Source organism: Cervus canadensis, chromosome 7 (genome assembly GCF_019320065.1).
Source record: "Cervus canadensis isolate Bull #8, Minnesota chromosome 7, ASM1932006v1, whole genome shotgun sequence".
Classification (NCBI taxonomy): Eukaryota; Metazoa; Chordata; class Mammalia; order Artiodactyla; family Cervidae; genus Cervus; species Cervus canadensis.
Genome location: NC_057392.1, coordinates 55,450,507 through 55,521,410, shown reverse-complemented (window position 1 = coordinate 55,521,410; position 70,904 = coordinate 55,450,507). Strand labels below are relative to the sequence as shown.

The following is a 70,904-nucleotide window of genomic DNA, read 5'->3' as shown; positions in this document are numbered from 1 at the left end:
GGGAAGACTATAGAGTTTTGTCCATGCACCTTCAGAAAGCGCACTCTCCTATCCCTTGACAGATCATCCTTAGATCCCAATCCAGGGCTGCAGCTGAGGTTAGGAAGGTGTATCCTGGTTTGCATACCCCTCCGCACACATATGCACACTCGTACATTTATGTACACACAGGCCATCCACACACATATACACATCACATTTATATACACACTGGCTGCTTTGTCTAAACAGGCCCCTTTGGGTTTCAGCCTCAGGAAATACAAGGGAAGTGGCCTGGGACTCGTATGGCTTAGGCTTCATCTCAGCTCTCCCCAGTGCTTGCACACCTTCAATGACAGAGAACTCATTACCGCCAATGGCAATTCCTTCCATCCCTGAGATAAAGCTCTTCCAGGGCCCTGCTCCTAAGGCTTTACGGCAGTCTTGGGTCCACTGAGTTGTCTGCCCTCACTGCTGACCAAGACCCCTGCAAATGGCCCTGAAGGACCTCTGATGAAGAACTCAATTCAGTCCAACAGGTCCTGCACATCACCTACTGTGATGCCAAGTACCACACAGCCCAGGCTGTGGAATGGAGATGAAGCCAAGCCTGGCCCCAAACCCCAGGGCCCACAGACAGCACAAGCGCAGCACAGGATCCAGGGGAGCCTGAGGCAGGGTTGGCAGGCCAGAGCGTCCTCACTGGTCCTGAGCCAGCAGGGAGTGTGCCCCTCCATCCTGCCTCCTTGTGCTAGGCCAGAGCTGCGGGGCAGCTGGGTTACTGAGTCCCAACACTTATAGGTAGGGTGAGCCTCTGTGCAGAATATGCACAAGGGTGATGCTTCTCCAGCCCCGCCTGAGGCCAGCTGGGAGACAGAAGTAGGACCAGCTGAGCCCTAAGGTGAGAGGAGCCACAAGCCTGCGGGGCTCAGCCTCCAATTTGCTGGGCCCCTGCACCTGAGTTTCCAGCCCTTCCACCCCTCCCACTTGCCAATTCAGAGCTTCACATTGTCAGTCTCCTCCTTCTGCACCTTTTAAAATCAAGCTAATCTGGAGATCTTTCCCCTCCCTCAAGCCAGATCTCAGGTCTTGTATCTCAAAGCATTGGAGCCAGGAGAAGGGAAACTTAGGATCATCTAGTCAGCCTTTCATTTCATGGAAAGAGAGCCCTCTGCACACACACAGCTAGTCAGAGACAGAGCTGGGGCCCAGCCCATAACAGGTGCCCATCAGATGTGTCTTGCGTGGGTTTAAGTTGAAATGAGCCAATCAACCCCTGCCTCTCTGTCTTTTGTCCTACAGTCAGGTTCATACTAACATTTGCAGGTTTGGGGGAAGGAGTACAAGTGTAAGCTCCCCACCCACAGCCTGCCTCCTTCTGTCCCACCCCCAGCGCCACAAGGAACTTCACAGGCAAGCAAGCGTGTGTGAACAGCCCAGTCTGTGTGTCCCAGTTCTGTGTGTTTACACCCCCAGGACACAGACACCTACTGGCCTCCTCAGGAGCCTAGGGTTACTATCTGCCCTTAATTCAGTGGACCCAGGGAAGAGTCCCACATCGACCCTGGAGATGAGCTTGAAGCAGGTTGGGCAGGGCATTCTCTTGGCCCCAACCACAACCATGACCTAGAAGAGGGAGAGGCAAGAGGACTTCAGATGGATGTGTCCTCTTGACCCAAGGACCCCTTGCTATTTGAAAGACATGGAGCTCCTATACCATATGTGATGCTGTGCCCTGAGGACCTACTGAACTCCTGCCCAAAGATCTTTTTGTCACAGACCCATAGGTAAAAAAGCTGGAAGAGATTTGATTGATTACTTCAGGCCCACTCTCTGGTTTTGCAAATGTGAAAATGGAAACTACACAGGGAAAAGGATTTGCCCAAATTCACAGTTGTTAGCTTCAAAGCCAGTTTCTAGAAATTAGCAGGTGAACAATAAATGTTTTTGTATTCAAATCTGATGTCATTGACTTGACTGCACAGACCTAGGACCAGAGAGAGCTAAGGCTTTCCCCAATGGACCACATGGCCTCCTCTGCTTTTTACTATGGAAAATGCAGACCTAGAGACAGAATACAACTTGCTAGGAACACTCAGGGAGTCAGTGGCATAGCTGGGATTAGAATCAAAGCTGGTTCGACCCACCTGGCAGTTCCTTCTCTGGCCTCTAACCTCTAACTTGAGTTGACCCTAGAATGGGGCTCCACGCATCTCTGCCTTGGTCTCTTGAAAGGTGCCCCCAGGGCTGTGCCACAGTGCTCCCCACAGCCCCTCACACCCCACCTCTTACCTGCCTGAGGCATGCTGTTCCAGATACTGCTTCCAGCCAGGGGCCAGCTCATTGGGCTTGAGGTTGGGGTCTATGATGAGCTCCCAGCTGTCGGCTGGCTTGGCCACCTCCATCTTCTCATAGAAGACTTTCTTCCACTCACAAGTGGTCAGGCTAGTACACATGGTCCTGTTGGCAGGGCTGGGAGTTTGAGCTCAACCTGAGTGAGAACACAGAAAATGGCCAGGTAGGTGCAGAGCTGTGCAATCTCTGAGGTCTGAAAATCTTCCTTGTCAGGACCAGAAGGAAACAGGACCCAGCAACCTTCTTTGTCACCCTGGTACCTGTTGCCATGGCAGCTGAGGCCAGGGCTGGGTAAGAGGGAAGTCCCAAAGGGGAGTCCCAGGGCCCCGAGCTAGGCTGGAGATTCAGGGCTGGGCAGTGATGCAAGGGCAGTGAGCAGGGTAAAGAGCTGAGCCCCGGACCACACTCACCCAGGCTTCCCAGGTCTCCAGGAGGCAAGGACGATTTGGTGTTTCTGTTTCACCCCTACCAGTCTTCCAGGCATTCTACACTTCATGTACTATGGTGACTGGGATACACTAGGGGACCACGGAGAAACGAAGGAGTGGGAAATGCAGAGCCTATGACATCCACACCCCCTGATGTGCTGGAACCGTCATTTTCCATGTGCCAAGCACTAACTGCTTGACCTGTGCCCTGGCCAAGGCAGGGATTACCCCCTGCTTCACCCAGATCAGAAGGTTGAGGTTTATACACCTCCAAGTGGCTCATCCATGAGCCAGATTCAGCTCCACCAAACCCAAACCCATATGTTCATTTTGTTGTTGTTCAGTCACTAAGTCATGTACAACTCTGTGACCTCATGAACTGCAACATGCCAGGCTTCCCTGTCCTTCACTGTCTCCCAAAGTTTGCTCAAACTCATGTCCATTGAATCGATGATGTCATCCAACCATCTGATCCTCTGTTGCCCCCTTCTCCTCCTGCCTTCAATCTTTCTCAGCATCAGGGTCTTTACTGCAATACTACTGCACTCCTGACACATAAGGGAAGTGACACATTGAGAAAGAGGTGACATGTGTTCCCTTTGCTTGGGGAGCTCACAGACCAGAGCTGAGAGTCTCACCAGAGTTGGTGAGACAGAATATAACTTCAGATGCTGTGAGAAGCATGGTGATAACATTTTAGATTCAGAAATTCATAGACTTGTTGAGCTCGTATTCGGTTCCTAATCCCAGGTAGCTGCTGGGGGAGCAACCTGGTTCTGTGCTGACGGCTACTGCTGCCTCCACTGGTGCTGAAAGAGGCAGGCAAAAGGGTACCCACAGATCCCTGATGCCCAATTTAAATACCTTTGAGACTAGCAGGGAACCTGGCCCCGTATTTGCATAATCCAAACGAAGGCACAGTCGCTGGAGAGAGGCAGCCTCAGCAGGGAAAAGACAAGGCGACCTGGCGGCTGACTCCAGCTCTGCCCCAAGGTCTACATGGCCTTAGAACTCTGTCATTTCCCACGGTGGCGCTCAGTCTTCTCACCCACACAAGAAGGGCTCTTCCAGCCACAGTCTGGGCTTCCCAGGTGGGACTAGTGGTAAAGAACCCACCTGTCAATACAGGAGACATAAGAGATGCAGATTCGATCCCTGGGTCAGGAAGGTCCCTTGGAGGAGGGCATGGCAACCAACTCCAGTATTCTTGCCCGGAGAATCTCATGGACAGCGGACACTGGTGGGCTACAGTCCATAGGGTCACAAAGAGTCAGACACAACTGACGCAACTTAGCACACGTGTACACTGGCTATAGTCACCTTTCGGTTCTTCAGCCAGGAAATTGGATCACAGAGTGAAGAGCTTGCAGTGGCCAGAAGGAAAGCTTTCAGTGTTGAACTCCAGACTTGGTTTTTGCCCTGAGTGCTGTTCACCTCAGGTGGGGTCATGGGAAACACCACTGGAACGCCTCTCAGAGGGGGTCGTGTCCTCTACCAGCTGTATGCTGAAGACCTCAGAAAGACAAAACTCTGACTTAGAGACCGTGACTGAGAGCACTAGAGGGGCCCTTTATTTTTTTTTTTTTTGGCGGGGTGTGGGGAGGCCTACTTTTTATTTTTAAATATCTGATTTCCTCATTGAGCTCCTCATCTCTTCCCTGAAATCTCGTGACACTGAATTAAAACTGCTTCTGCCCAGAAATGGAAATGATCTGGCCAAGGAAATTCCTGGGCTCAGGACTGGGCGGCTCACTCCTCGAAGGAGGTGCTCTTAGCGGTCGGTTAGCAGCCAGGCAGGCTGGGGGTTCCCGGGAGTCCTGGGCCCTGAATGACTCGAGGGGCTCATGGCCCAGCCCAGAGCCATGTGCCAGGAGCTACTCTCTTGAAAATACTGGGTCATTGTTCTCAGAACAAATGACAATGAAGAAAAAAACAAAAAGAGGGCAGGATTGTCAGGGTTTACCTGCTTGCTTTTACTCAAATGATGCAATCCCCTTAGGCCTAGAATGAGACTTAATTTGAGTGGGAGCACTCTAAGCAGAGACCAATATAAGTCATCCTTCTGTACCACAGTCCTGTTTTCTCTCAAGAAGAAATGCTTGTGATACAACCAAATTACACCTCACAATTACAACCTCACTTGTCTGCAAAGAGCACTGGGTTGCTCCTGGAGCCGCAGTGTAAGAGCTCACTAATGTAGCTGTGGCCACATCACACACTGGCAGTTTCACTCTGCATGGTGGCCATATTTTTTAAAAAATGTTTATTGGAGTAGAGTTGATCTACAATGTTATGTTAGTTTCAGATGTACAGCAAAGTGAATCTGTTATACATATACATATACATACATCCACTCTCTTTTAGATTCTTTTCCCAGCTAGGCCATTACAGACTATTGAGTAGAGTTCCCTATGCTACGCCATAGATTCTTACTAGTTGTCTATTTTATACGTAGTGGTATGTACATGTCAATCTCAATCTTCCAACTTATCCTTCCTGCCTTATCCACTGTTAATCGTAAGTTTATTTTCTTTTTTTCACTTATGACTTCAGTTTTATTCCAACTGTAACTTCCAGAGGGGGAAAAATGATCTTTTTTTTTTTTTTCTATCTTTTACATGTTCATACTGAACAGCATGAAACACATCAGGATCTTTGGGGGGAGGGGAACTTGTACTTCCTTACTAACATAACATAACTAATAAAGTTGACAACAGGTTTAGAAAGAAATATCTCTTTTAGTAGCATTTCCAAAGATTGCCATTACTGATGTGAACCAACTATTGAGACTTACAGGGTTCATAAGGTTATTTTTTACATCTGTAACTCTATTTCTGTTTTGTAGACAAGTTCATTTGTACCTTTTTTTAGATTCTGCATATAAGCAATATCATGATATTTCTCTTTCTCTGTATGACTTACTTCATTCGGTATGACAATCTTTAGGTCCATCCATGTTGCTATAAATGGCAAAATTTCATTCTTTTTTATGGCTGAATAGTATTTCATTGTATATATGTACCACATCTTCTTTATTCATTCCTCTGCCACTGATGGACATCTAGACTATTTCTATGTCTTGGTTATTGTAAATTGTGCTTTGGAAAACATTGGTGTGCATGTATCTTTTCAAATTATGGCTTTCTTCAGATATATGCCTAGGAGTGGGATTGCTGGATCCTATGGTAGCTCTATTTTTAGTTTTTTAAGGAACCTCTATATTGTTCTCCATTGTGGCTGTATTATATTCCCACCAACAGTGTAGGAGGGTTCCCTTCTCTCCACACCCTCTGAGCCATTTATTGTTTGTAGAGTTTTTGATGATGGCCATTCTGATCGGTGTGCAGTGATACCTTATTATAGTTCTGATTTGCATTTTCCTAATAATTAGTGATGTTGTACTTTTTAACCATCATATATCACTTTTGGAGAAATGTCTATTTAGATCTTCTGAACATTTTTTGATTGGGTTTGTTTTTTTTAATTGAGCTGCATGAGCTGTTTGTATATTTTGAAGATTAATCCCTTGTTAGTTACTTCATTTGCAAATATCTTTTCCTATTCTGGAGGGTTGTGTTTTCATTTTGTTTATGGTTTCCTTTGCTGTGCGATAGGTTTTAAGTTTAATTAGGGCCCATTGTATTTTTTTTTTCATTACTCTAGGAGGTGGATTAAAAAATCTTACTGCGACTTATGTCAGAGTGTTCTACCTCTGTTTTCTTCTAAGTTTTACAGTGATTGGCCTTACATTTGGGTCTTTAATCCATTTTGAGCTTATTTTTGTGTGGTGTTGGGGTGTGTGGTCTCAGGACTTTATGAAGCTCAGGTGCTTAATGTCTCATCACAGAAAAAATTCAGTGAGAGACAAAGTGATAGGTAAGAAGTGGATTTATTTAGAAAGAAACACACTCCACAGACAGAATGTGGGCCATGTCAGAAGGAGAGAAATGTCCCCTGCTTAGTTTTTAAAAGATAAAATAGAAGGACAGGAAAGCTTCCCAGGTGGCTCAATGGTAAAAATGCACGTGCAGGAGTCTCAGGAGATTTGATTTGGATTTGATTCCTGGATCAGGAAGATTCCCTTGAGAAGGAAATGGCAACTCACTCCAGTATTCTTGCTGGGGAAATCCCATGGACAGAGGAGTCTGGTGGATTACAGTTTTGGGGGTCGCAAATAATCAGACATGATTGAGCACACATCACGCATAGGAGGACAGGAAAATCTTAATGTGAACTGATGCCAGTAAGGATGGGAAAAAAAGAATCTGAAAAATAATTTATACTAGAGAGTAAATTCTGTGATGATAAAGTAGCCAAAGGTGCAAAATGCATTATAATTATTTAATCTGTGTTGCTCTCTGCACAATTAAGTCAAGACCAAGAGGGCGAGGGAACTCTTAAGCTTCAATCCAGAATGGTTTCAATGTCCAAGGGGACCTATTGATGTAAACTGGTCAGAGTACAACACCAAACTCATGGGTAGCTTCAGTTTCCATATGGGAGTCCAAGTCTTTCTTCCAAGAGACTTTACATGATGTAAGAAACAGCAGAAGTCACAAACCAGTTCTTGAGACATTAGGAAACAGCTAAGGAAACAATGAAACAAGAAAAGAAACAGATTATTTCTTCACCTTAAAATCTAGTTGGAAGGAAAATCCTGATTAGCCTTAATTATAGTAAAAGTTAATAGTGACAGAGTGGTTGCTTTGCATCATGAGTTTTTCTTAGTACTTTACATATGTTGATTAATTTAAACACACAAGAATTCTATGAGGTTGATAATATAATTATTATCCCCATTTTACATATGAGGAAATTGAAACATCAAAAGTCTAAGTTATTTACTGGCAGTCACCTAATTGATGGGCTTCCCCAGTGGTTCAACTGTAAAGAATCAGCCTGGAATGCAGAAGACGCAGGAGACTCAGGTTCAATCTTTAGGTTAGGAAGATCCCCTGGAGGAGGATATGGCAACCCACTTCAGTATTCTTGCTTGGAGAATCCCATGGGCAGAGGAGCCTGGTGGGCTATACTCCATAGGCTCACAAAGAGTTGGACACAACAGTAGCGACTGAGCTTGCATGCATGCACTTGGTTAATCAGTGACAGTTCCAAGATTTGGACCCAAACAGTCTGGCTTACCAATATGTACCTTTTATACTTTAAGCTTGTCCCTAGGTCCAGATTTATTAAAAGTAATAAACTCACTATAAAATGTCAAGCAATACAACAATACATTAAAGAATAGGCCAAAGTTCTACATTCTTTTCTCTCTACCTCTCCCTGCCCCTCACTATTTTGTCATTATTATTGGTAAAAATTTTACTTTATTTGACTATAAAATGTGTTTGAATTAAAAAGGAAGTGTAACGATTTTAAGTGTTGTATAGCACCGATATATTTCTAGTCTGGTATATAATGACTTATGAAGCGCAGAGCCTTATTCCCGAGCCTGTGTTCAGACACCCCATCTGGCTCCAGCCATCAACCCCTCAGCTGCAGCATCCCCTTGAGCCTCACACGTGCTGCTGCCCACACCATACCTTGTGACGTCATTAGGATACTGCCTCTGTGTAAAAATAGACTATCAAAAGCTGAGAAAAAGTGGTTAATTTGTGATATGAGGTCACGCTTCGGCAATCTGTGATTCCAGTAAAAGGCAGCAAGCCTTTGTATACATTTCTTGAGTTTTCGACTTCGGGATTCTCGAAAGTTCAGGCAAATAGTCTCCGGCAATGTGAAGGGTCTGCTCTTGGCATAAACCTTACTATGGGGAGACAGAGACCTGGATACTTATCTCAAATTTGTGATAACCTCAGATCGACCACTTTCATTCTTGAGTATCTTCTGTTTCCAAATGTCAGAAGTGCCCACCTCCCCAGCTCTGTTCACTGATGAGATTTTGGTGTCTAGAGGCACCATGAAAAGCGAAGTGCTCTCTCCAAGCCTAATGCAGATGTCTGGTCCTTAATCCTACTGTTCCTATCGACCCCTGTCTGTGCTTCCATGTGTTTTTACTTCTGGTAGCCCCGTAGCTTCCTCCAGCTTTGTCTTATGGATTCAAGGGACTATAGGTATTGAGATCTATTTTTAAATCCATAAACAGACAGTTATTGATTGACTCCCTGTCAATGCAGAGTGAAGCTCTGAGGCTATTGGGATGAACAAAACACAGTCCCTGCCCTTCTAGATTCAGCCTGAGGCAGCACAGATGTGGCTTTGTGGTCTTGAAACAATCGTACCTTCACTGCAATGACATTCTATCCATGAACATGTGGTTCTCTTGCTAGAATAAGCTCCTTCTCTTCTTCTCTGACCCGTGAATTGTTTTAGGGTTTTGTTGATTTTTTTTTAAATTTACAGATGAATGGGATCTTTCCAGTTATCATTTTGTTATTGATTTTTAACTTAATTGCATTGTTCTGAGAGAATGCATTCTGTAATGGTCCCAAACCTTTGACATTTTCTGAGGCTGCTGTTGCCCTTTCTTTATTGTACTTTTCTGTATTTAGGCTTTTAAATTTTGTATTTAATATATTTTGAGAGATGGTGTAATATTACAGTTAAAACCTCAAATTCTAGAGCCATTATCTGTATTTAGTTCCAGTTCTGCCTGTTACTGGCAGCATAAAATTGGATGATTATCTGTCTCCATGTCCATAGAGTAGGGATAGTACTGGAGACTTTGCAATGGTATTGAGAGGATCAATGAGTTCATACTTATACAAAGCTAAAAGCACACAGTGAATGCTCCACAAATGGTATTTATTATTATCATTTCACTATATTATATTGCTATTAGTATGTTCCACTTATGAAACATTCTGAAAATGATGAATTTATACAGATGGAGAACAGATTAGTAGTTGTCAGGGATTAGGGATGAAGAGAGAAAGAGGATAACTGAAGGGGTAGCACGAGGGAGCTTTGTGGTGATGGCACAGTTGTGTATCTTGATTGTGGTGGCCATAAATCTATACAGGAGATAAAATTGCACATGGCTATCCACACAAACACACACACATGTGCATCCACCAATTCGTGTAAAACTGGCAAAATATGAATAAGATCTATGGTTACACCGTCTGAATCACCGTCCTGACTTTGATATTGTGCCTGGTGGCTCAGACAGTAAAGAATCTGCCTGCAATTCAGGAGACCCAGATTCAGTCCCTGGGTCAGGAAGATCCCCTGGAGAAGGGAATGTCTACACACTCCAGTATTCTTGCCCAGAGAATTTCATGGACAAAGGAGGCTGGTGGGCTACACCATGCGGTCACAACACAACTGAGAGACTAACACCTTTATAGTTACATAATACTTTACCACTGGGGGAAACTGGGAGCAGGGTACACAGGACCTCTATGTATGACTTTTATGACTTCCTATGAATCTATAATTACTTAAAAGTAAAAAAAAATTTTTTCAATGATCCTGGAACATTGTGAATATTCATTAAATGTTATTTAGTATCATTATTATTGTCATCACTGTTTTCCAAATTTTTCTGCACTTCACTTGTATTAATTTCAAAATTAAACCTCAGCAATAAGTTATTTTTAAAAGAAAGATTATGCTGTAGCAGTTATGAATTGTAATTATGTAGGAACTTTAAGCCCCATGGCAACTGTTAAGTAGAGTTTTTGTAAGCCCCTCTTGAACTGTGACAGTAACAGAAGGCTTGACCAGGGAAGCCCCAAAGCCTGGGTGTGTAAGTGTTGGTCTCCTGGACTCAGAAAACACTGGGAACAAAAGATGAGAAGGGGCCAGCCTCCAGCAATTAGAACTCTGGGGTCTGGATGCCTGAAATTCTAGTCCTAGGACGCCCCCAGAGAGAGAAATTACCCATCACTGTCTCCCATCTCCCAGTTACATAGGCTGGAAAAGCCAGAGTCATGGTTTCTTGAAGTGGCTTGGGAGACCATCCTGGACTGTCTTTGCATTTAGAGCCAGAACCTGAGGACCAGAAGAAGCTTCCTGACCAAGAGCAAAGACCTTGAGTAAAGGCCAGAGCTGTTTGTCTGGGACAGCACTGTGTGAAGTCCACGTCAGCAGGGATTGGCTGATGTCACACCCACCCACACACCCACACACACCTACCCAGGGTCGCTGAATATGACTAGGAGGGCACAATTTAGGGCCCCTCACCGGGCCCTCGGCATGGAAAGGGAGCAGCTAGGCAGCCAGGCCACACCTGATACCAGGCCCCCGAAGTTCAGGGCCACACTCTGACATGAGGCTGCTGTTGCCATGTCATGCCATGTTCCATGCCATGCCTCTCTGTTTCCTCTCCGTCTTCCTTGAAAGTTTGTGATTTTACATGGAAGAGAATTCTAGATCTGAGATCCTGAACTCTCTTCCTAGCCTGTGTTGTACAGTCAGAGAAGCCTTGCACTGGGGCACATGAAGATAGCACGATGATGCAGAATTTATTTTTACCTTATCACCCAGCACACAAAGGTATTGTCTACGTGAGCAGCCACCGACCGCAGGTTGGAAGGCAAAGTTTCCACTCCCAGCCCAGTGCTTACTCTTCATGTGTTCTCCTTTCTGAGCCTCAGATTCTTCATCTGCCAAATGGATTCTTTCTTGACTGGCAAGATGGCATTGAAGATTAAGTGAGCTCATGGAAATGAAAGGTCCTGGTGATCTCTAAAGTTAGTTATTCTTATTAGTGTCATCTCCTATGACCGCCCCCCGCCCCCCGCTCCTCCTTTCCAAGGAGAACTGCAAAAGCTAAACTCAAAGGAATGACTTTCTGAGTGGAAATTTACACTCCCAAGTAGGTCTCTGAAGGAGAGACTTGCAAGTCACATCCCATAGGCCACCAGCGAATTCTGTTGGATAACTTTGCTGAGGAAGGAGGGTCATAGAAAAGGAAGAAGCACAAAGCATAGGAGGCCAATTAGAAAAAAAATGCACAGACTCATGTACATCTTGGGGGCTTCCCAGGTAGCACGGTGGTAAAGAATCCTCCTGCCAAAGCAGGAGATCCAGGAGACATGGTTGTCTCTGGGAAGATCTTTTGATCTCTGGGAAGATCCCCTGGAGTAGGAAATGGCAACCCACTCCAGTATTCCTGCCTGAAAACTTCCGTGGACACAGGAGCCTGGCAAGCTACAGTCCATGGGGTCGCAGAGAGGTGAACATGACTTGCCACTGAGATACTCATTTACTCTGTCTTTCCCTGGAACCAGTGAAGGGCACCTGTGCCCTTCACTGCTTGGTCTACCCTGCCACCTTGTGGCTCTTTGCTAGACTGCACTAATAGAACTGCCTCATATAATCTGGGTGCCAGAAGAGCTATAAAACCAACTGGAACCCTTAATCACGTACTCACTCTTTCAGTCTGCCATTCAAGGAAACTCTACAGATGCTCATGGTTTTCTAGGCTGAGAAAATTCATGAATGCATGGTCTTTAAAAAGTTCCCAGGGTGAGGGAAAGGAGAAGAAGAAAAAAAAACACAAGCTAAACAGAGGCTGTAACACTGCTTACAAGGACACTAAAGACTGGTATGTTGGGAAAACGATGAATTTCTCCATGAGACTAAAGAGAGGGAGCTCCAGGTAGGAACAGAGGGAGATGAGGTGTAGCCCCACTCTCAACAAATGCTGTGTGTGAACCCCCCCAAAAAAAGGAGGGTCACAGGCTATCCCTGGAATGCAGCTCAGTTCAGGGGGTACAGAAGCTGTTCATTCTACACAAAATAGCCCCAGACTCATGTGGTCATGCTCTGTCCTTTTTTGAGATTCATAAACAGGCCCATGCTCTTGACTCTTTCCGTGATCAGAACCAGTGGGATGGGATCTTAGAAAAAGCTCAAGCTTGAATGGGACCTTAGAGTGATTTAGTTCAACTCTCCCCGCAAGTCAAAGTTACTGCCACCTCACTGTGCATTTTCTGCTTCGTCCCCTCAGAAGTGAGCCCAGAAGCTCACCTCAAAGCCCGTCCCATCCTTAGACATCTATGTGAAAATCCTTCATTCAATCCAATTGAGTTCCTCCTCTTTATAAATCTTGGCTCAAGTTTCGCTCCCCTCAGGCCACACTGAAGAAGTGATGCCATATAGGAAGACATAGGAAGAAGACAGTCATTTAGTGGCTGCACTCAGGTTGTAGAAATAGAAAATCATGGCAGTGATTTTACTGAAAAGAATACTGGTTTAGCTATTGGGAAAGGTGTGTCTGAGTCCTCCTAGAATCTTTGCTTACTGTCACTTGTCATCCTTTTATGTACGGTGAAGGGGCTGGATGAGAGTCGAGATTCTCACCTCTCACCAGGGAGCGGGCAGCAGTACATTTACATGCTCACGATGGCAGAGGTCTGGATTAGGTCACCACCAGGGTCAGCGCAAACTCTCCAGGACTTTTCAAAATACCACTAACTATAATAGTCTCCTGTTCCTGTTAGGGGACTTTTATCAAACCTGTAAAGATCTGTATACATATTCTCAGAGATCCCTATTCTGCTGAGATTTCGTGGCTCTCAGAGCTTTCTCCCCTCTGCATACTGGAAGTGTCCTTACTCACTGAGCTTAGTTACTTTGTTTCCTTGTTCTCTTCTGAGATGAGACACACTTCCCTCCCTCCCCTGCAGCCGCCGTTGATAAGAAAGACGGGTGGTGAGAGGGGAAAGAGGAGAGACCTCCCGTCTGGGAGAGGTCAGGTATGCGCCCCTCCCCACCCCCTGCAGCGCTTTGCTGTGACATGACTGAGGCCGCCGTGCAAAGCCCTGTGCCCGGAGTCAAGAGGTCCCTCCAAATCTTAGTTCCCTTTACCTCGGACAGTAAAGAGAAAGTGTAAAGAAGATGTGTGGGGAGAGCACCTCACCACCCCCTCCCACGGATAACTCCTGTCCTGTGCTGAATTGCTGCCACTGTGCTGTATGCGCTCAGTCGTGCCCGACACTTGAGGCCCCATGCACTGTGACCCACCAGGCTCTTCTGTCCATGGGATTTTCCAGGCAAGAATAGTGGAGTGGGTTGCCATTTCCTTCTCCAGGGGATCTTCCCAACCCAGGGATTAAACCCATGTCTCTTGCATCTCCTGCATTGGCAGATGGGGTTCTTTACCACTAACACTACTTGGGAGCCCCATGGGCTGAAGTATGCATCCCCATTCTTATGTTGAAATCCTAACCCCCAGTACCTCAAAATGTGACCTGATTTGGAAACAGGGTCTTGGCAGATATAATTAGTGAAGATGAAGTCAGTATGGTGGGTGCTACTACCATTTGATTGGTGTCTGTATTAAAAAGGGAAATATGGACACGCAGACACACACACATACACACACAAACGGGGAGAATGCCAGGTGAAGATGAAGACAGAGATCAAGGTGACGCTTTTACAAGCCACGGAGTCACAAGGGTTTCCAGTAAACTAATGGAAGCAAGAGGAGAGGACTGGAATAATATCCTTCCTCAGTGAGCTGCAGGAGACCCCAGTTTGATTCCTGGGTCAGGACATCCACTGGAGAAGGGATAGGCTACCCTCTGCAGTATTCTTGGGCTTCCCTGGTGGCTCAGCTGGTAAAGAATCTCCCTGCAATTTGGGAGACCTGGGTTCAATCCCTGAGTTGGGAAGACCCTCTGGAGAAGGGAAAGGCTACCCACTCCAGTATTCTGGCCTGGAGAATTCTATGGACTGTATAGTCCACAGGATCGCCAAGAGTCAGACACTACTAAGTGACTTTCCCTTTCTTTTCACTGAGCTCAAAAGGAAGCAAGCTGCCAACTCCTTGATCTCAGAGTTGTGGGACAACCCACTTCTGAATCCAAGCTACTTAGTTTTTGGTGCTTTATTAAGGCAGCCCTAGCAAACCAACCACCTCCAGAGATGGCTGCTATGGGTGACATCAAGGAAGGGAGATCTTCACAGACAGAAGGAGGCACTGCAATCCCACAGAAAGGAGGAGGCCCTCACCAGCCCCAGGAGTGCTTCCATCCAGCCCCAGCTCCACAGGCCCGCTACCCTGTGCTGCCCTAAAGAGCAGCTTGCCATTCCCAGCATTTTGGAATCCTCAAAACCGTACCCCTCCCCCATCCCAAGAGTCAGGAACATCATTTTTTAGCCACAGTGGCATGTCTCATGTTTCTCTGTGATTTTACTTCCATGTTTGACCATGTTTTGTCTTTCCAAGTGACCGCACATTCCCTGGAGGCTGGGACCATGTTATAAACCACCTGGGTGTCAGGAGACCTCTTTGTTAAAAATTCTGGGTGTGACCTTAAACTTGTTGCCTTTCCCCTGGTTTTGGCACCCATAGACTAAAATCTGGGCTTCCCAGGTAGTGATAGTGGTAAAGAACCTACCTGTCAATGCAGGAGACGCACGTTCAATCCCTGGCCTGGGAAGATCCCCTGGAGGAGGGCATGGCAACCCACTCCAATATTCTTGCCTGGGAAATCCCATGGACAGAGGAGCCTGAAGGGCTTCAGTCAATAGGGTCTCAAAGTGTTGGCCCTGACTGAAGTGGCTTAGCATGCACACAGCCTAGAACCCCGAGCTTCCCTAGTGGCTCAGACAGTAAAGAATCTGCCTGCAATGCAGGAGTCCTCGGTTCATTTCCTGGGCTGGAAAGATCCCCTGCAGAAGGCAATGGCAACCTACTCGTGTCCTTGCCTGGAAAATTCTACGGACAGGGAAGCCTGGTGGGCTACAGTCCTTGGGGTCACAAAGAGTCGGACACAACTGAGTAACTAACATTTTTACTTCTTTCTTCAGACTAAGATCCTAATCGCTAAGGCCCATACAGGCTTGCTATTCTGTGATTCTGATTCTAAGCAAGCTTGTTATTTAATCAACCTGCCTGTTGCAAGTACTAAAGAAGGAGGGACCCAGGAAACTCATCTCTTAGAGGTGTTAACAGAGAAGTTAGTCTCTTGTGATTACATGAGTCAGAATCATTTAATAAAGGGGCAAGACTCCAGGGGCTTCAGTTCAGTTCAGTCTCTCAATCATGTCCGACTCTTTGTGACCCCATGGACTGCAGCACACCAGGCCTCCCTGTTCATCACCAGCTCCTGGAGTTTACTCAAACTCATGTGTCCATTGAGTCAGTGATGCCATCCAGCCATCTCATCCTCTGCCGTCCCCTTCTCCTCCTGCCTTCAATCTTTCCCAGCAGCAGGGTCTTTTCCAAGGAGTCAGTTCTTTATATCAGGTGGCCAAAGTATTGGAGTTTCAGCTTCAGCATCAATCCTTCCAATGAATATTCAGGACTGATTTCCTTTAGGATGGACTGGTTGGATCTCCTTGCAGTCCAAGGGACCTTTAAGAGTCTTCTCCAACACCACAGTTCAAAAGCATCAATTCTTCTGCGCTCAGCTTTCTTTATGGTCCAACTCTCACATCCATACATGACTACTGGAAAACCCATAGCCTTGACTAGACGGACCTTTGTTGGCAAAGTAATGTCTCTCCTTTTTAATATGCTGTCTAGGTTGGTCATAACTTTTCTTCCAAGGAGCAAGTGTCTTTTAACTTCATGGCTGCAGTCACCTTCTGCAGTGATTTTGGAGTCCATAAAGTCTGTCACTGTTTCCACTGTCCAGGGACTTAGGGTTAAGATAGTTCTCTGTGGGTTCCAAACCCCATTGAGTATTCTTCCTAGACTCCAAGACCCTCCTGCTTCAGCGCCTGCCTTTCTGGAAGGCCATTTCCTTAGTGATGCTGAAGCCTTTCCTCCTTTAGTGAAGGTGCCTGACCCTGGAGACTGTGCTGCTGGTGCCTACCAGGGCTCGGCAGCTGCATGCCTTTGAGAAGCTTCCTGCCACTGCTTTGAGGGATTAGAGGAACGTGGTCTTTCCATGTGGTTACAGTACACTGGGTAGACAATGCTTTGTATCTTACATGGGAGGGATTACAGCATTCCTTAGCCTCTTATTGAGAACCCTGAACCTGATCTGAGAGCACTGAATGGTCTCCCTGATGGCACACACCTCAAACCTTGGTACATGTGTAAACTGTGCCCTTTTGGTTCCAGGAAACAGGGACTCACTCAAACCAGGCCCAGTGTGATGGGTGATATAGGAGTAGAGGCAGAGACCTTATTATGAAGTGGTTATAAAAGAGATGGAATCTTCTAGAAATCAACCTCGTCTTGGCAGGGCATTCTAGTTAAAATCCTTGCCCAGGGATCTCATTGTGGTGCCATTAATGACACTCACCTTCTCCCCAGGGGATCAGCTTCTCTCTGCATCGCTTTCCTTTTCTTTCCTTATCCCAATTCTCTTAGTGTTTTCCAAACATATCTCTGATAGAACGTATAGTTTCTAGAAGGCACAGAGTGAACATTTTTATTATGAATGATGACTCTTTATTTTCATTTATGTTGGAAGAACTATCTCTTGAAAGTGAGTTGATTTGAAGAAAACTAGTACATAAATGTTCAAGGTATGATGAGATAGCAAAATCATGAAGGTGGATTACATATCACCAAAACTGGAGAAACACTGGACTGGCTGGTTGTCTCCAAATGTCACTGTAAATCCCCAGGACACAAGATTCTAGTAGCCCAACTCATCATTGCCTCTCTCAGGCAGCACTTTGCCCTGGGGTCCCGTGTCCATCCTTAGACAAATCAGGGAGGCAGGTCATGTGGTATGAGATGTGGCTACCCAAGGTCTGACTCCTCCATCAGGGCTGGGACAAAGCAGTTTTTTTTTTTTTAATTCTGTGTGCCAGTGCAGTTTGATGTGTTATTATGGCCCCTGGTTTTCCATTGTAACTTCTCGAACTGCTGCTATTCTGGAGTTTCTGAGGCGGGTGTGTGTATCCCCCCACTCCCCACCCCCGATACCTCTACTCTGAGGAGTAGTTATGAGATAGAATGTGATTGCTGATACCAACGTGCTTTGAAAATCCTAAACGCCTCACAAATGCCAGATGTTATTACCATGTTTAATAGATATATTACTCTGAGTGACACAGAGAGGCAAATGAACCTATATTCCAAAGGAAACAGCCCATTTTTCCTCCAAAAAAGAGGTGATTGAACTTCCACCAACAAGCAGTTGTATGAACTCAGATTAGCTGGCCCCATCTTAGCTGCGTGACCCTGGACAAGTCCCTGCATCAGCTTTCTCATTTCTGCAATGGGAACATTTGTGACCGATCTTCTTTCCCTCCGGGTGGGGTCAGAGGCGGGAGCCTGCCCTCCATTCTCTGCCCCAGTCCCTTCCTGGGTCGAGGACAGATGTCAGCGAGGTGATCCTTACCATCCTTCATCCTCTCCAGCTCCGAAGTAGATTCTAACCAATCTCTCCAGGTCCACCCTCCAACCACTACTCTGGTCCTTAGCAACTTTTCCTCTCAAAACCCCACAGCTGAGAGAAAAGCATCAGACACCCTGATTTAAAAGTTATGCATTTGTGAAAAGTTGTGCCACAGTCACGCTTTGGTAATAAAAATTCTGTATTCCCTCTGCCCCAGCATAACTGCTTAGAGATGTTTGCCTTTTACCTGTTATTGATTGTCAATTGGCTGCAGTTACTCTTTGATCTTCTCTTTTGTTTGAACTTGAATGCCACCCACACTGTCTGCCCCAGCCTCCTCCTCTCTCTATTAAACAGTAATGATATGTAAACAAACGCGGAGGCCCCTGGGGAGCCGAGCAGCCCTGGGGCCAGCCTCCCTCGGGCCTGTGAATTGTCATTCCTGAAGCTGTCTGTTTTGTAAGTTCTTCTGCCAAGTGTCGTGGGAGCAGAGGGATCATTTTCCCCCCTTTCAAAGAGCAGGGTGAGCTGAGGCCTTGAGCTGGCGAGTCCTTTAAAGTCATCTTCAAAGGAAACCTGAGCTGCAAGGCCGGCCATGTGGCTGGCAGAGGGGCAATGTGACTTTCTGAGGTTCCCTCCTGGGCTTTGGGTGGTCAGCTCCCGCAGGCTTCCCCGCACGTGCTTGGAGCCTGCTGCAGAGGCACTGCCAAGGGACGGCACTGTCCAGAAAGTGGCCTGAGGGCCCAGGGAAGGCTCTGCCTCCCGTCCCCGCCCCCCCACCGCCACCACCACCCAGGAACGGGAGGGAGCTGTGAGGACTTTCTCCTCTGGGCAGGCAGCCATGACCACACTTGTCTTCACCATTCTTAGCTCCTGTCAGTCAAACTTGGTTTCTGAGGGGGTTTGAGGTAAAATAAAACCGGGTGCCAAAGTAAGCCAGGGTGAATCATGGAATGGTAAACAATCTAGTTAATCCGATTCCCTCAGGGGTGGGTGGGAATGGGACTCAGAGGGGTAATGGTTGTCACTCAGGAAGAGGCAGCCGACTTCCACCACAGAGTTCTTGGTGCAAAGTATGCTTCTGCAGGGATGGGGTTTGGCTTGGCTCACAGGGATTCATAAAGCTTCTGAGTCTATAGATGTCTGTCCATCACCTAACAGACAGCGAAAATCCTCCAAAGGCACCAAGGGTGAGGAAGGCAAGAGTTGAAGCTGAGGCTTCCCATACTGTCCTTGGACCCCCAGGAGAGAGAACTTGTTTATGAAGCCAGGAGGCAAGATGAGCCTTCTTGCTTCATAGAATGAGCAAACTCTCCAAGACCCAGAGGGGGAAAGGACCCACACATTGGTGTCAGAAGGGCCAGAACTGAGATCGTTCATTTAAAGTTCAGCCTAGAGCTCTGAGTGAAAAATAAAGTGAATGAAGACAGTTTTATTTATTTTTTTGAAGACAGTTTAAAAAAAAAAAAAAAACAGAAAGAGGAGGGAATCAGCCAGAGATAAGAGGCAAGAAGCCCATTCAAAATCCCCGACCTGGGCGCCACAGGAGCAAAATCTGGCATCTGTGGCCCATCCTCCTGCCAAGAGCTGAAGGTGGGCCGTGCCCAGCAACCAGCCGCAAACCCCAGCCTCAGTCTTTCCCTCCATGAGCACCGCCCACCCAGGTGAAGGGCTGGGGAAACAGGCCCATTCAAGTCCTGACTCCAGCACAAGGAAAAAAATCCAGAATAAACCGACTTGACTTTTCAACATTTTATTCTTGTATTTGTACAGCTATATTTTACAACGCGGTAATGCAGTTTAGACACAGCCAAACCCTGTCTCCGGAGTAGTTATAACACAAGCATGACGCAGAATGTGATGAGACAAACATTCCCAAAGAGAGCTTAGTTAGTGACAACTCCAAGTCCCTGTGTCTGCCTACACTTCCAAAAGGGATGGCGCAGTCGTCCCCTGTTGAAAACTTCCATGAAAAAAGGCACCGTAGGACACATTGTACAGGTATATACAAACCGAAAACTAGAACAAAACTACACGTTTTTTCCTTCTGAAGCTTTTTTTTTTGTTCTTTTTGTTTGTTTGTTTTAATACACACTTTGTAAATTGTAAACCTTCACTTGCAAAAAAATACAAATACACTGAGGCATTTTAGACAAAATATTTTCTTACTTATACAGATGCAATACTTAAAATAGTCTCTTAAGTGCTCTTTCTCAATAAAGATTCTCAGATCCGTGTCTGCCTGCAGATACAAAATCGAGCCTTTAACGCAGTTTTATATTTTTAATATATCTTTTTTAGGTTTATATATATTTATTTTATATATATATATATTTATATATTTACAACTCTGCCATATATTCCTTCACCTTTGGTTAAAAAAATTAAAGCCCTCTCTTTGATAACATACCGAAGTCTCTTCTTTTAAAAGAATGCACATTTACATACAAAAGAAACATCTGATCCCACAAAACATATACATTCCTCATTTTGCAGACTAAGTCAAGTCAGAACGTTTGCGTACTCCCCCCGCTTTGATATATAAAATGATTTTGCTTTTTGCTGACATGGTTTGCCGTACACATAGGAGAAGAAGCAATATTATTTTCTTAAAGTTTTACGGCAGTGGGGGAAGGGGAGCTGCCTTGGCGCCCCGTCCCCCGCCCCTCCCCCCACCCCGCCCCCGCCAGCTATGATTTGCACTAGTGGATGAAAGAGGCACTACATCATGGGATGAACATTGTAAAGTGTTACAGTATCCTTTGGGTAGATTCCGAAAAGGGGCTCGAATGGAAAGCATCAACACTCCATGCTTCAGCAGGCTTTGGGGAGCTCCGGGGGCAGGTCAGTGGCTGACACGCGGTATTGCACCTTGGTGTTGGTGATGGCGCCGTGCTTCTGGCGCAAGTGAAGACGCAGCTGACTTTTGTGGCGGAAATGCAGGTTACACTTCTCACACTGGGGGAGAACCAGAGGCAAACTGTTAAGTCATCCACTCAGGAAACGTGTCATTACGCGAAGACCTTGCGAAGGAGATTCTCCCTTCCAGGGATGGGGCAGTTCTTCCCTTCCCTCCTGTGGGCAGGTGAGAGCCCGCAGGAATGCTGGCTTCTGCTAAGGACAAGTACACTTTGTGCAAATGTCTCTTCCCTGCTTTCCAAAGTCTTGGTCATGCTCTTCCCCTGCTTGAGATTCATTTCCCTGCTCTAAGTCAACAAATTCAAGTCTAAACCAAAAATGCAGTTCAGATGCAAACTCTTCTAATTTTTAAAGTTTTCCTGAATCTCTCTGGGGTGAAAATAATTCCTCTTCCCTTTGGCCTCTGTAAGATTTCCAGCCTTGCCACTTAATGCCAAAAAAGCCTTGGCATCCCAAACATTACCATCCTTCTCGGATGCTTTGACAGTGGTGACTACTTCTCACTAAACTTTGTAATCTTCCCAGTACCTGTGAATATACCTCTTAGGCAATTATGCAATATATCTGAATATATTTGGACAAATGGATTAGAACAGTCTGAATTCTGCAAATGAAAATTCTGGAAATCTCAGATATGCTTTTAAGAGGCAGTTATATTCCTTTAACTTACTGTATGCATATTAGAGGGCTTCCCATGTGGCACTAGTGGTAAAGAACCCACCTGCCAATGCAAGAGACTTGGGTTCAATCCCTGGGTCAGGAAGATCCCCTGGACGTGGGCATGGCAACCCACTCCAGTTTTCTTGTCTGGAAAATCCCAAGGACAGAGAGGCCTAGCAGGCTACAGTCCATAGGGTCACAAGGAGTCGGACACAACTGAAGTGACTGAGCACATATGCACACATAGACCTCAGATCAGCTAACAAGGCATTAGCAAGTAAAGCTGTTTCTTGTTTTGATTCCAAGAATGGGTGATAATAATTTTAGTGGAAAAGTTCTTTAAAAATAAAGTGGGTGACTAAATGTAATGTGGTACCCAGATGTAATCCTGAAACAGAAAAATATTTTAGGCAAAAACTGACGCTGCTGCTAAGTTGTTTCTGTCGTGTCCGACTCTTTGTGACCCCATGGACTATAGCCCACCAGGCTCTTCTGTCCCTGGCATTCTCCAGGCAAGAATACTGGAGTGGGTTGTCATTCCCTCCTCCAGGGGATCTTCCTGACCCAGGGATTGAACCTGCCTTTCCTGCATTGGCCGGAGGATTCTTTACCACCAGCACCACCTAGCGAGCCTAGGTAAAAACTAAGGAAGTAAAAAGAAAGTACGGATTCTAGTTAATAATAACATACCAGTGTGGATTCTTTAGTCGTGGTTAATGTACCCTAGTAATAAGGGGGGAGAAGGCAATGGCACCCCCCTCCAGTACTCTTGCCTGGAAACTCCCATGGACGGAGGAGCCTGGTAGGCTGCAGTTCATGGGGTCGCTAAGAGTCGGACACGACTGAGCGACTTCACTTTCCCTTTTCCCTTTCGTGCATTGGAGAAAGAAAGAAATGGCAACCCACTCAAGTGTTGTTGCCTGGAGAATCCCAGGGATGGGGGAGCCTGGTGGGCTGCCGTCTATGGGGTCGCACAGAGTCGGACACGACTGAAGCGACTTAGCAGCAGCAGTAATAAGGGGAAATTGCGTACATATGGTAATTCTCAGTGCTATCTTTGCAACTTTTCTACAAATCTAAAACTATTCTCTAATAAAAATGTAATAAAATATGTTCATATAGAAAATATGTCTTAAAGTAAAAATGGAAATAAACTTAGAAAAAAGTAAAACAGGTGTGCAGTGAGTAGAAAGAGCCCCAATCTTGGGAGACAAGGGCCCCTCATATCTGTGCCACCCACTGCCATATGCCCTGAGCATGGCATTTCTCTCTGAGCCTTGGCCTTCCTTTCTGTAAGGGACTGAGTCAATATACTCTGAGGGTCACTCAACTCTGATATCCTGTGTATCTAAATGTCCAGCAAATAATTATAACAGCAAGTATGTACTGGACTCTTACTATGCAGCAAACACTGTTCTGAACACTTCAGGGAATCCATTAATTTAACATAACTGTGAGAAGTAAGCACTATTATCAGGCTCAGATGAGGAAATTAAGGTACTGAGAAGATAATTAATTTGCCCAAGAACAAAAGCAAGTGAGAAGATATTCATTCAAGGAGTGATAAAAAAGTGAATGAAAATAACCACCTTTTCAGGTTAACATTTTGATATGGGTTAACCATTCTTCCTTCATTCATCTTTGTGTCCATCACTACCTACAGAGATGTCATAAATTCAGCAAAGCCAGCCTCATCTATAACAGTAGTTTCTACGCTTGTAGGACATGGGACTCTTTTGTTCAAATTAAATGGAAATTGGAAAGGGAAAGAGGCTGCTATATCATTCCAGTCCTGCCCTGCAGGGTTTGAGAATCTCAGTGATTGCAAGAGCATAGTTGGAAACCTGCTCATCTACCTCATTCTCACCATTTCATAGAGAAAGAAGACTATGGCCCAGTGAGAGGGTCAGGGTTTGCCCACAGTCTTAAAAATGGTGATTGCTGAAGTCCAAATAAGAACCCAGATATCTCAGCTCCCTGGCCAGTATCTTTCCACTTAACGGCAGAGATCAGCAAGCTGTTTCTGTAGAGAGCCAGACAGTAAATATTTCACACTTGGTGGGCCTGACATTCTCTGACATAACTACTCAGCTCTGCATTGTAGCGTGAACGCAGCCAGAGACATACGTCAACAAGTGAGCCTGGCTGTGTGCCAACAAAACCTTATTTATGGACGCTGAAATTTAAATTTTATATAATTTGCATGTCATAAAATATCATTGATATTTTTAGCCATGTGAAAATATAAAAACCATTATTAGCTCATGGAATTTCAACAACTAACCCATAAGCCATAGTTAGTCAAGACTCCACTCTAGAACATTGTGATTCCAATGGCCCGATCATGGCCTCTTGCTTCTGGTCATCTGCAACTGTCTTTTCTCTATTTTTTTTTTCCCTTATATCACCACATTTCTCTGGTTCCCCTCCTAGTCTGTGACTGCTCCTTTTCAAACACTTTAGCTCCTCTGAAGTAGACATTTAGCCCAGCTTAGGGCCAGCTGGAAGCACTCAGTAAGTGTTTGTAGAAGGAATGAATGACTCTGATGTCTATGTAATCACAGTCCAGACCTCTTTCTTAAGGCCTGGATTACCTAGCCCAATACCCTCACTTTATAGATGAGCAAACTAAGACAGATGCTGAAGCTGAAACTCTGATACCTTGGCCACTTGGTGTGAAGAGCTTACTCACTGCAAAAGACCCTGATGCTGGGAAAGACTGAAAGTAAAAGGAGAAGGGGGCGTCAGAGGATGATCTGGTTAGATAGTGTCACTGACTCAATAAACATGAATTTGAGCAAACTCTGGGATGTAGTGAAGAACAGGGAAGCCTGGCACGCTTCAGTCTATGGGGTCACAAAGAGTTGGACATGACTCAGCAACTGCACAATAACAACAACAAACTAAGACTCAGGCCAACCTCAAGCTGGTTGTCTTTGAAAATCAGACTTAAATCTGGTCTTAGGACCATGAGAGTTCAGTGGTTATTCCACTGCTCGCCTGAGATTGAAGTGAACAGTCCTGTGGCCCCAGCCCTCCACCTCCCCGCCCCTCCCAGGCCAGCCAGTGGCCCCAAGAGGCTCACATACATGGTAAGGTTTCTCTCCTGTGTGGATTCGAAGGTGGCTCTTCAGAGTCTGAAGGTGCCGGAATCGGGTGCCACAGATTTCACAGGGATAGGGCTTCTCGCCAGTGTGGATGAGCACATGGGCACGGAGGTGGGCCACCTGCATGGAAAAGCGAAGAGCAAACAAACTGAGAGGCTTGGTCGAGGTGGGCTGCAGACCCCCGGAAGCCTCTTATCAGCACACGGGGTGGGGGTCCTTGGCCCACGCACCCTGCTCACCTGGACAAATCTGGCTCCGCATGTTTCGCATTTGTAGGGCTTCTCTCCAGAGTGAATTCGGGTGTGGGTTTTCAGGTTGGCCGGTCGGTTGAACTGGGCCCCACAAATGTTACAACGATAGGGTTTCTCACCTGTTGCAGAGAGAAGAACAGGAAAGCCATAATCAGAGGAAGTCTCCACAGTCCCTGAGCCCTGGATTGCAAAGCAATTGGCCTTTCCTTGTGCCACTTCGGCTTTCCTTCCCTTGGAAGGGGTCAGAGAGAGGCGTCAGGGGCCTGCCATCCCTACCTGCCACCCCTCTCTCACACACACACCAGCACACCTCACCCATGACCAGGGTCAAGAAGCAGGCGGTGACATGGAGGAGGAGAGACAATGTCAGGCATGGGTCAGGGAGGGCCTGAGGTCCCAGGAACCAGCTTTGTCATCAGGATGATCTTACTTCGGGATGTGACATGTTACTCGCCTTTTCTGGGCCTCAGTTTCCCTCTCTGGCACCCGAGGGGTGAGTTGAGATGACCCAAGAAAGCTCTGCTAGCTCCTCCCTTGGGTAAAGCTGATTCAGTCAACCCTTTCCTCAGAGAAATAACACTCAGGCTGCTCTAGTTTCTGTCGTTGAGAAAAAAACATGCTTTTCCTTTCTGCTTGCTGCAACTACAGCTGGATTCTATTTGCAAGAGAGCTGGGACCTGAGTTGGAGTAGATGCTCAGACAGAGGAAACCAATAGAAGGGCCACATCTTCCTTCATGGAAAGTTTCTGGGATAATGGGCCCATTTAAAACGCCAGGAGAGAGGCAACTTTGGACAACAATCAGGTTATGGGATGCTACCTGGTGAAGGAATGTGAGCTGATAAGGAACAAACCCTTGGAGAGACCTGAGAGGCTTTAGCGTTTTTCTGGTTTATAAAAACCAACCTAGCTCTGCCTCTCTCAGCCAAGGTTCATCCCCTGTACAGTGGGACGAACACTTCTGACCCCAGTGAAGGTGGAGAAGCAACACAGAGCATCTCAAAGGAAAGACAAAGGGAATACAAAGTGGCTGGGTCACTAAGCCGAGATGGGACAGGGCCAGGCCTACACTCAGGCCAGGACAATCCCTGTTCCCTAACTCACCTCACCAGGCTCCAAAGCCCCACACTGCTTTCCCTAGAATCCTTGCCCCATCCTGCCCCGGGGAACCCTAGCGAGCTTGGGGATGGGTTACAGAGCCATACCCGTGTGGACGGTCTTGTGGCTGGCGAGGTTGCCCTTGTAGCGGAAGGAGGCCTGGCAGCGGTCACACTTGTAGGGTTTGTCACTGTGCGTCTGCAGCGTGTGCCTCTTGAGGGAAGCCTCCTCAGAAAAGCGGCAGTCACACTCATTGCAGAAGAAGGCCCCATTCTCTGTTGGAGGATGAGGGGAACACCAGGGTCAGCACCTCAAGAAAGGGAGGTGGGGCTCCATGGCCTCTCTCCTCTGGAGCCACTCCCAGGACCAAACTGAGCCCCCAGTACCCCATCTGCCCATTGTTCTTGGGAGCCCAGAGCAAAGGGCCTGTGAGAATTCTCTCTTTCTTAGTGTTTAGGGTCTTGGTCATGGAACCGAGAAAGGAGATGGATTCAAATATTAAGGTAGAAAAGGAAACTCACACCCAAGGTACCCATGTGGCCTGCACCAGCTTACATTCATGCACAGAAGCCCTCGGGTGAGACAGCCTCTGTCTGTGTCTCTATCTCCAAAATCAGGATAACAAACCCCTGTCCTGCCTACCTCAAAGGAGCACGTTGTATAACATCAAGCATCACAGGAATGTAAGATACGAATCAGAGTCAAAAATACTTTGAGGTCATCGAAGGAGGAATTAATGATGACTGTGGTCAACCTTGCACCCATCTAGACTTCATGTCTCCCAAGCACTTCTGAGATAGGGAGACAAAAGATGATGGTGGAAGTAGAAACAGAGGCCCAGAGAAAAGGAACTGGAGTGCAGAGCAAACAGCCAGGGAGCCAGAATGGGACAGTCCCTGCTCTCCCAACTATTGGCCCATGGCCCTATGCCAAGCCTCTCAGTGTAAGGAACTCATCTTTTTCTTTTGTCTTAAGAATTTGGAAATGACATATCATGGTGACTTACCCCTAAAAGAAGTATTACTGGGCTACCCTACTGGAGCCAGAGCTGGAGGAAGAGGGGAAAACTGGGGGTGCCAATCACAAGCTATCCAAAAATGTCAATTAACCATCTGCTCAATGAATCAAGTTCAGCTAATATTAACTGAGTGCCTACTCTGTGCTAGACTCATTAGGCCCTGTGGAAAACACAAGCATGAATAAGGCCAGATGCTTCTCCTTCGAGAATGTACAGTCTAAGCGAGGTGAACTAACATGCATACCATCAGTTTGGGTCCAGAGGGCCTGAGAAGGCTCTGGAAGCTAGTGGTAGCCAGCCCCATCACTAGTTTTGCTGGAAGGAAGCTGAGTGAGCTGTGTGGTCCTTCTCTATTCCCCAAGAATAACTCAGATTCTTTATCCCTTGCTTTGGTCAGTCTCATTCCCTACATGAGGTCTCCAAGAGTGGGAATCTGGGCTGGTGATTTAAATGCCAATGGAATTCCAATGAGGGGCTCCTTCCAATCAGTGAATGGACACACAAACCTCTGGAGCAGACGCCAGGGCAGGGAAGGGACTCACCGCAGCTGGAATCTGAGTACTCAGACTGGGTCTCTCCCAGCTCCTCGGGGAACGTGGGGCCAGCGGCATGCAGGCACATCTCCGCGTGCTGCGGGGACTGCGAGCCACAGGACGTGCACTTGGGGGGGTGCAGGTAGAGCGGCGAGTGGCTCTCGCTGCTGCTTCGGGGGGAGCCAGTCAGGGACCTGTGGGCAGGAGGAAAGGGCCTCAGCAGATGGAGCAGGGCAGAGCCTCCACTTGGCCTCCATGCATCCCTCTTCCCTGTGCTCAGGGCAGCCCAGAGGCCACTTAAGATCAGGAACCACAGAGTTACTTATCCCCAAGCCTCCCTGCAAACAGCAGACACACCGAGATCACTGATGTGGGTCACACGGAGCCCAAACCTCACTCCCAGGCTCAGTCTCTCCCCGCCCCCAGTGCTGCAGTCCATGGCCACCCTCCGTCCAAGACAGCAGGAGGATGCCCCGTGCCATACTGAGACCAAGACCGCAGGAGCTTGGGATTCTTGGAATGCTCATCTACCATGGAGGGGAAATTCTCTCACTATGAAAATATACTGAAGCTTAAGGACCTTCCTTACTTAGGCAAATTCAGTCAATAGGCTTTAGCTCACACCTCCAGTACACTCAGCATTTCAGACAAGAGAACACAGTCTCTGCATCCTTCAGAAGTGACTCCAGAACCCTGCTCAGATAAGCCCCGGCCCCAAGTCCCGACTGCCTCTGAAATCACCTGTTGACGATGTTGTTGAGCCGGCTGGCCTGGGGTATGGTGGAGTCCTCCCCACTGGTGCTGAGCTTAGTTGGGGACTGGAGGTCAAGGGTATCAGGCTCCATGGGTGGCTGGCAGGCCGGTGGGGCAGCATAGGCTCGAGGGGAAAGGCGGCCCAGCTCTGCCTGCTCAGGCCCCTCCGGTTTGGCGTTCTGGTTGAGACTGTTGAGCACGATGAACTTGTACTTCTTCCAGTTGCAGGCTTTGGGGTCGGTGGGGCTTTTGGCCGGTGGGGACCCAGAGGTCTGGAGGATGCAGGCGTTCTTGCTGCTACAGGACTCTGTGGGTGAGTTGGGCTGGCAGTCAGACTTCTGGGGACTTTGTGGGCTAACCAGACCTTTCCTGTTCAGGGGTGCATTGGGGGGCTCGAAATGCAGGGCAATCTCATCCTCCGAGGAGGGCCGCTCTTCCTCCTTGCTGGCCTTGTCACAGGGGAAGTATGGGGCGCTCCGGGCTGAGGGCGCAGCAGGCTTGGGGCCCTCGGCCACACTGTAGTGCATGTCACTCCGCGCCTCCTCAGGAGCCGCCTCCTTGGGCGAGTAGATGGTGCTGTGGCACACACCAGGGGAGATCTCCATGGCCGGCCGACTGTACTCACTGGGCACTGGCCTGGCACTGTCGCAGGGGAGGGCCCGATCCTTGGGGAAGGGGTTGGCTATAGGCATCCGGGCATCCCGGAGCTCCTCATCAGAGAAGAGGAAGCTGCTGACTGGAAGGTGGCCGTACACAGGGTATGAGGCTGGCGGTGTGGACAGGCCGTTGTACAAGCTGGGGGCAAAGGCTCTGCTCTCACACCCGGGGGCGTTCCTCAGCGGCAGGCTGTTCTCCACCACCTCCCGGCCCCGATAGGCCATGATGTCCTGGGGCATCAGCATGCGGCTGTTGAGGAAGTCTTCACGGGGAGGCTTGATGGCAGGAACCATCTCTGCTTCACTGCAGGAGGGAAAGAGAGAGAAGACCCCGGCCTCCTAATCAGAACCTTCCAAGTGACACTGGCCTATGAAACCCACACAGGCACGGGAGTCAGCTAGCCATAGGCAACGTGGCCCTGGACTAGGGAAACACTTGCAGTTACAAGGCAGTTCTGCTAAAAGTCTAGCAATCTAGCCCAGAGAAGCCAAGTGAGTTAGCCACACAATCAGTGCCTGTTCAGACGTGATTTTGTGTAAGTCCCATATGTACGTATACCTGTGAATCTCTAATTATTCCCCTATTATACAATGGAAAGCTTTTGGAGCCCTTATTTCATTTCATCCCTACAGAATCCTGCAAGGAAGGTTGAGAAGGCATTACTGTTTCCATTTTACACATGTGAAACCTGAGCTTCAGGGAGGCGAGTATTTATTTGATGCTGGTGTCACATGTTTGGAGGGTCATTATCAAACTGGTGCTTGTGAAGAAGGAACTCACCCTGTACGATGCCTGGAGTCTTAGGGAAGTTTCCTTTTGGAGAAGAGGCAGCACATGCCAGGGTGGGAAGCCCTGGCTCTGCAGCAATAGGACCTGGTTTCTAGTCTCTGTGGTGCCACTCAGCAGCTCTGTGACCTGCAGCTAGTTACTGAACGCTCCCAGCACCAGGCTGGACCCAGGGAAAGCACTTGTAAATGATCTTGCCACCATTATCACCCACAGGAGACAAAGAGCTCAAGCTGCCTATACTTGAAGGGACATTACATGGGCGAAGAATGGGCCAGCTCTGTCTGATTGCAGTTAACAGAGCTAGAACCAAGGAATGAAGGTGAAAGAAACCAGATTTCAACTTTCAAACTGTCCAAGGTAGAACTGCGTGGTTCTGGGAACAATGAGTTCCTTGCTCCTGGAGATGTTCAAACAGAGGCTGGAAACCTTTCTGTTGGAGAAGGGCTGCGATCACCCTAGAGAAGCTGAATCAAATGATTCTACAGAAGTCAAGGCCTAAGTGTCTGTTCTACTTAGCAAAACTCTTCACTTTTTTGGCTCTCAGGTTTCTCATCTTTCAATGATGGTCCTATCTCACCAGACCCCAGGTAGGGGGTTAGACCCGGTGAACCAAATGTAATTCAATAAATGTTCTCTCGTTTAGGAGCAGGGTGACATAAGAGATGAGTACAGCAGCCCACAGTCTGGTGGGGGAACTAAGTATGTAAATAGTTACAATGGAAGCCTAAAGGAGAACTAAAACATGCATGCAAATAGTAAAATAGAAGCAAAGTCTAACGGGAACACAAAGGGCTTTGGGACACAACTGAAGAGCTGCGGAAAGAGCAAAGTGCTAACTGCACAAACATCAATGAAGAAGTTGGCATCCAGGCGTGGTCAACAGGATGGGTGGGAGGAAAGGGTCAATCAAATGAATGGAAGGAAGCAAGAAGTGGGGATGCACGTGGCATATCTGAATAGCAGGAGTGTGCAGAAGCAATGGAAAGTAGCCTGTGATGTATCACAGAGGATTATTTTTTCTATGTGCATGCATTATCAAGGGTTACTGATCTTTTGTGATCCCTTCCATCTCCAAGGCCTCCATCTGGGTGGCAGCTCACCTGGCCTTGATGAACTTCCGGCAAGTGTCCACAACATGCTCCATCTGAAGGTACATAGCTGTGGCCATCACGGCCATGATGTTGCCCTCCCGCAGATTGAGCCGAGATGTGTACATGAAGTCCAGGAGGATGCAGAACCCCTCCGGGTTGATCTCAGGATCCAGATTGATCACACTGAGGTTGCATTTCAACTGGTCTGTGAAGATGCTGTAGAACAGGCCACTGTAAAACAAAGGAATGTCTCACTATAGCAGACATCAATTACAGAAACTATCAATTGTTTCAAACAATCAATTACAGCCATCAATTATGGTTAGCAGGGGTGCTCAGCCCCTTTATCCTGGACCTAGCTCTGGACCTTCCATGCCAGTTAACAACAGCTGCTATTTATGGAGAGTTTACTCAATGTCAGAGAGTCATTAAGCACTTTACATCTACTCTCCTGTGTTTCTCACAACCTTATAAGATAGATTCTATCCTTCTCTCCCATTACAAATGGGGGAACTAAGATCAAAGAGGTCAAGTAACTTTCTCAAAGTCACAGAACCTGTATTACTTTTGGTCTTCACTGCACAGATTACCAGAGTTAAATTTAGCACTCATTCGCAGTAACTATTTTTAGTTTACATCTTTGGGATAAGCATTTCCTTTCTTGCTCCACCACATTATCCTTATTCTAAAAATCTTACTGTATTTTTTAGAAGCAAATTGGGTATTGATGACAAACAAATAAAATGATACCTATTTCTACAGTTTACTGATTTTCTAAAAGTCCATAGATTGTTTTCTAAAAGTCCATAGATTATTTTATAAAAGTCCATCACAAGGTCAATACTCCCAGGAGAGCCAAGTCAGTGTCAAGCTATACCTCCTGGTACCATGATGCCAGGTTCAAGAAGGAGCATGCAGGGAGAGACCAGAATTCTGGACTGTCATCTGGATTCTACTCTTCCTGAGCGTGTTGCCAGAAGTGAGCTAGACTTACTAGACTTTAGTAAGTAGCTATGAAACCTTGGGTAAGGGACTTCACTTCTCTGCACCTTGGTTTCCTTATCTGCAAATCAGGAATGACAGTGTTTCCCTTACACAGTTGTGGCAAGAATGAAAATGTAAAGGGGACAAATTGATGCCTGAACACAGTAAGCATTTGGTTAGTGTCATCTATTATTTTAACTCTCTATAAACCTTTCCACTATTTTTTTTAAAGGTGCTTGTTGTAGATGTTCTATATGTCCTCTACTTGCAATCAAGATTCATGACTCTACATCAGCTCACCTATAAACGTCTTCATCTTATCATCTATAAAATAGAGTTAATTGTACCATCCATAATACAGGCCACTTTGAAAATCCAGGGAGGTGATGGAATGTAAAACTGCTCTGAACATTTGAAATACTTGACAAATATGATGAATTAGCCAGCTCACTTTCACCAACTCACATATTCTCTGAAACACCCACGGAAATATAATCATAGTATAAATAAACACAATCACAGAAAAAAAGAGCAAAAGATCTCAAATTAACTTGCTAGAAATATTTAAAAACTCGCTTTCACTTTTCATTTTTTTCCACTGGTTCACTAAAGTCATTCTGTTTGCCCCAGACACATCTCTTCTGGAGACAGCCTCTGATTTCTTCTCCCTGTATTCCCATAGAATGGAAATGCTTTCTTTTCTAAAAGTGTATTCATTCACTTGCTACCTGGGAACCCACTCTGCCAGGCCATGTGCTAGGGACCTAGAGACAAATGAGATGTGGTCCCAAACACTGCAAGAGGCCCCCACCCTCCATCCTGGCAGCCAGAACCATCGCTCCCCATATATCCATCATCTGCCTTCCACTTCCAGACCCCTTACCTGCAGGCCATGAGGACTGTCTTATGGGCTCTGAACTGCTCCCGGCTCACCACTATAACCACATCAGTCAAGATGTCACGGCTACGGAGGCGATTAAGGTTGAGAAGAACGTCACTGGCATGGCGGGTGAACTGGATACAGCTGTCAGCCGGCGAGGCCATTTTTTCTTCACCTGAAAGAAAAGGTCAAAATCCTGTTAGTCCTCTAGAACCTGTTTCCTTCTCACCAGGAGTGTGAGAGCAGATGACTCAGCCTGCTCCCTTGTGTTTGCTTTTGAACAATTCATGGCCCACCTCTAGGCATTTCTCTTCATGTCTGTACTAGGAGATTATCATCTTTGCCTGACTTGTTAATAGAAAACCCTATAGGGGAAAGAGGAAGGGAATGAGTATTTGTTGAACGTTTTTTCCACATACCAAACACGCCGCCAGCATTGAGAGGCAGTGAGTGAGTGACAGGGGAGAGAAAGCATGCTTTGAAGGTTAGCACGTGGGCCGTACCTTTCGCAGGCTGTGTAACTTGGAACAGGTTGTTTTATGATTTCTGGGCTTCAGTTTTCCCAAATGGGGAGTACTAATTCCTCTGTGGTGGTAAAACTTAGAGATATGTGCCTGGTCCACACTAGATTCTCAAAAATCATAGCTATTCTCATCAGTATCTCATCTCATCATCCTAGCCACCATCTGTCTCTCCCCTGCTAAACTTCAGAATTGTCAGAATGCAACTGTCAGAACTGCTGGTGCATAGTAGGCAGCAAAATTGATGTGAACCAAGCAACAGGTAAGGGAAGCCCTGGTCACATGATAGTGTTAAGATAGTCAAATGCAGGGGCAAAGGAGTGGGGGGGGGGTGGGTGTGATGGAGAGGCAATCAGCTGTCCTTTATCTAAAGAAAAGTGGCACCGTTCACAGAGACACATGCACTGGCAAATTCAGAAGAAACAGTTTGTCCACAAAACTGTAAAGCGTATAATTCAATTTACTTACCCAGTGCCTTGATTCACAGTCCAAAATTTTGCTTAAAACCTGCAGGGAAGAGAAAAAACAAGCAGAAATTGATTTAATGAATGTAAGATTGTCCACTATAGTCTTATTTTAGGACACACATATTTAGTTTTACTCTGATAGCTGCAGCCTGCCAGCTGGTGCGGTTTTACCACAAGTGAGCAAACACTTTATCCAGCTCGGCTCTGATGGAAACAACAGGCACCCGAAGCTATGCGATAAAAATGTTTTTACCTTGAGTACTCAGAATACGATTTCATACATTAATTACATACACATATACACATTTACTTCCTTTTTCAAAGTAAAAAAAATGTATGCCATCCAAAGGTCCTTGAGTTTATGGGAAAGAAAAAAAAGAAGAAGAGTGATTCTTTCAATATTAATGAAATGATCCTTCAGGGGCCTAAAAACTCTGGATGCTTTTCAAAACCTGCCAAAATACTATCTTTAAAACTTAGAATAATTCCATAAGACCAACAAGATCAATATCTTTATCCGTAGTTCACAAGGACAAAATTGAGACTTGGGTTCAAGTGGCTTGCCCAGGACAAACAGCCAGGCAGTATCTCCTGACTGTCTGAAGCACTTAAGGCTAAATAAAGAATCTGCAGAATCCAACCTGAGATGGTTTATCTACTCTTTTGTTCTTTTTCAAAGATTCCAATCCCATCTCTCCTGGGTCTAAGATCAGATATAGTGCCACAAACTACCAAGTTTGTGCTTCCCCCTGCTGGTGAGAGATTTAACTGTGTGGTTTAGCTGAGAACTGGCTAGGGAGCACTCAGGATACAGACCCTCTTCAAACTGGTTTCTCTAAAACAAAATCATTTAAAGTCTAGGTGAAAGACTCCTTTATGATCACAAGTGGGCTGCAGAAACAAAACAATATCTGAACCCTCCCCCAACTTGTCTCTTTTTAAAATGCAGCTTTTCAGAGCTATTTTCCAAGTAAAGGGGCCCGAGGCCAAGGAGGTCATATTGGGCCACATAAATGGTGAGTGACCCAGCCCTAGGTCTTCTGGCTCAAATTCTTGTCCCCTTTCCAAATCAGCCTACGTGCTGTAGAACATGCAAGACAGCACCCTGATGTGGGTGAATCTCATTTTTAAGTTCCTTCCCCCACACAGACACTTTGCCCCCATTCCAGGCTGCTGAGTCTTACCAAATGAGCACTCTAAAATGAGAGGTTTCCTTGAGTCTGTAACCAAATACTCTGACATTTCTCTGTGGTCCCAAGTGCCAGTCACTCAATCTCATCAGCTTCAGGGTTAATGTGTGCATGTGAGTGAGTGGAGGCAGGGAAGGAAATGGGGGAAGGGAGATGATAGAAAAAGACAAAAGAACCTATTTCCTCCTCTCCCCATCAGAACTTGGATTGGCAAAGAGAGATACATGGAATGGGTCCTAACCAAAGTTCAATGATTGTCTCCTTGGAAAAGGAATGCTGCAGACACATGTGAGGTTTATTTATAAACCTTCTCCTCTTGCCCTATGGAAGAGATCCCTCAACAACTCTGGAATACTTAAGGCTGTCCTTTAACCAGCTTAAACCACCCTCTCGCTTGTGGATTTCCAGTCACACAGACTCTAGGAACCACAGGAAGTGCAGATTTGCCATTTCACCTTGATAAGTGGCAATGACTCACTCCTGATGGGGAATGAAACAAACAAACAAAACAATCCTGGGTGCACTGTCAGTCAGGCTGTAGGCTGGGCACTTTCCACTGTAAACCTCTCGGCCTGACTTGACCAAATAATGCACATACACTAAGGCCCCTGTCTTTATTAAGTCCACTCCTTTCCAAGCTAGCTTTATCTTAGGAACACCCCAAAACAGTGAGTATATAGGTCATGGTGGGTGTGGGCACCCACTAGATGCTGCAGGTGTGGGAGCACCACTAGCATTTGATTTGCTTTTCACAGACCACTCAGCTGTTTCTCATCCATTATTGTGTCTGATCCTTATTAACAGGCCCCATTTACTGGGAGGCCAGGGAGGCTCCAGGGGATAAGTCTTGCCCAGGATCTCAGAACTACTTCCAAGCAAAACCCAGAAGAAACCCTGCCTACTAGCTTCAGCCATCCCACCAATGTCAGCACAAGACTCCTTCCACAGAAACAACCAAGAGAGCAGAGGTGTCAAGAAGCTGACATCTGCAAGAGCCCAGACCTTTCCCGACGCCATCCTAGCGCCAGCCGCAGTGACCGCCAAGTGAAAGTTAGACTGGTCTTTTTCACCTCCATACACTTTGTCTCCTTTGGCGTTTTCCCTGTGTAAATGAGGCACCTTGAGAAGGCAGACCCTTTAAAGGGTTTGATGAAAAACGAGGGAATTTCCCTTTAAAAAGGGGGTGGGGGGCAAAGGTAAAGAAGACAACAGAAAGACAGGGAGAGACAAGGGGTGGGAAGGGCGAAGCCAGCCTATATGAAAGATCCCATCCTTTTCCTCCCACCTCCAGAGGTGGCCCTCTTCTCTTGCTCACACACAAGGGCACAAACTCGAGCCCTGCTGCCGGGCAAGCCGGCGCAGATCGGCAGACTGGCCCACCCCCATCACACCGTACCTGTCTGCTAGGGACCGCCCACCCCCGGGCGTGTTGCCTGCACCGCGGCGCGTCCACCTCGAAGCCCCCCGCAGGCGCGGCGGAGCCCCGGCGATAGCCGTGAATTTGGTTACATTCAAATAAAACTTTTCGTGCACCTCGGTAGCTAACATTATGTGTGCCTTTTTTTTTTTCCTGTTACGCCGTCAAGGCAGGGGGCAGTGAGGGGAATGGCACAGCCCTCTCATTCCCGGAACACAGTCGATCTCAACTCAGCGGATTTCACAGAACACTCTCTGCCTATCGCCGGCTCCAACGAGAAGTAACTTTCCAGGAAGCTGCCGGCCCCGACGGCAGCCAGGATCGCTGCCTGCGCCGCTCGGGCCGCCGGGGATTCACCCGGCGAGGGGGGGCCGCCCGGGGAGGCTCGCGGGGAATACGGCGCACTTTCCCCTAAATCCCTCGTCCGTGCCAGGTCCAGGAGTCTATTAGGGTTCACCTAGTCCAACCCTTCCCCCACAACAATTTTATAAACAGGGAAAGTCAGGCAAGTTAGCAGCACAGCCGGCTCTAAAAGCCAGGATTTCGCGTTCTATCCCAGGCTTGACTTCAAGTTGTCCCATTACGGCGTTTGCCTGGTGCGTCTTTTTCTCTTTCTCTTTGCTTGCCCCTCCGCCCCCGTCCCCTCGTTTGAAAGGGAGTGGCCGGTTGAGGCCTCAAGGTCAAAAAGATGGAGTCCCTAGAGCTGAGGGTCTCCATCCAGCGCGCCCCAGCCGAGCTGGAGGAAAACTAAACCGAAAGCCCCTTCCGCCTACGTTGGCAAGAAGGAGAACCCAGCTCGGCTCGATTTCCGCCCAGAATAGAAGCTGCCAGGCCGAACCTGGCTAGATTTCGAAATTTCCGAATCCGATTTCTCTGAAACCATAGATTAAAAAGGTCAGGATTCGGCACAAGCCTGGACTCAAACTCTAGCGTGTTCATGGGCGCGCTCCAAGGTTGCCTTGCCCTCCCGGGGCGCCCCCTTCCTCGGATTTAGAACTCTCTGGCGCCATCTCCTAATCGGTCTCCTCATCGGACTCCGAGAGGCACCTGCGGGACCCGGGGTAGGGAGTAGGGGACGCGAAAGATGCAGCCTCTTAGGCCGCAGCCCAGTCCTAAAACTGGCGGGTAGCGTCACACTGCGCCGCGCAGCGCCTCAGCAGCGGGGGCGGGGTCAGTAAAGACTGGGCCTCTTTAGCCTCATAAAATCCCACTTTCTCATCCCTTCGCCCGGTAGAATAAAGGTGAAAGCGAAGGCTGCAATTTAATGCGGGATGGGGTGAGAATCTAGGAAGGGAAGCTAAAATTCAGTAAATGCATTTGTTGGAAATTAGGAGTCCCCGTGGTTCCGGGAGCTCAAACCTAATCCTGTTTTACCGCTGCCTGACACTAGAGAGAGCCCTCCATCAAGGCTTAAAACCGACTCCTTGTCGCCCCGCCCCTCCTTCCCATTGACCTAGTTTAGATTGAGTCTCCGGATTTGGAGAAAGCCTTTCCCCCTCCCCCCTTCTCTATCCCGGTCGGGTTTTGGATTATTGGTAATCTAATAACTCCAATAACTCGTTGAGAAATCCAGAGGAGAATCTGGAAGTGCCAAGCACTCTTTAGAGGCAGGGACGAGGCATTTTAATAAGGCCGGAGCCGCCGCAGTGGAACCCGCATCAGGGCTCTGGCCGCCTCACTCCCTTTCTCCGCAGCGTCTCAGCTAAGGAGCCGCCCGGGTCGCGTCTCGGGGGTCTGGCGGTTGGGGCGGGGGTGGGGGTAGGGTCAAACCGCCGAGTTGTTTTTGTTCTGAGGGAGAAACACCCCCTCGCGCTTTTGTCTGGGGGGCGAGAGGGTTCGGACACCGTAGATGAAAGTGAATTTGATAACGCGGTGGCCTCTGCAGTCGCTTTGGGTGACCAAGGAGGTGTTCAGGGACATGATGTCCTGACTTTCATTTCTATCATACTTCCTGCCAACAGCGCTCTTGCAAGCCTGCAAGCTTCTAGGAAATGCAATAAAATAGAGGGATGTGTTTTATCATCAAGATCTGAAGAGGAGCTGCAGAAGGGACACTCCCCGGGCTCCCAGCTCGCGACTGCCTTCCAGAAAGGGCCAGCAGTCAATGCCAACAGACCACGAGCAAAGATATTTTGGCCATCCTGGCTGGAGCGGGCTCGGCCTTTGCAAAAAGGCTGGCGGGGGAGGGCAGAAGCATGATCTCCCAGAGCAAACAATGCCTTTAAAAATCCGATCTGGACAGAAGTCAGCCAAGGTCTTTATTCACGTTAATGAAGATGGAAGGCACTAACTGTCCTTGGAAAACGATGAGTCAAACTTGACCGCTCTTCAAACACGTCCCCAGATTCGTTTCCAACCCGAACAGAAGCGCGTTTCTCCAACGCGGCCTGCAACAGCTCCCGCAGTGGGAGAGGCAGAACTTGATTCCTGCTGACCAGGGCGGTGGAATCTACGGCTTCTCCCGCGGGTGTGCGCGCCAGTGGTCGCTAGGGGCCGCCAGGACGCGGATGCGCGTTTGCCATCTTAAGTTTTGAACTCCAAGCGAGAAAACTTTACTGAGAAGCTGTTGCGGATTACACTCTGCCTGTCCATAGGACCCACGCACACAACTGATTTCTCGCCAATCCACTAATCAAAGTTTGTAAGTGGGGGCGGGGGGGAGTGGTCAGAGCTATTTCAGGATCCAAATGTGAGCCTCCGACACAGTGAGGTGCAATCTCTGCAAGTTTAGGGACGGGGCTTTAATCACGCCCTAACACACGCACCACCCCCTCCCCAAGATCTGAGGCTCCAACCCCTCAGCGCTTCAGTGGGCTTTTCAAAGTCTGTTACTGAAAATCTTGGGCCATACTTTCTAAACAAGTTCCTCGGAGAAATCTGGGTAAGGAGCCCTTTCCCTTTACGGTTACCTAAGAGGTTAAAATTATGGCTCCCTCTGACTTCTGCTCCTTTTTCTCAGCTACCTCGAAGGGGCGGAGACAAACTCGTCTTTGACTTTAAGTCACTGACCTGGAATTCAGAAGCTTAAAATCTGGTTCCGGTTAGGTTACTAACTCACCATTAACCCTCACATCAAGCCTGTTTCCTCACTGTAAAGAGCTGTATGTCCTAGAGCCCTTGTGCTATCCCTCCACTGTAGACTTTGCCCCGGGAAAGGCCACAGCGACTGGGAGGCAGTGTTTTCAAAAGGGGGTGCTTTTTGGTTCTCTAAGCAGATGCAGATATCTGCCCGTCGCTGAGCGACAGTGGATGGGGTAAGCATCCTCAGGCCTTCTAATTTTCATCCGCCTTACCAAAACTTTGGAGATCGGGTGTCATCCTCATTGGAGGGTGCCCTCCATCAGTCCTAGCACCTGGTTGAGATACTTGGGGACCCGAAGGTGACGCGGTCTAATGCCCAAAGCGGGGAACTCGGCCAAGACCTACCACTAGGTGGCGGACTCAGTCCGTCCGAAAACCGCCGCGCGACCACAGCCTTCCACCCCTGACTGCCCCCCACCTTTCTGCTGTTGTGATGTATTAGGGGGAGGGGATTGCCTCCATAGGGCAAAGCAGGAAAACATTTTAATTTACAGAAGGTAATTCGTTTTTCCCCATGCTCACACCTCTAGCAACCACAATGCAATATCTGAAGCTGCGTGCGTGTATTATACGTAGATTTTTCCAGCCCTAAATGTATTGGGAACAGAAAGAAAGAATGCACTTGTCTTCAAAGAGCAGGATGGCACTCGGCAGTATTGGCAGAGGTTCCTGTCGACCACCAAAAAAGTCGGGAATAAACTGATTCCCACGGAGAAAAAGGACCCTGGAGGCCAAGGGCAGAAGAAGGGTCCCACCCAGTCTTATAGCGCTTGGCTAAATCGGGGATGGGAGAGTGGGGACGAGTTGGTCTTCTGGTGGGGCTGTGGTCTCGGAGTGGGAGGCGGGCAGGGTAGGGAGGAGCCGTCCTGGCTTCCAGTGGGGCGAGGAGAAACCGGCCAGCTTTCCCACAACCCAGCACTCTCGCTCCGATCACTGCGGCAGCTTTCCCACTTGTTGCGCAGTGCAGGAAGCTGGCACGCGCCACACTACTTTAACTCCCAGAGGTCTCCAAACCGGCTACAGATCAACCTGCCGCTGCCCCTGGCAATCCACAACCCTCCCTCCCCAACCAACCCCCCACAGACACCATCTCCACCGCCAGCAAAAACTACAGGACTTCCAGTCAGTATTTTTTTTTTTTTTTTAACACCAAAACATTCCTTCTTATCTCAATATCAGACAGGCAGCAGAATTCGGTTGCCCAGAGAAGTCAAGTCTAAGGCGGCGGGGAGGGGGGGGGGCTACTTCCGCCTGGAAAACTCGCCTATTTAAAGCCAACCAGGCAACCCTCCCCCCACCACACACACAAATACACACACACACTCGAACTACTTCGCCTATTTTGACACCATCCTAGCTGGAAACCGTTTTTCTCCCTCCTTTTGAGAAATCAACTTTTTTTTTTTTAAGCTAGCTTTATCTCTCCTTCCTAAAGGAAAAAAAAAATCTTCATAAGGTCATTTCACAATATTTTTCAAATATTTGACTTTTGCAAATAGATAGTTTCATCCACCGAGGGGTGGCGCTGCCGCACCACCTCCTCTGAATCTCTGAATTTTTCACAACAAAGTAGGTTGTGAGTGTGGCTACCCAGCAAAGGAGAGAGGGAAGGAAGAATTTTGACATCTAGTCATGGCTACCATTTACTCAACCAATAACTGGAACTCTTTAAGGCTCAGCTAACGACAGCTGAAGAGTTTAGAGTCCCATTCCTGTCCCAAACCCAGAATAAAAATGGGACATTTGTTTTTCAAGAAAGCAAGAGGTAGAACCCTTAGAAACTGAGCATAGAGGAAATAACCAGTTGGAGAATTCCCACTTCTGTCTGCTTTCTCCTTCAAGTTGCTCGGTTTTTACAGATAGCCTTATCGTCACTATCAACAGACCCTTAAAATCAGTCAATGCTTGGGCCTGCAGTATTGGAAAGTCTTCCAAGTAGGATACTGGAAACTTCTATTTATAAATGGGGAGAGAGGGGACTATTTCCCATCCAAAGGCTTCTATTTTGGCCTGAAAACTCGACTACAGTCATTTTAGGAAGGGAATGCCCATCTCCTGGTACTCCCTTTCCATTTCCTCCTCCTCCAGAGACACATTATCTTTTCTCCTTTAAAAAAAAAAAAAGCATATATTTTAAAGCGAGAATGTGATTTCACCTCGTTCCTTTCGAGCTCATGTTTGCTACCTCCAGGAATAGCGTGTGGACTAGGGCCAGATGAACTTCAACTTGGGCTGCAGATTTACGAGGTTCTGTTCAAGTGCCAAAGGCTCTTGGTAGTAAATAGTGAGCAAAATAGATACCTGTCTCCTGACGGATCTTGCCGGCCCCCCTCTTAATTTTTTTCTTAAGTTATTTATCAAAACCACACACACCTTGCAAAGAAAAAGGGAAACTGGCAGTCTCTGTAGAGGAAGCCAGTGGCATCGCTCTGAGCCACAAACTGTATTTCTAAACAGCCCTTTCCCTGGTTCCTTCTCTCCTGCCCCATTTTTTTTTTTTTTCTTCTTTTTGACAGTAAAAAAATGCATCTGCTGACATTCACTTTACTTTAAAAGGGGAGGGGGTAAAGCATTACAAGATTTTCTCCTGGAAACTATAAACTGATTGAACAAAAAACCCGAAAGGATTAAATCAGTTTCCTGGAGGGGATGGCGAGCTCAGAGAAGAGGTCAGGGACCCAGTAACAGTTCTCGACTTTGAGCGCCCAGTTTGGGGCCATTCCTTCGGCTCAGCTGTCAGGACCCCCACCACCAAGACAAACATTTCGAGAAAGGGCACAACATAAACAGGATCTTTTTCAAGCTTTTTTTTCCTCTTTTTTTTTTTTTTTTAATTTGTAGGATTGTGTACTTCTTTTCCATGGGATAGCTTTTAAAACTCAATTATTGCAACACGATTTCCATTTTTGGCCAGAGTTCCAATAACACGGCATCATAACGGCAACGCAATCTACAGTTCTCAAGACATTTACCACGGTCACTACATCCGGCAGCGGAGTGGCCCCCTCGCTCCCGCGGCTCCCCAGCGCAGCCGATTTCCGAGGCTCCGACTCCCTACCGGCTCCCGCCCCCGGCCGCCGCCGCCGCCGCCTTCCCCCATTCCTACTCCCTCGAGGAGAGCTACAGGTTGCAAATCCAACCAACCTCGCAATCCATTTCTGCAAAATCACTCACAAAGATCTCCCCTTCGCGCCCGCGCCCCCTCCTCCCGCGCCAGGTCCCCAGCCTGGGCCACAAAGTGCCCTTCTCTCCTCCCGGGTCTTGCACGTAGGAACGCGGGCTGGGGCTGTTTGCTTTTTCCCTCGCCCTGTGCAAGGACCTCGGGAATCTGAAGCCTGACGCCGCTACTCTCCGACCCGCAGTTTTGGTTTTGTTTGTTTTCACAAAGCTTGCACCACGGGAAAAATTAAAATTTAGGAAAGCGGGGAAACAGCCATTGGGAGCTAACACCGAGTCACGCAGCGCCCAAAATACAAACACCGCGACCGCCAGAAATCCCGCCACCTTCCCGCTTGGCTGGGCCGTCCTGCGAAGGTTCCCGGAGTCCCCGCACTCTGAACAGCACCGCAGGTGCAAACGCGCACCCCTTTCCCACCCCCACCCCCAAATCCCCATCCCGCCACAAGCCTCTCTCCCCAGGACCGGGAGAGGGAGCGCGCGGGGGTTCCCGACTCCCTAGACTGCAACCAAGAAAGAATAATTTCCAAACTATTCAACATCCCCGCCCCCAGGCAAGCTAAACCTCCCCCAAAACGCAGGGGAAGGGGACACCAAAACGCTCGGATCTCGTTAGGAAGATCGCGGCTCAGAAAGGAAACAGTAGAACCCATACTTCATCTGGGTTTATGAAGGGAAAAAAATAAATAACCACGAGGAGTTCGCTTGCATTTCTCCTCCAAAATCTCGGCTTGGACGTGGGGAATCTAGAGGACCGAGGCCGGTGGAAGGGAGCCAGCGGGGCGAGCGAAAGGGCAACCTCCCTCCTCGCCTCCCGGAGTGACCAAGAAGGACGGGAGAGGGGAAGGAAGGAGAGGCGAGGGAAAGAAGAGGGAGGGAGGGAAGGCGAGGCTGGAGCGAGGGAGCAAGGAAGGCAGTTTGCAAGCGAGAAAAGAGGGAAAAAAACACAGCCGCACGAATCCAGCGAGATCACAAGCCGTACGCAAGCAGCAGCATAAAGAGCGAGAGCGCGAGCGCGCGTCCTCTCCGCCGTCTGGGGCCAGACAGCCCCCAGACTTGCCCGAATCACCCCCCAAGCACTGTCTCGTCCTTTCTGCTCCGGCCGCCCCCTAATTCCCCTCCTTCCTCTCCTCCACCTCCTCTTCAAAAACCAAAACAACACAAGGGAGGGTGGCAAAAGCCTCCCCAAACCGGCCAATTCACTCAAAGACAACAAGAATAAAATAATAAAAATATAAAAATCTACATCCTAGAGTGGGAGAGACGTGGGACTAATCTTCGGCATTTATTTTAACACCTGACAGCTACAATAAATAAATATATACATTTACATCAATAGATACACATAGGAAACTTGGAGCCAAAGCATTTGGCAAGAGCAGAAAAAAAGAATTAAAAGGTAAAATAATGATCATGAGCAGCGGCGGCGGCAGCGGCACCAGCGGCAACAGCGGCGGCGGCAGCAGCAGCGGCGGCAGCAACAGCAATAATCACCTGGTGTCCGGCCTTTCCTAGAAACTTCTTGCATCACCACTTCTAAGAACCCCAGTTCTAAGAATCAACAGAGCTCAATTCTCGGAATTTGAGCTGGGGACTTTACCACTGCTACGTGGCAGGGGAGGACTCGGTGTCAGCTCTCTGCGACTTTTGCCTCCTCCGGGCCATAAAAAGCCCTCCAAGCCAAAATATTTTCTCACTGTCAGGCAGATTTCGGGGTCCTCACAGGCTGGACGTCTCGGGTTTGGAGGTTTCGGCGCGAGGGTCGAGGGGCCGGACGGTGGCCCTCCCTCCCCGGCCCCCGGTCGGTGGTACAGCCTGCTCCGCCACCGTCACGTGGGCGCCCCCTCTGTGACGTCGGCGTCTTCGCTGTAGCAAAGCTCGGCCTCTGGAATTCTGAGAACTAATTTGCTATTCGGTGACATAAGAGGGGGAGTGCGCTTCGCTTTCCCGGGGTCTGGGGCTCATTTCTCCTCTCTTCCCCATAAACTCAGCTCCTCCGAGCTCAAAACACAAAAGGAAGCGAGAGGTTCGAACCTTTGGGAAAAGTCTGTTATATATAGTAGGTTTCGGGGCGAGTAAGAGCAAAAAAACAATAAACACCACAGCTCTTTCCAGCTAGAATATTAGGCACCACGAGAAAAATATTTGCCAAGCAGTTTTCGGTGGGTTCATTTGCTTTATTTTTATTTGGGACAGTTTGGGATTTTTTTTTTTTTCTTTGTTGGTGTGGTGGTTTGGGATTTGGGGTGGTTGTATTATGATGGTTTTCGTATTTTTGCTTCTGATTTTTGCCTTTTGCAACTTTGTGATGTTACGTAAATCGTAGGATCCCGCATCGGTTGGATTTTGTTTTGTTTTACCCCTATGAAATCTCTCAAGCGAATTAAGGAAGACGTGTTATTTTAATACTGATAGTGTTGAAAGAAGCTTGAATTTTTGGTCGTATGTAACAATTCCAACCCCCACTTTTTTCAGGGGGGCGGGGGAGGGTTTTCAATTTTCCTTTTCCCCTTGGACTTTTACTGAGAGAACGCTCTCCTGCACTTGAGAGAAATGTTCAAAGGATTTGTTTGGGTTTGTTTCTTTCCAGGACAGCAAATGGTGGGTTTACTCTTTCTGTTATTGTTGACTCCTAGGAAAATTCTTGCTGCAAGAAACGTGTGTGTATGTGTACGCGTACGCGTGTGTTCTACAAAATTCTGTGAGCCGAATCATGTTTGTGTTTTGCTTTTTCTTTAGGTCTTGGTTCCCCCCCGCTCCCTCCCAGCTCGTTTCAAGGTCGTTGTTAAAAATCTCTGCTGTCTGTGTTTAAAGAGACCAGCCGGAGGGAATTCTAAAGGCCTGCGATGCCAGTATCACAGATACTGCGTGGATTTAAAACAGACTGTGCTACAACTACAACGCGCTTCACGCAGCACAGTCCTCTTAGCTTTAGAGCTGAGTTAGGAGGAGGAGGAAAAGGGGGGAAATCTTTCTTTCTTTCTTTCTTCCTTCCTTTCTTTTTAAAGGCAAATGCAGTGCAGAATCATTTCACTGTGGGCCTTGGTTTGTTTATTCAGAACTGCCAGTTTCCCTATTTAAATGTTGGTTGGGGTTTTTTCCCCTCCTACTCATCCCTGAATGAGGGAGACTCTTGTTTCTTTTATGTCTCTCTCTTAAAAGAAGGGTGTGAGGGGAAAATAATATTTCAGATTCCTCAAGTATTAACCCAAAATGTTTGGACCAGAAGCAGCTTTCAAAGGTCAGGCTGTTCTGAGCCTTGGCTATGAAAGTCCTTCAGGCGGACTCATTAAATTACAGACGAGTTCTTAAAGGTTCCACAAAATTTCTGCACATGTTAATTTTCAATAAAGATATCTCCCCAAATAATCTACCTCTCCAGATTTGGGTTTATAGTGGAGAAGTGAGCAGAGAGATTACTGGCTGTTTCCTGGGATATTTGGGGATCTCTTTCCCAGAAGTCTGTAAGAAGTTTAGATCTGTTGCTGAAAATGTCAGCGCAGCCCCCCTTTTGAAAAGGCCGTGTGGGAGATTTTAGAACCAGGAGAGATCCAAAGGGGTCTATTATTTTCCACAAGGGCTGGAGCTTAGGAAAAATGCCTAAGTGTGTCTGTCCCTTTGAAATCTGAATATTTTAATACTTATTGACAGATGGATTACTGCAGCTTCTGCAGAAAAAGCCTGTCTTGTGAAGGATTTTTGAAAAATATACATAGGCCTAATCCTGTCACTGTTGTCGAAATGAACATTTTACCCCCGAAGACACACGTTATCGTTAAGTGCAGATTCATTTTGCCAGAAGGCAGACTGTTTTTTAAATTGTCCCCTTCCCCCTGATTTCCAAAGAGTTTGAAAGGAATCCCACCGGATTCTAAATGACACCGATTTTGCTGAAGCGATCGTCTTTGTGTATTTCTATGGGTGATAATTTTTGTATTTTTTATGAGTATGTTTCTCAGGTGTATCTGTGTGGTTTGGAATGTGAATTGTGTGGTTCTGCCCTGCTACTGATTCTGCAATGTGATAACTTTTGTGATGTGGGGTCCCTTTTCTTGTCAAAGTTGCCATCCAGCCTCATGGGGTCCTCCCCACCACCACTTTAAACACAGCTTGTCCCTCTCGCGTTCTGTTGCCATTCCAATCTTGGCCTCGTGGGGGCGCTGCAGAGCAGAGGGAGATCTGCTCTCTCTAGCGTAGACCCAACCGGAGTGGGGGCTGGGAATGAATTCACCCTTCTAGTGCCTCAGCCCTCTGATTCTCTGCGAGAAATCCTTGAAGGAAGACCCCACCAGGCCTGGTTTATAGATAATTAATCCCACCACCAGGGTCCTCAGACCCTTTCTGGGGCCAACTGCCAGAGTCCCACATTTCTAATACTTCCCCCCCCCCCCAAATTGAAAGAAATTAACCAGGAGATGTTAAAAGAAAAAAAAAATTATTGAAAATATTTTAAAAGTAAGGATTTACATTTTTGTAGGTCCCCTTCTCTTTTCCAAATGAATGGTGAGGAAAACTGTGCACCCACCTCTCAATCTCTTTTCAATGACTAGGAAAGTAACTTTATCAAACTTTTTATACCCATCGAATTTCGTCCATAATGTCCTGCCTTCTCTCATTTCTTGATTTCTCCCCATTAGTAACCAGTTGGCGTCACTCTGTGAACCTCCGTCACCCCAGCAGTGATAGGATTAAAGAAAGGATTGACTTGAATATATTCAAATTCTTTCAAATCATCCATAAGAAGCCCTGAAGAGAGATTTCATGTCTGGGGTCTTTATGTGTGATTCTTGTGAACTTGGAGGGTTATGTATCAAACCAGTCCTATGATTTAATGCTTCTGGCTATTAATACTCAGAGTAGGGGATCAAGTCAGCCCGTTTGCCTGGTGGTTTGGGCATGGTAATAGGTTCTTAATCACAGGTTCTGGATAAATATAAGCTTTGTTGCAAAATAAAATAGCTTGGTCTTAATATTACATCTGTTTAAGGAAAGGAACAGATTTTGCATCCAGTTCCCTCACAAACTTCCCCACAATACAGTCACAGCTGAAAAGAAAACTATCCTTGGAGTAAACACTGTCTTGTCCTCTTTCTAAGGGGACTCCCAAGAGGAAATTGGTTTCACCTGTCAGGAACTTCTGGCACCTTGGTAGATCTTGAAACTGTCACATAAGAGAATTATAGATTTTAGGACTGGAAGGAACTTTGTGGATCAATCACTCAACTCCTCAAGGCTTCCTTCTTTCAAGAGGACAGGAGGGCCATCACTGGAGGCATGCGGGACCCCGAGACACAACTGAAAACAGGTCTTTGTGGTTCTATGGTCCTGTGTTAGAGAATCAGGGAGATCTGACTACCTGGGCTTTGAGGTGGGTGTCTTGTTTTCCGACAGAAATGAGGAAAGCAAGGCTGCTTTGGGCTCTGTGTGAATTGTAAACTGGTTCTCAAAACAAACTCCAAGTCACGATGAATATTGAGTTTTGACGGTCATTTGGACTTGGTGGTGCTTGTCACCTGTACTGTGGTACTCAACAACTACTTTTGATGGGTATGGGAGATTTTATGTACCCATTCATTTTATTTCAAATGCTTCATTTAGAGCTATTGTAAACAAGCACCTTATATTATCCTTGGAGAGAAAAAAGCATTTTCTTGGTATGATTTAGAGAAATTGAGCAGAAAGTTTTGAGACATTTTTTTAAAAAAGATGATTTCCAGTCACTACCTTCAGAAAAAGAAGTGTCAACGTTTATTTTGATCCATATGCTGCCTGCTTTCAGCCTGTATTATTCTGAGACACTTTTTTTTCCTTTAGAAACCTTTTCAGCCTAGCTCAGAGTTTACCCCCAAAACACTGATTTTTTCCATACTTTTCTCACTAATTTAAAATGGAAATAAATAGCGGGAGCTTAAAATAGAGAAGTGGTTGGGGGTGCATAATCATTTGTTTATTGCATTCGATCACTGTTTTGAATAACAGGGTTTTCACTTCCTTTGAAACCTTAGCATGAGGGAAAGCAACAGCTGGACCAGGAGGGGGTTGGAGGGAGGAAGGCACTGGAGTGTTTGTAAACTCAGGGTGGCTGGCCCACCCTGCCACCGGCTGCCGGCTGCAGTACTTAGCTGTCTTTACTACCTAAGGCTAGAAGTGGAGAAACTTGATTTGCGTGTTGTGCCTGCATGTTTTGTTTTGTTTTTTTTTTCCCCTTCTCCACACCGCCCTCTGCACACCTGACCATGCCAAAGCCTATTTGAAGCCGGCTTGATGGCAGGGAGAGCTGGAGAGCAGAAGAATGTGCGGAGGGGGAGGGAGGGAGTACTCGGTACTTTTCCATTCACATCTCCACAGTGGCTTTTCTTGTTTATTTCAGCCTCCACCCGCAGAACCCTTTGAGCTGCCTGAAATCCGAGGCATTAAACTGTTCCCTGAGGTCAGACCACAGATGCCCCCGTGCATGTTTCGTCCATGTCAACGTCTATGTAACACATGTACATACAGAGACACACGCAGAAAACTGTGTAACTCTGCGGGGGCACAGTGTGAGGTAGGGGAAGAAACAAAACAAAACTGGATTTGTTGCCAGAAGACCTTGGTTTCTAATTACAGTTCTGCCAGGAACTCCTTATCTGATGTGGAACAGAACCACTTGTCAGGACTCAGTTTCCTTAACTGTGTGAAGGTATAACCCAAGTGTTTGCAGGATATCTATCAGTTCTAACTTTGATACCTTTATATCTAAATATATATATCTGTAACTTTAAGATGGAGAGGGGAATGGAAAGGAGCTGAGTATATATGTGTCCCTGGGGTGGGAGAAAGAGTTAAAATGTAAACTTCTAAGTAAAGAAGGCAGTCCCAGAATCCTCACCTCTATCAATTTTTAACCAATTGTAGACCAAAGTCTGAGATTATGCTGAATAGGTCCAAAAGCCAATTGAAGATTTCAAATGTTAAGAGCTGGAAGTGCCAGTTCTAAGACCTTGTACCTTTGATCTGCATTCCTAATCAGATGTGACAGTTCCCAAGTGTCTTTTCTGCACCAGTCTGTCCCGCCCCACCACTACTTCTGTTTGTTTTTGGAATCCATCCTAGTCAATGACAGGAAGGAGTTGACACTTGTAAACCAGGCACACTTTAAGTCACTGGGTCCCATGTGGATGTAAAAAATACATCATAATATTCATACAGGAGGAAGAGAGAAAAAAAAAAAAAAAAACAAACCTAGATAGAAATTCCTGGTAAGAAACTGAGAGGTAGCTCAGCCATCACTGCATGCAATTATTTGAAGTCAGAGGAAATAACAGATGAGGAGTTTGACTTTACCAAAAAAAAAAAAAAGTCTTCCTTTAGCATAACAAACTTAAAGGCAATGAAAAAGATACTTTCTACCAATATTTCCTATACTTCTATGATCTCCATTCTTTAAAAAGAAAGATCTAAAGTTTCTCAGGCCTGATTGTCTTAAGCAAAAGGCCTTTAACGGACCTTGGTATCTTCAGGAAATAATTTTAAAAGTAACTTCTATTTATTAACAGTGACCTCCCCACCACCACCATGCCTCCATTTAAACCTTTTGAAATATTGATGCCTGTTTACAAGGAGAGATGGAGCCAGTTACATTCTCTCAATGGAAAACTATTGAAAGTTCCAATAGGCTAGCACTGGGAAGTGAAAGTGAGTCACACAGTGGTGTCTTGACTCTTTGCGACCCTATGGATTATACATTCCGTGGAATTTTCCAGGCCAGAGTACTGGAGTGGGTAGCCTTTCCCTTCTCCAGGGGATCTTCCTGACCCAGGGATTGAACCCAGGTCTCCCGCATTGCAGGTGGATTCTTCACCAGCTGAGCCACCAGGGAAGCCAAAGAATACTGGAATGCATAGCCTATCCCTTCGCCAGCGGATCTTCCCGACCCAGGAATTGAACTGGGATCTCCTGCATTGCAGGTAGCTTCTTTACCAGCTGAGCTACCAGGGAAGCCCTCTGTCCTCAGCAATTGTTCAATCCCACACAACTGATTTTGTATCATTGGAAACTGAGGCCCACACAGAATGTATTTTCCACACACACTGGATCAAGCTGAGTCAGATCCAGAACTCTGATGTCCTGGTTCTAAATCTACTGTGTTTTTCCACAGCTTATCATGAGAAGAGGCTATGGGGTGGGCAGACCTGCCAAAGAGCCATTTTCTGTGACCTTCAGAGAAGTCCCCACTTTTGGACTCCTGAGATGATCTCCACTGGGGTTCTACATCAGTCTTAACAGGACCATGACAGTCTGCATGTGGGTCCCAGTGTAAGACGCCCTATAGGAGTCCCCACAGTTTCCTATGGTACTGTGACTTATCACTGTTAATAAACCTGTAATTATCTTATGAGTAGTGCGATTGCATTGTAATTGTGTGTACGTTGGTGTTAAAAATGTAAAATTTAATATATTTTTGGCCTAGAAACAATGAAGCTGCAATAGCCAAGGGCCCACCTGGTGCCCCTTCTTGATTTCCAATCCCTTTCTGAAGCAACAGAAAGCAAGGCTCCTCGGAGAAATGGCTGGTTCCAGGCTAGGGCTGGGGCACGAAGTATATACGACATTAGAATGGAACATGATATAGCACTGTAAATAAGGAATTGCTGAAAAACAAACAAAAACTGCATCCATGGGGGTACTTCAAAGAGACCAGAGTCACCTGAAGAACTTCCAGTGGCCAAAGCTGGAAAATTTGGAGCGAGAAAAATCAAATAATATTGGATCACAACCCAAAGTATAAAAGAAACATCCATTAATCCACACTGATCTAAATTAATTACTAAATAAATTAACAAATAGGAGAAAAGAGACAAATCTCTTTTGCAGAAGAATTCCGAAGAATTTGTGTAGATACACTGCTGTCAAGGATGGGAATAGGCGGGTATGTAACTGCTCACTCCTCAAATGTGAGCTATGGGTAACAACTTCCTTCCAAAGAGTACAGTTTAGGAAGGGACGGGGGAGGGAATAATTTTACATGAAGAAATCTGGCGCAAACTACGCCAGCCACCTCATCAAGATCAACATCAATTATAAGCCATGTTGACTGTGTGTACCTTTGATATGAGGAATCTGAACATGGCTCTTTAACTCTGTGGTCTGTCTCCCACACCCCAGACTACTTTTGAGAAAGGTATCAGACAGATTTCACAGAAGGGCACCCTACAAAAGACATCACCAGTATTCCTCAAAACTATCGAAGGAAGTCTGAGAAATTGCTACAGCCAAGAGTAACCTCACACAATATGACAATATAATGTAGAGTCCTTGGTGGGGTCATAGAACAGAAAAAGATAAGGTAAACCCAGACAAATATGAATAATTGACAGACTTTAGTTAATAATATTTTATCAGTGTTGTTTCATTAGTTGTTACAAATGTTCCATTGTAATATAAAATGTTAATGATTATAAGAAAATGGTTACAGGGTTGTTCTATCTTCTCAATATTTCTGTTTAAAAAATATTTAGGAGATATATCTATTTTGTTTTTTTCCTTCAAGATGAGAAACTTCCAAAAATGAGCTAGGTCTCTTGAAATCTAGGAGATTTTCTTCTCACTCAGTCATGCCCCCAAAATACAGTCAGGAAAATGAGGGAACCTGCATGTATTCTTCAGTTTACTAAATTAAAAGCAATTTAGCTAATTTCTGTATGTCACCATCTGGACACAGAACTGTCAGAACACTAGAGAAAGCACCAAAGACCAAGTGTTGTCGTGGTGGTGGATGACTCAAGCCACCTCATTAATCTACTTATTCTACATTTCTTTCTGAAAACCCTCCATGGAAACAAGGTCCTGAAAGATCTAGCCTTCAGTCCATACAGGACACACAATACTTAGGGATTCACCACTGAGGTTGGGTGAGCTCCAGGACCTTCCAGAATGTCTGCCATCTCATTGTACAACTCCAAAAGATCTGTGAATCTCATCATAGTTTAACTCTGGGTCTAGAGAAGAATGCTGGCTGGACCCCATAACTCTGGAGTTTGTCTTCATTATCTGACTATGACCCCCTTACCTAAACTAGAAAAAGCCAGAGAGAGAAATGGTTTGCCAAGACCACCCCACAAATTAGTGGTAGAGTTGATTCCCATCAACCAACCTACCCTGAATAAAGTGTTTTGCTGCAGTATTCTCTTTAGTAAACTGAGGACTACTATTGCATTAGTATATTAATACATTATTTCAGAAATGCCACATTTATTTCTTTTTTTTTCTTTTTTCATTTATTTTTATTAGTTGGAGGCTAATTAGCCACATTTATTTCTAACTCAGTTATCAGTGGTGTCCAATTCTGATACTGCACTGCATTTTAAGTGTCTCTTCCTTCTTTCCCTGTTTTCTTACCTTCTCCCACTTGCATCAGCCTCTCTGCCACGTGATTATAAGATCCTTGGACCAACACCTATACTCACTATGGAGGCTGATATTTAAATACTTCTTGGTGAAATGGGGTGAGACTAAATGCTCTCACAGTCCAATTTGGGTAGTATGACTCTCAGCAATCTATTTCATGTCTCAAGAATCATAAATGTAGTCATGCCCTTTGACCCAGTAATTCTACTTCTAGGAATCTACCTTCAAGGTACAATTCAACATATAGGGGGAAAAGAAATCTTTGAATGAATATATGCATCCAAGCATTATATCTAGCAACAAAAAGGTTGAACAATCTGTATGTCCCATTATTATGGGTTGGAGGAAAGGGATTGAACACAGAATGGTTAAATATAAATGCAGCTAATTAAAAAAAAAAAACAGGATTGGAAAATACTTGTGGTAACAGATATAGTGAAAAGAGGTAGAATGTATATGTAGTGTATTTATGCCTGGGTACATGCTAAGTCACTTCGGTCGTGTCGGACTCTTTGTGACTCTATGGACTGTAGCTCTCCAGGCTCCTCTGTCCATGGGATTCTCCAGGCAAGAGTGAATTGCCATGCCCTCCTCCAGGGGATCTTTCTGACCCTGAGGTAGAATCTCTGTCTCTTAGGTATCCTACAGTGGCAGGCAGTTTCTTTGCCACTTGTACCACCTGGGAAGCTCAGTGTATTTATAACTCTGTTTAAAAATACTATACATAAAAAATAAACTAGATATAAATAAAAGTACACAATTACAAAAAAAAAAAAAAAACCCAAAAACAAAAAAACTATTTACATTGGCTCTCAAGGTAGTAGGATCATGGATACTTTTTTCTCCTTTATTTTTTGTCTTCCAAATTGTATAATGTTTATATGTCAGTTTGATAGCTATCTATCTCATAAGCACATACTCAAAACCATGAAAAGCCCTGAGTGAAGTCTTTTAAATGCAAGAAATTAGTCCTGCAATTCAGTTTTGAATGTTTGACCTAAAGTGGAAGCCTCCCACATCTTTGGGGCCTAGAGCAAAAGTGAGAACTGCCCACTCAGTCCTGGAGAAGACCTTTCACTCTGGGAGACACTTGTCTCCACACCAACAAAACATCACCCTTTCTGAGCACATTGACCATAAAGAGGTTGAATGGATCCTGTAAATCTTTGATCTATCTCCGCCCCCTGGGTCTTGGTGTGCATATCTGGTTTGTTGGTGTTTCACAGCATTTGCAAATGTCAAAGGGTTTCCCGGTTGCTTCACTGTCTCTATGAGGTCACCCAGGAGATCTCCTGGTAAAGAGACCTTCTTTGAGATCCTCCTGGGACTATGGGAGATCTGTTTTTAATTCTTATAACCTGTTTGACTAGTGAATTCTAAGGAAAACAATTTAAAAACAAACTCTATCAATTTTTTTTTTTCTTCAGAGAATCACAGGGTTGTTAGGAACTTCTGGGGGGTGGATGGTTACCATCGTTTGAATCTCTGGTTCTCAGAAAAGGGCATGGGGGGAGATGGCAGGATCTAGGAGGTGAGGTAAGGACCACGGTTCTGTTAAGCCCTCTTCCCTTAGACCACTGATCTAATTCCTCATACTCAAGCGCATTCATTCACTCATTCACACAACACACAGTTTATTGGGAGCCTTTTGTGGAATAGACACTATTTTCACTGTATACTGGAAAATAAATATGAATACAATAGAGGACTTTGGGTCTAGGGGGACACATAGTCTACTGAGAAAGCAAAGGCCAAGAATGGTGCAAAAGCTACTCTAGGTCATGCAAAAGATAGTCCCCATGCCAGGTTGGGCCCCAGTCTCCTGATTCTGAGCCAAATAAAACTCTCTGGCTTCTTCTCAGATGCTGTGTCTACCTCCCACTCCAAACCAGTGCCAGGCACTGACTGCCTCCTTGGGCAGCTTCAGCCTCTGAGTTTTTCATTCAGTATTGATGAGGACAGAATATAACTCAGCTGCCTCAGTGTACCATCCGGCAAGGGTGGATGCACTATGCAATGCACCCAGTACCCAATGCAGAGAAATCCACAAGAGCCTGAAGCACATGCAGCTTCACCACCCCCAACACCAGGTCAGTTCAGCCTACAGGTCAGAGCTTTGCCTGGGCTGTGATTTTTACATATTTGCATGCCTGACCAGTTCTACGATGAACACAGCCTCAGGCTATTCCAAAGCACACAGCCTTAAGTAATGTCCACAGCCTGGAATCCAGAACCCAATACCATATCTAACAGGATTTAAACAACTAATAGATCCTGATGCCTTCTCAACTAAGTCTAAATTTACCCCAACCCACTGGGCATCCTGGACCTTTGGGCAATACACTAACAAGTTATAAAACCAGGTACCAGTCCTGCACCCAGACCACTTTGCATAGTACGCTAGTTGCCAAGGCTCAGCCTGCCTGACGGTTGGACCCATGTCCAGGAGTCGTAACCATTTCCTTTCTATGGCCAGGCAAGGATGAGTTGGTTATAAAGATGGCATAAGAATTCCTGATACAATTTCAACAATCTTCAATTAGTTGGAAGGCGCATTAAGCGGCAGCTTGCAGCTCACCCTTTGGTGGCACTGGCACTGAAATGCTGGCAGAATGCTCAAAAGAAAATAGGACAGAAAAAGATTAATAATGACATTAATAAAGGTCATAATTTGGAAATCTATATTGAGAAGACTTGACGACGGTGATGGTAAATCAATAACCAAGCACTTTAGGCCCTCAAACTTCTTCCCAGTCTTGTCTCCTATAACAGTTTTCTATCCCAGACTCTTAGCATTCTCCAAGGACCCAGACACTTACCTCCACTCCACACCCAGGGCTTGATCACTGCCTTTGATAGGCTAGAAGCTCCTCAAAGACAAGAATACCTCTTTTTTGTTGTATTGAACTTAGGTCCAACACATGGTACTCACTTAGGAAATGTTGATTGAATTCAAGTAGGTAGAACTGAAAGAGAATTTGATGTGAAATCTGACGATCTGGGTTCCAGTTAAAGTTCCACAACTGACTAACTTCTGTGAGTCTCAGTTTCTTGTTCTCTAAAATGGTAATTTCTGTTCAGGGACAACATCACAGGATTCCCATGAGAGTCAAGTACCATGGAGGGGAAAGTACTTTGGAAATTATAATGCATAATTCAAAGTAGTTGTTGACTGTTGAGTGAATGGACAAGCTAATGAGTGAATCATCACAGTGAAGTGAAGCCATCAGGTTATTCCATAACCGATTTTGTGATTCAGATTATATCTGGGGAACAATGTGTGTGCAATGTCCTGCCTTGACTTTTAACCATCCTTAAATATGGTTATTTCACTTCCCGAAATAATTTAACTCTTTCAGTACAGGAAGACATAAATTACTGCAGAGGATTCATACTCATCCATAGAGAATAAAAAAGATCATCAGAAAGTCTTTATGTTCTTGAAATGCAGAATTGGAAATGACCCATTTCCCAGTAATGGGAACTGAAATCCAGTATTAGATCCTCCTTTTCAATACCTTCTTCCTCTTCCTCCTCTTTCTACCTTGGCCCCTCCCTACCCCTCCCCTGCACCCAAATGGAAAAAGTCTTTTGTTTTGAACTAACTTCAGTCTTAGAGGAAGGTATTAACAAAGCACAAATCCATCAGGGCTGTTTTCTAGGAGCAACAAGTTGGATTTCTATAACGGTTTTTAAGTTCTTGCGTTGATGAGTGAGTTACTGAAACAGGGAGGTAGGATAACTTTCTACCCTTTGGTAGAAAGGGTAGCAATGACAGAGAGAACCTTGGACCACCTCTGTCCTGTAAGAGAATCCAATCCATGCATCTGTCTATCCCTTCTGCCTCCACAACAAACGTAGAGCAGAGTTCATGGATGTGACAGTGAATATAAAAAAGATTTAGGAACAAGTTGGTCTTGATAAGGAGGAGGAAACAAAACATGAACATGGGTGCCAGAGAGAAGGTGAGGGCTTCGCTCCAGTAACAAATCAAGGCAACGTGTAAGATGAGCAACAGACCTTTGTTAGAATTAAAAAAGAAAAAAAAAAAAAAAACCTACTCAAAAGTCTAGACCCTACTTCTTATAATCTATGACAATAGGTACCTAAAAGGAATGAAATACCGGGTGGACTCAGGGGAAATAAAATGACAATCTTCAAAAGGGCCAGGATGTGTGGCAAGAGAAAGTTCCTAGAACTAGGACCTCATCTGCCCATATTTGCCAGTTTTGCCAGCACCAAACCCATGAGGAACAGCTAACTTATTTTTGGATTCCTAGAGGTGGGAAGAAGAGAATACTGGATGTATATGGCATTAAAAAAAAAAAAACCTCCAACGTGGGAGGGCTGGGATGATGTCCAAGCTGTTCAAGGGCAGCCACCTCCCCCATATGGTTCCTTTTTTTCCCTTTCTACCCTTCCTATTCCCAACACCTCTAACCCAAGCATACCTGTGAAGTTGCATTCCTGCACAAAGCTAAATGTGTGTGTGTTGTGGTGGGTAGGAGGTGGGGGAGGGGGATGGCCCTGGGAGAAAGCAAAGTAACATAAAGATACTTCCCTTTTCAACATTGAAAGCTGGGAAGGTTCAGAAGAAAATGAAGGAGTGCTGTAAGATTCTAGGAACTAGAAACTGAGAAGATGGAGAAACAGAAAATATTCAACTGTATTCCTTTATTTTATTATTCATTTGGTTAGACATTTTTCAACATGGAATAAATATGTGTTGATATTTTCAGGTCTTATCAATTTACAGCTACAAAAGTAGTGAATTGAGCACCTATGCTAAGTACTAGGCTACACTTCGCACACACAAAGAACAACTGCAGACCTGCCCTAAGAGAAGCTTGTAGTCTAGTCAAGGAGACAATCATTGTACAAGCAAATCCACAGATGAGTATACATTATAAATTATGATAGCTGAAATACAGGCATAGGTAAGGTGCTCTGGCATGGGAGAAGGAGGGAACTTACCTAATGTACAAGCCTTTCTATTAAGGTCAACTTTAAGCTGAGATCTGAAAAAAGAGGATAGGTTAGCCAGGTCAAGAATGAGGAGGAAAGTATACTGGGAAGAGGGAACAGAGGTCAACAGTCCTAAAGGGAGTAGAACCATGGCACATTCAGAGATCTGAAAGAGGCCAGCATGGCACAGAGAGAGTAGTAAAGACGGATTTGGAGGGAGAATCAGGAGCTACACTATGTAGGTCTTTGTCGATGATGGTCAGAAATTTAGAGATTAAGTGTGGTGAGAAGTTATTTAATATTTTCAGGCAGGGTGATGCCATGATATGGCTTATATTTTAAGAAAAGCACCCCAGCTCTTGTGTGGAAGGTGAATTAGGAAGAAGCACAAGGAGATTCTTGAAGAGGCTATGGTCAGAGTCCCAGTGAGAGATGAAGGCAGCTGGGACTGTAGAAGTAGCAGTGTAGGTGGCGAGGTATGGGAAGGTTTGACACATACTTTGATGGTAGAATTGACAAGATTGAAAGAAAGATTGGGTTGAGTAGGAGTGGGTGCTAAAGGAGAGAAAGGTACCAAGAGTGAATCCCAAGGGTCTGGTTTAAGTAATTGGGTGGCTATGTTTCTATTTACCGAGTTAAAAATACTGTGAAGGGGGAGCTTGCTGGGAGATAATTCCTGGAAATCAAGAACTCTGTTTTGAATGTAGTATATTTCAGATGTCTCTGGAGTAGATGTCAAAGTAAGCAGGTGGATATTTAAGATCTGATCTCAAAAGAGATGTCTGGTTTGGAGATATCAATTTGGGATCCATCAAAATAGAGCTAGTATTTGAAGCTAGGAGAAAAAATAGGTTTTCATATCAGACCAGGTGTTGAAAAATAGAATAAAAAATAGCAAAGGTGGAACATGTCTTAGAAATACTCCAGTCTAAACTCATTTCTCAATTGGAAGCAAAATTGGGAACTAAAGTGAAGCCATTGATGGAAATGGAGTTAATAAGAGACTGGGTCTCCTTTTTATAGCATCACGTTTTTTATTTTACAATGTTCTGTCAACATCTGACATCAAAATGATCAGACTGAGAAACTGTCTGTGTGAGACATAATTCTATAGGTCTGGCTCATGGTGTCATATCTCTGTCTCTGCTGGTTTCCTACTTACTGAAAAGACAGTCATCCCAAACAAACATGCCTGGCAATTTGCTATCGAGAGGGTCCATGTCTTAGAGTGGGTACCAAGCTGCTAAAGCCACATTCCTGTGTAGCTCCGTCCTACTCAGCTTTGCACCTGTGGTCCCTGCAATTATTTAGGAACTGAACCATCCCTCCTCTCGAATGTGAGTCCCTGAAGGTCAGGAGCTACTTTTACTTTTCTTGTTATGTATCTTAATCTCACTCTCACACCTGCAATAAGTAACTTACTCATCTAATACATGTTTTGAATCAAAGGAACCCGAAAAATGGAAACCTTCCATCAGATTTAATGCACCTTTAGTTATCTTTCCATTCTTTCAAGGAAATACATTTACAGAGCACATGCTATACGTCAGGTATGGTGCTAAAGGTTACAACTGTGTTCAGTCTTTAAATATAGGTATCATGTTATAGTTGTGATTAGCTTTTGTCCAGTATATTTAGGCTTATTCATCTGTAGCATTTGTATACCTTCCATCCGATTAGATGAATATTGTGCATCAACTATGTGTATAGAGTTGAAAAGCCTCTGTCACTCAGGGCTATTAGGCCAGTGCGGGAGAGAGACGCACTGGACACTAGCAATGCAGAGGGCCATCTCTGAGTTACAACCAGTGTCCTTGGTTAAATATACGGGAGCATGATTGCTTCAAACTGAGAGATCTAAAAACGTTTCTTGGAGGGATGGAGTTTGAACATAATAATAAAGTAATGTAAAATCATGAACATATCCTTGAAATAAATATTGAAATAATAAATCTCTGAAATCTCTGAAATAGTAACACATATGTGGGACTTAGTACATACTCGTGTAAGTACTTTACATTTGTGAGTGTGTTTAATCCTCACAGCAATCTTTTTTTTTTTAAGATTTTTTTACTGTTTACCATTTTTAAAAAGTCTTTATTGGATTTTTTTTTTATAATACTTCTGTTGTTTATGTTCTGATTTTTTGGCCACGAGTCATATGAGATCTTGGCTCCTCGTCCAGGGATCAAACCCACACCTCCTGCATTGGAAGGTGAAATCTTAACACTAGATTGCCAGGGAAGCCTTCAGTCCTCACAACGATCTTCCATAATTGGGTGGTGCTATTATCGTCACTTTAGAGACAGGAAACTGAAGCACAGACAGTAACTTCCCTATGGTCAAATAGCTAACACACAGCAGAGATAGGGATTTGAACCCTAGTGATGGAAGTCTCATGCTCTCCTGCCTTATGAATGAAAGGACTTCAACAGCCAGGTTCAGAAGAAGGGGTGTGGGGAAGGGGGGCATTTCAGACAGAGGAGAACTGAAACAAAAGCACAGAGATTAGGTATAACTTAATAATGCGTTATTTTGCCTAGAAAGCTATCTAGTTTGTAAAGAACTTTCTCAGTCAGTCTTTCATATGCTTGTCCTTGTGACCCTGTAAAGTATGATGTGATTATTATTCCAATTAGAAAGATGAGGAAATTGGGAGCCAGGACGGGAAGGCACCAGCTGGGCTGGTGAGATGTACCGTGAGAGGCAAAACCCAGTCTTTTCTCCTCAGACCAGTGCCCTTTCCCATGTTGTAGTGTAAGCAACTAAATATATTCAGTGTTCCCATTTCTAAGCAGGCCCCATGCTAGGCTTTTCTTTTTTAAAAAAAGTTGTTTTTTTTTTTTTTTATTTTATATTGGAGTTCAGGTGAGCCTGGCAAGCTGCAGTACCTGGGGTCACAAAGAGTTGGACATTACTTAGCAACTGAGCACGCACGCATAGCTGGTTAACAAGGCTGTGATGGTTTCAGGTGAACAGCAAAGGGACTCAGCCATACATATACATGTATCCATTCTTCCCCAAACTCCTTTCCCATCCAGGCTGCCACATAACATTGAGCAGAGTTCCCTGTGCTATACCGCAGAACCTTGTTGGTTATCCGTTTAAAATATAGCAGTGTGTACATGTAGATCGCAGGGGGTTTCCCAGGGGGCTCTGTGATAAAGAACCCACCTGCCAAGGGAAATATGGGTCCAATTCTTGGGTCGGGAAGATCCCTTGGAGGAGGAAATGGCAACCTACTCCAGTATTCTTGCTTGGAAAATTCCATGGACAGAGGACCCTGGCAGGCTACAGTCCTTAAGATTGCAAAGACTTGGACATGACTGAGCATGCACACATGCACATGTAGATCCCAAACTCCTTAACTGTCTCTACCCCCCATTCTTCCCTCCTGGCAACTGTAAGTTCATTCTCTTTCTGTATATATTCTAATTTCATCTCCACAATGCCCCTGAGAGGTAGGTGTTATTGCATTTTCAAAGAGGAAATATTTCAACTCTGCCTCTACATCTTTTTTTTTTTTTTTTTTTTTGAGAATACTAATGATTTCCTACAAGCATGTTGAGTTTTGAGTTCATGTTTTGTCTACTCTTTGGTCCCTGGGAACCCCTGAGGCTGGAGTATTACCGGTGTGTGAGCCCAAGCAGTGTCTCTAAAAATGGAAAAATCCAATTCATCTCTTTGCCAAAATCTTCCAGTCACTCCTTGCATTTGGCCAACCTTTCCTGTGTGGTGAAAGTCAACATTTAAATATGAAATCCGGCTCAGTTTCCAAAACTTTAATTGCATTATTAAGAATTAGTTACACCTGGGCCTTGTGAATCTCTGAGGGGAAAGACTAGGAATGAGGCTGACCAAACCCTCAAGGCTGGCCAGCAATTTGGTGCAATCGTTGAAATTCTTGACGTAATCTGGGTCTGCACTGGTTAGTGGTGCCATTCCAGCTCCAGTACCCTTTGTGTAGGCATAGTTCTAGGCCCTCTGGGGAAGTATAAATTAGTGGCTAGAGAAAAAGACTGGCTGTACCATGGAGCCGGTGACAAGTATGTCAAATGCCAAAGAAAGCCGATCAAGCAAGAGCTGGTAAAACTTTACAGCTAGCCCCATGGCCTGAGGCAGCAAGGGCTGGATTCCTGAGCACCAACTTTGTTTGTGCATGTTCAGTTGGAGAATCAGGTAGGGAAGAGGAAAGACTCTGTGTTCAGTCCTGTTGCCTTCCAGATTTGATGAAGGCTCTAAGAGAGTCATGATCTCAACCTCGAAGGGCAACATTGAAAAAAGACCAGAAAAAAAGGAGAGATAAAATGGCTAGAGCTTTTAATGCAGGGGGGTGTGTAGGGGGGTGTGGGGGGGTATAGGGGGTAATAGATAGAGTGAAACTTGCAAGTTTTCACTTGATTTTCAAGGCCAACAATATAATGAAGGGGTTCGTTTTTTAAAGCTGTTGTCATGCCTTTCAAAAGAGTCTTTCCAGCAAGCCGGATGCCAGACCAGAGGTCTAAGATGTCTCTCCTGGTGCCTCTGGCCTTGGTTTGCTGATTTATAAAAGAGGAAAGCAACTGCTACTTCACAGGTATTCTTTTGAGGATTAAATATGGTAAAGCACAGTAAATGGCTCATTAACATAAATGTGTAGAAAATAGACTGATATCCTGTCCGGCTATCCCATCTGGTAAAAAGCACTAGACAGTTTAGTCTCATTTAAGAGAGACTTAGAAATCATCTGCTCCAATACCTGAATGCAGTAGATGAGGAGGGAGAAGGCAGTAAGTGCCTTGCTTGAGGGTTGGGCACTTGCCTGAGGAAGTTAGAGGCTGGGGGAGGGGGTGTGGGGAGGAGTGAGCCCCTGTGACATAATCTAATTTTATAGTGACAGGAGACATAGGCAGGGGTCTTCATTTCATAAGTCAGACCCAGAGGTTCCAAGTGGAAATAGCCTCCCTGAGATCAAAGAGCTAATAAGCAGATGAGGGGGTGGTTCAAAGCCTGGTTGAGTTCAAACCAAAGCCCATGGTCTTGACCTTACACCATCTCACCAGGTTTTCTGTTTCCTTGCACTGAAGGAAGGTTTCCATAGCACCTTCAGAAAGCACTGGTGGCTAGAGAGGGGGTTGTTCTTATTTTTTTAGAAGTCTGTCTATGAATCACTGTGTAACCCTACTTTATGCAGCTCAGTTTTATGGTCTAAATTGTCCAAGTGCACTGGCTGCCCCAGGCCTCTTTCACCCCTAACACTTTAATTGGTGCTTCACACCAATCAGAAAATGGTCCTCCTTAGCCTCCAAATTCAAGTAGTTCTTATCTATAAAAATAACTTCTTTAAAATCATCTCCATATGTTCATCTTTGTTACCTGAGGCCAGCAAGGAGACATGCCTCTTACTTCCTTCCACCAGCACCCAGTAGGTGCTTAATATACTTTCGGATGCATACATTGGTAAAGCAAACATTAATTCTAACAGCATCCTATATACCATAACAGATTTTTTTTTCTTTTCTTTTCATTTCTTTGTGTTTCTCTGACCTGAGGCCCCAGTATCCATCCATCTGTATGTCCATTATCCATCCACATGAATTTACATAGGTAATTACCAAAATCACACCTACTATATACATGGCATAAATGTGCATGGAGATGCCTGCATATATTCAGTGGGCATTGATTAAATCCCATATGTTACCTAGCTTGAAGTGTCGTGGGTTAAATCTAGACTGGCTTGTTAACTATCTCAAAAGTCTTTTCTTATACTGTCACTTAAAAAAAAATTCTGGGATGTTTCGAGAGAACAGCATCGAAACATGTATATTATCTAGGGTGAAACAGATCACCAGACCAGGTTGGATGCATGAGACAAGTGCTCGGGCCTGGTGCACTGGGAAGACCCAGAGGAATCGGGTGGAGAGGGAGGTGGGAGGGGGGATTAGGATGGGGAATACATGTAAATCCATGGCTGATTCATGTCAATGTATGACAAAAACCACTACAATATTGTAAAGTAATTAGCCTCCAACTAACAAAAATAAATGGAAAACAAAAATTCTGATACTTAGACCAGAAGACATTGCTATGGGCTATATTATTCTTATGCTCTACTGAAAAATTAGCTCAAAATCCTGGTCTCTTCTTAATTGTTACCATGTACTGCTGCCACACATAGCACGTTCATAGCACAAGGAAGTGGCCTAGAGAAGGGTTTAGATTCACAGGTGGCTCAGGGACCTTCTTTTTCACTTTCTGAATTATGTTTAACAGCTTAGTCTATTATCTGCCTGGACCTCTGATGTTAAACTCATATATTATTCACTTGACCAAATTCAGGAGACTAAGGCAGCGCTGCTGGTTGCTGAATTAGCTGCATCTAGATCTCTGAAAAGGCAGCCCGTGGAAAGAGCACAGGCTCTTTAAACAAAGCTAGTTTCTTTTGGCTCTGACACCAAATACCTGTGTGACCCTGAACAAGTTAACTTCTCTGAGTCTCGGTTTTCTTAGCTCTAAAAAAAGAAGGAGTAGTACCCTACTCACAAATGTATGTAAAGATAAATAGAAAAGTAATTTCCAGAACCTGGTATATAAGGGCTAATAGGAGCCAAGCATGATTCCAAGTCTTTTGGCCTGAGCAAGGGTAACAAGTAGCACAGGGGATAAATAGCACCTCATTTGGGCACTGTCCTTGTCTTTAGGAAGGTACATCTTCCAATCCCCTTTTCTGTGTCCCTCCCATATCTTAAAGCCTTGATAAAGGACTTCTGAATTCATCACCAGTGTGGAGCTCTTCCCCACTTTCCTAGCCACTGAGGTAGCTAATCTACATGTGAGTCTGAGTGATTATTTCAGTGATGCTCTCATGCATTCCACTAATCCCCTGCAATCGTCCTGCTTTCAGAGTGTAAAGCACTTTCCCATCCGTCACCTCATGTGATCTTCACAGCGGCCATATCAGAACCCAAGCCAGTGGTATGATACTTTTTTGACAGATGAGCAAGCCAAGGCTTAAAGAGGTTAAGTGGCTAGTCCAGGGTCACACTTCTAGATACAGGTCTACTATGGCTCTGAATTCCATCCGTGAGTTTTCTATTATACCAAACAGTTATAGAATTTTTGCTGCATACTAAAAGACAGACAGTAGGGGCTTCATTGGTGGTCCAGTGTTTAAGAACCTGCCTTCCAATGCAGGGGACTCAGGTTCGATCCCTGGTTGGGAAACTAAGATTGTACATGCTTTGGGGGCAATTAGAGAAAGCCTGTGTACCACAAGGAGACCCAGCGCAGACAAAAAAATTTTTTTAAATTAAAAAGATGAAAGGACAGACAATAGATCTTCTGGGAGAAATAAAACCAGGAAAGAATAGACTGACAGAGAATAATTTCCTTAGGCTGGTGCTCCCCGAATCTGGCCCTTGCCCAGTGTTCCTCTCTCCCAGTCACTCCTTTCTCTGTCTCTGGTCACTCAGGTCCTCCCTGTGGTTCAGAGCGTCACTTAAACCCATGCTCCTCCACGAAGTCTTTGGCCAGCCACCCACTCTATTATCTAAAATATACTGAACGCTGGACACTGTGCTCTGCTGTCTTCTAGTAGGGTGAAACAGACAATAAATTCAAGGTAAACACGTACACTGTGTTGTGTGTTTTGTCGCTCAGTCGTGTCTGACTCTTTGTGACCCTTGGGACTACAGCCCGCCAGACTCTCCAGTCCATGGGATTCTCCAGGCAAAAACACTGGAGAGGGTTGCCATTTCCTTCTCCAGAATATGCACACTAGCATGGATGATAATAAAAGTTAAAAAGGGAAAAAAGCAGGGAAGAGGGATAGGGCATGTGTGAAGGAGAAAGATGCAAAGTGAGAGAGGCTGCTAGTAGATGTTCTGAGCAGGTTACTAGAGGCTGAAAGATGAAGGAACAGACCATTTGGTTATGGGGTAAGAGCAGCAGGCAGAGGGTGCAAGACCTCGGCCCTGAACCAGCGTGTGTGTGGTGTTGGAGGAACAGAGTGGAGGCTGGTGTCATAGGAGCAGAGCAGAGGCTGGAGCAGTGGGAGAGGAGGACAGAGAGGAAAGTGAAGTACATTTGTGCACATCTCACTGGGCACTGGAAGGACTTTCTGTGACTCTGGATGAGATGGAAACCCATTGAAGAATCCCTCTGGAGGCTCTGTTGAGATGGGCAAGGTGGAAGTATAGACACTATTTAGGAAGCATTATAATAATTCTGGAGAAAGATGATGGTGGCTTGGAGAAGGAAATGGTGAGAAGTGTTCAAATTCTATTTTTTTTTTTTTTAACGCAGAGCCAACAGTATTACTGATAGTTTGTCTGTAGCTCATGAAGAAATAGGAGTCAAACACAGCTCTAGGTATTTTGACCTGAGCCACTGTAACAAGTGGAATCGTTATTTACCAAAAAAATAAAGAAGGGCTGAAGGTGGAGTAGATCTGAAACAGCTAGGGGCACACAGGGAACCCCAACTTGGAGGTGTTCAGCCAGGGAAGCCAAATATACAGGCAAAGGTTAATGACTGACTAGGCAGCTGGATTTTGGAGTCTGGAGTCCCAGAAAGAAATCAAAGTGGAAAATAGAAATTTAGGAGTTGTTGCTGTTCAGATTTATGAAAACTGCGAAACTGAATAAGATCCTCAGGGAAGCGAGCACAAACAAGAAAAGGTGCCTTAGGACATTTTCCGGTCAGAGGTTTGGAAGAAGTTCACCAGCCAAGATGAATGTGGAATGGCCAGGGCGATAGGTGAAAACCTTGATATCCTATCTGTGGAATCCTGAAAAAACTTGTCTATCCTCTTTAACTCTTGCTTTATGCTCCTGGGTGGAGGCAGATTCAGGGCATCTTTAGAGTGAAAGCCACATCACTTCTCCATAGTCCATGGTGCTCAGCCCCTAGGAGCCCTTCAGTTAGAACGCAGCTGGCTGGCTGGCTTACAGCTGAATCACAGAATGACTGAGCATAAGGGACCCAGGAAATCATCTGGTTCTATGATTTCCCAACTGTATTCTTTGGAGCAAGTCAGAGAGTTCTTTTCTTTCATCATTGGGAAACCTATAAAGCTGTGGCCTCTCTTTTCCTAGAAGGGCTAATAAAAGAAACAGCATTCTGGCAACCAAAGGCCTCACCCTTTTCTTCTAAGAAATATTTGAGATTTCCATCAGACACTTCAGAAAGCTCCGAAAGCTTGGATCTAGTCAAGAACATCCACTGGTTAGAGGGGCTAAGAAGAAACATACTGTTAGACTCTGGCCTCGTTTCATATTGATTTGAGAAAGAGAGACACCATCTGCCATATTCCTTCCTCTTAAAACCAGTTGTAGGCCCAGGATTCTAGACAAGATCATAGAGATCATCTAGTCTAACCATCTCCTTGAAAGATGAGGTCCTTGGGCCTAGAAAGTTCCCAGCATCTTGTTCAAAATCACATACCAAGTGTGTTGGATCCAAGATTAAAAATCAGGTCTCAACTTGAAACTTTTTGATCAGAATCAGATTCAACTAAGCTCTAAGAGCATTTACTATATGCCTGGAAACATGCCAGGAGCTTTTACAAGTTATTATTCTTCATCCTTACTGCCACCTCTAAGACGGATCCTGTTACCCACTCTTACAGGTGAGAGTTGATGCTCAGACTGGAAAGTGACGTGTCCGGGGTCACATGACTGGAGAGTTGGAAGAGCAGGGCTGGAGGCCATGCTTGTTTGACTCGGTGTCCAGTGCTCACCCAGCACACCTGCTGCCTTTCCTGGCAAGTCAGTCTCACAGGTTATATATTCTGACAGTATGACTGACTGCTCCAGACCCTGCCTTCCTATCTATAGGTGACTCCCCTCCAGCTTGGTGTGTTGGAGAGGGACTTAACTTTGAGTCCAGAGTATGAATTCTGCAACCGAACTGCCTGGACTTGAATCATGACTCTGCTACTTACTAGCTATGCAATGTTGGGCCATAGCACTTCCCTAAGCCCCAGTTTCCTCATCTGTGAAATGGGAACAATAGTATATTTACCTGCAGGGAGTTAAGATTAAGCAACAAAATATATGTAAGTCATTTAGCACAGTGTCTGATATGTATAGCAGATGTTCAATAAATGTTAACTGTATTAGTCAATAACTGATCTTTTAGGAAAAAAAAACAAAAACCCTGGAGCTGTTTTGAAACATACTGTCTGAAGCTTCAAAATTTATTTCTGAAATATGTCCAGGTGGGGAAGTCAATACTAAAATCCAAACCTGACAGGTTTTAGGAGTTTCAACACCATGCTCTGTATCAATCCGGATTCAACTAGGAAAGAAAAGTAATATGGAATTATAGGAATTAGCTCTTACACAACTAATAGGAAACCAAAGAAAACCTCTTTGAAATACCAATGAAAAGATAAAAATAGAGAGTATGCATGTGTATGTATAGAAGAAACACTGGAAGGAAACTCATCGAACCGTTCATAGTGAATATTTCTGAGTAATGGGAGAGTGAGAGGTTTTAACTTACTTTCATTTACTTGCTTTCTAATTTTGTACACCGAACAGGTATTCAGATAAGAAATTATTTAATTGTTAATTATTTATTGTTCACTTCTTTCTTACCTAACATTTTTTTTTCTTTAAAAAAACCACAAGATAAATTATTGGAATCACATATGATTATAACGCTAATGATGGGGAAGAGACAAGAAGAAGGAGTTAGAATGGACATAGAATGGAAAGGCAGGGCGGATAGTTACTTGAACTTGATTTAAGTTAAGAAGTATTTCCTCAGGATTCTAAAAGTCTTGAACAGAAGATACTATCATATCCAAGTGAGAGCTTTAAAGAGGAAAATACCCAGCATGATGGTGCCATGAAATAAGCTCTCAACTGGGATGTCAGTGTGTCTGGGCTGGATCCTAGTTCCCCTAAGGAACTGACTGTCTCACCCTCCCTGTGACTCCCTTTCTCCTCTCTAAAGTGAGAGCCCTCGGCATAAAGGGATTCCTGTCATGTCTGTGTGTTTTATTTGCCCAAGCCTAAGGTCACTGGGAAGGCTTCCCCAGTGGCTCAGCAGTAAAGAATCCACCTGCAATTCAGGAGACAAAGGAGACGCAGGTTTGATCCCTGGGTTGGGAAGATCCCCTGGAGGAGGGCATAGCAAGCCACTCCAGTATTCTTTCTGGACAAATCCCATGGACAGAGGAGCCTGATAGGCTACAGTCCATGGGGTTGCAAAGAGTCAGACCAGACTGAAGCATGTGTATGAAGCACATACACAGGTACCCACAAGGTCACTGGCAGATGGAAGGACTAGGGAAGTTGGGAGGTGAGTGTTGGGTGATCACAGTAAGGCCTCTGAATACTGTGGGGGGTAATGTGCTGCTTCTGTCCTCTGTCACCCTGGCAACCCCGAGAAGAGAGAGGCAAACCAAAGGCAAGAAGCTTGAGGATCTTTTAACATTCTCTGTGAAGCAGGTCTGGGCCAGAATCTGATATTCTAGATAGAGCCGAAGAATGTCAGGATTGGAAATGTCAAAGGCTATGTAGTTCAATCCCTATCTTTAAGACAAGGACACTGAAACCCATAAAGGCAGATCACTTTGTCTAAGACCATACAGAGCCTGGAGAGAAACAGGCTCCTAGCTGAGTACACTGGCCACCATACCTTGACTTTTCCAAGGTCCCACTCATGATTGATTTAATGATGCTGATCGTGACTGAGAGAGAAGACAGCAAGAGCCATTTAATCTTAGCCTTACTTGGTAGGAACTGGAAATTTTTTCCCTTGGTTAGCCACCCTAAATTGGTTAGTTTTCTTCAAGATCTCAGACTGCCCACAGTAGCAGACACTGGGCTCCAGTGAAATGCCTTACCCAGGGTCACACATCTGGCAGATACAGCAGCATCAGAGCTTCTGATTAATAACTGCACTCCTCTCCCCAGTGAGAGGCGTGATCCAGATGTGGTCCAGGTGTGATCAGTCTAGACTCTGCTCGACAAAGCTCCTGGGTCAACCAGCTGAAAGTGTGCTCCATATCAGGTCCCTCTCCCTGATAACACAAGTGGATCTGCCTAAATTTGCTCCTGAATCTCAACAGAAACCACATAACCAGTCATTGCTCCCAGAAAACCTCCCTACCCGTAAACTTGCACATAGCTGGCCACTCAGCTAAGACAAGTAATGAGCCAAGAAAAACTGAAAAGAGTATGGTTTTGATATACAGGATTTTGTTATTGGCATTAGTCAAGTAATCGTGGGCCAGCAAATTTTCAAAGCAGTCTTAAAAAATAATCCCTTCCCTTGATTCCCAGACACTGAGCAGAGAAAGAAGGATGACAATATAACCTTCAGAAAGCTCCTTTTTTTTTCTGAGTCCTTTTTAGTAACTCCATGGACTCAGCTCTAGAGTTTAAAGACTTAATTTTAAAAGATTATTGTGTAGGGAGAGGCAGAGAGATGTAGTAAAAAAATCATACTGAACCTAAAGTCCAAAAAGTAATTTCTTTTTTTTTTTTTTGGCTATGCGATGCAGCATGTGGGACCTTAGTTCCTCATTCAGAGATCAAACCCACACACCCTACACTGGAAGCACACAGTCTTAACCACTGGACCACCAGGGAAGTCCCAAAGTGATGCTGTTTTGATGTTTCTATCTGTCAGGTGTATGACCCCGGGTAAGTCATTTCACTTTGGGGCCCTGCTTTTCCCAGAAACCTGGGGTAATATTTGTACTTCTGCCTTCAAACTCTGGTGTGTTGTTCAGAGGACCAACATAGTAGGTTTAAAACTACTTGAAGACTATTGTTTCATTAATTATAGTTTTAGTTCTAGTTTTCAACAGCATCAGGCCTCTGCAGAAAATGAAATGGGTCTCCAGGTATCAAATGTACATGCGTGCTTCTGAAGGGATTGAGAAAAGAATGTAGAAGGAGCAATTTTTTCTTTTTCTTTTTTTCCTAGAAAGCTCTGTTGTTTAATTTTCTTCTTGGAATAAAAAATCCCAACCACACTGTA

At 45.5% G+C, this 70,904-nt stretch overlaps 2 protein-coding genes and 1 long non-coding RNA gene across 7 annotated transcripts in view; 1 reads left to right on the top strand and 2 right to left on the bottom strand.

Moving 5' to 3' along the window:
* RTP2 (receptor transporter protein 2) overlaps positions 1-2,444 on the bottom strand; it is a 3,483-nt gene extending 1,039 nt beyond the window's left edge. Inside the window, exon 1 of the mRNA XM_043473990.1 lies at positions 2,272-2,444. Within this exon, the coding sequence (XP_043329925.1) occupies positions 2,272-2,435 (164 nt within the window). The 5' untranslated portion in view covers positions 2,436-2,444. The remainder of the gene's footprint in view (positions 1-2,271) is intronic.
* Positions 2,445-19,717: 17,273 nt separating this feature from the next.
* Positions 19,718-44,196, bottom strand: BCL6 (BCL6 transcription repressor). Of its 5 annotated transcripts, none has more exons than XM_043473441.1 (10): positions 44,067-44,196; positions 33,709-33,747; positions 32,723-32,894; positions 30,865-31,086; positions 28,307-29,278; positions 27,575-27,759; positions 26,122-26,289; positions 24,906-25,036; positions 24,649-24,786; positions 19,718-20,938 (listed from the first exon to the last, which is right to left on the bottom strand). In XM_043473441.1, exons 3-10 carry the CDS (start codon positions 32,881-32,883, stop codon positions 20,795-20,797), a joined length of 2,121 nt encoding a protein of 706 aa, XP_043329376.1. In that variant the 5' UTR covers positions 32,884-32,894; positions 33,709-33,747; positions 44,067-44,196; the 3' UTR covers positions 19,718-20,794. The 5 variants fall into 5 exon arrangements, with proteins under 5 accessions (XP_043329376.1, XP_043329379.1, XP_043329381.1 ...); XM_043473444.1 differs by lacking the exon at positions 44,067-44,196 and adding an exon at positions 36,294-42,353; XM_043473446.1 differs by lacking the exon at positions 44,067-44,196 and adding an exon at positions 35,900-36,287.
* Positions 44,197-44,473: 277 nt separating this feature from the next.
* Positions 44,474-50,461, top strand: LOC122444804. The gene is made up of 3 exons (XR_006270350.1): positions 44,474-44,734; positions 48,943-49,116; positions 50,400-50,461. It is a non-coding gene; the product is annotated as an uncharacterized LOC122444804 (long non-coding RNA).
* Positions 50,462-70,904: the final 20,443 nt, after the last annotated feature.

What these genes read in the sequence shown, in the direction of transcription:
- BCL6 (XM_043473441.1), bottom strand. Translation starts at nt 32,883, where the DNA reads ATGGCCTCGCCGGCTGACAGCTGTATCCAGTTCACCCGCCATGCCAGT. An exon ending in CTCAACAACATCGTCAACAG is followed by an intron (nt 27,760 to 28,306) that starts GTGATTTCAGAG and finishes TCCTGCCCACAG; the next exon opens with GTCCCTGACTGGCTCCCCCC. An exon ending in GCGGAGCCAGATTTGTCCAG is followed by an intron (nt 24,787 to 24,905) that starts GTGAGCAGGGTG and finishes TTTTCCATGCAG; the next exon opens with GTGGCCCACCTCCGTGCCCA.